Source organism: Triturus cristatus, chromosome 11 (genome assembly GCF_964204655.1).
Source record: "Triturus cristatus chromosome 11, aTriCri1.1, whole genome shotgun sequence".
NCBI classification, from domain to species: Eukaryota; Metazoa; Chordata; class Amphibia; order Caudata; family Salamandridae; genus Triturus; species Triturus cristatus.
Window position 1 is genome coordinate 627,518,277 of NC_140594.1, and position 72,089 is coordinate 627,590,365.

At 43.6% G+C, this 72,089-nt stretch overlaps 1 protein-coding gene across 3 annotated transcripts; it reads right to left on the reverse strand.

Annotated features, from left to right (window-relative positions):
* Positions 1–12,118: 12,118 nt before the first annotated feature.
* LOC146785188 (uncharacterized) lies at positions 12,119–36,978 on the reverse strand. Of its 3 annotated transcripts, XM_085634068.1 has the most exons (9): positions 36,589–36,978; positions 36,446–36,501; positions 35,781–36,358; positions 35,007–35,068; positions 34,249–34,307; positions 23,115–23,155; positions 14,699–15,136; positions 13,528–13,743; positions 12,119–12,478 (listed from the first exon to the last, which is right to left on the reverse strand). In XM_085634068.1, the coding sequence occupies exons 7-9, from the start codon at positions 15,134–15,136 to the stop codon at positions 12,215–12,217; spliced, it is 918 nt and encodes a 305-aa protein (XP_085490194.1). In that variant the 5' UTR covers positions 23,115–23,155; positions 34,249–34,307; positions 35,007–35,068; positions 35,781–36,358; positions 36,446–36,501; positions 36,589–36,978; the 3' UTR covers positions 12,119–12,214. The 3 variants fall into 3 exon arrangements, with proteins under 3 accessions (XP_085490194.1, XP_085490195.1, XP_085490192.1); XM_085634069.1 differs by lacking the exons at positions 35,007–35,068; positions 35,781–36,358; positions 36,446–36,501; positions 36,589–36,978 and having other exon boundaries at positions 34,249–34,424; XM_085634066.1 differs by lacking the exons at positions 23,115–23,155; positions 34,249–34,307; positions 35,007–35,068; ... (1 more) ...; positions 36,446–36,501; positions 36,589–36,978 and having other exon boundaries at positions 14,699–17,290.
* Between the last annotated feature and the right edge of the window lie 35,111 nt (positions 36,979–72,089).

Here is a 72,089-nt window from a genome sequence, read left to right on the forward strand (position 1 = left end):
GGCTGAGAAAAAAGGGGGTCCCAAAAAGTGTTTTCTCCATGTTAATTTCCATAGGAAATTTTTTTACAGGCTACAGCCCGAACTGCTGAACGGAATTACACCAAATTTGGCAAAAAGGTAGAGCTTGGTTCAGAAAGCGACCTTTTTGTAAAAATGGTGTAAATCCGTTTAGTAGTTGCTGAGAAATTCAAAAAATAAAAAGTCAAAAATCATTTTCCCATAGGAAACTTTAGGCAAGGCTACAGCCCGAACTGCTGAACGGAATTACACCAAATTTGGCTAAAAGGTAGTGCTTGATTCAGAAAGCGACTTTCTTTTCAAATGGTGTAAATCTGTTCAGTAGTTGCTGAGAAATTAAAAAAATAAAAGTTTCGATATCTGGGGCAGCAGTGGGTTCGCGTACCCTCCCGACCACGTGCTTCACTGTGATTGGCTGCCACGACCACAAGCTTCACTGTGAACGGCTGCCAACACTACAAACCAGGATGTGTTGGCAGCCATCTTGTGACTCGGTAGAACCGAGTCACTAGAAAACAGTCGAAAAAAGATTGAAAAAGAAGAAAAGGGGGCAGGGTAAAAATACCCTGACCCCCTAGTCCTGCTCACGGGGGCCCACAAGGACCCCCAGGCCTAAAAATTACTTTTTATTTAAAAAAAAAAAGTCAGAATGCGTGCTGGGTGTGCGAATCCGGACGAAATTCTTTTTTTTAAAAAAATGAAGCGGTGGCTTCCCCACTTCATTTAAATGAGCCCCCAGGTGGGCCAGGTTCGGGGGCAATCCTATAATTATATTGCGGGGGCCTGCGGGGCCTTCGCAGCTCCGGGGACCGCCACCTCCCATGTAAATTAAGTGCGGGATGGCACACGGCCCTGGGGTTTGCTACCTCCCCGGGGTTTGTTTTGTAATTGTTGGGGGGGCCTCCAAGGCCACCCCAGTTCCCGGGGATCACCATCCCCCGGGGCTTTAATTAAATATGCAGGGTGGGCCTTGCGGACTCCCCGAAGGCCCGGGAACCTCTTCCTCCCCAGGGCTCTGAAAATAGTGGGAGGGGAGTTGCGCGGTCCCCCTCCTTGAGCGCTTGATGGCCCTGGAGACCGCCACCCCCCAGGGCCAGCTCCTGCAATGTCCTGGGGTGTGGACCCCGGGGACATTGCCCTTTGCTATGACAGGGCGGGAGCATGGCTTGCACCCTGTGATAGCAAACCCTGGTTTGCATTGTTGAAGCGAGAGGAGGAAAACCTCCTCTCGCTTCAATAAAGGAAAGGAGAATTGCTTTTGGGCAAGAGAAGCTGCATGTTAGCAGCTCCCGTTGCCCAAAAGCAATGCCTGCTTCCGCAGGTGTCGGGAACCGGCAGGACCGTGGGGGCATTGGGGCTCTACCGACGGTCCCCAACAGAGAGGCCAGGCCCCGGGGGATGGGGTCCCCGGGGCCAGACGTGATCCCCCCGACAAACAAATGTGACAGCAACCTTCCTAAATGTGGAACGTAACAAATAGGCTGATGTCGCACAAGAGAAAGAGTTTGAGAGAGAGAAAGGAAGAGAGGGAGAGTGAGTGCCGACACTGCGGAGAAAACCCTCACAGCTCACCTTTCCGTCACCGGTGTGTCTCCAACCACGTGCTGGGACATACTGCAGCCCTCAAGCACACTCATCTGAAACATAGTATAGAATCAGTAATGGCAGAGTACATACAACTGCACATGTTTTTATCGCTGTCCCGCCCCTGCGCACCCAGGCTGCTGCACCCCATCCACTCCCACTGCCCAGAAGTGTCTGCGTGCCCCTGCGCACCCAGGCTGCTACACACTATCCACTCCCACCGTCCAAAGGTGTCTGCCTGCCCCTGTGCACCCAGGCTGCTGCACACCATCCACTCCCACCGCACGGAGGTGACTGCCCACCCCTGCGCACCCAAGCTGCTGCACACCATCCACTCCCACTGCCCAGAGGTGTCTGCCCACCCCTGCGCACCCAGGCTGGTGCACCCCATTCACTCCAGCCACCCAGAGGTGACTGTCTGCCCCTGCGCACCCAGGCCTCACTGCTCACCTTTCCGCCACCGGTGTGTCTTCAACCACCAGCCGGGACATACTGCAGCCCTCAAGGTCACTCATCTGAAACACAGTATAGAATCAGTAATGGCAGAGTACATAAAACTGCACACGCCTTCATTGCTGTGCCGCCCCAGCGCACCCAGGCTGCTGCACACCATCCACTCCCACTGCCCAGAGGTGTCTGTCTGCCCCTGCGCACCCACGCTGCTGCACCCCATCCACTCCCGCCGCCCAGAGGTGTCTGCCTGCCCATGCGCACCCAGGCTGCTGCATACCATCCACTCCCACCGCCTAGAGCTGACTGCCCCCCGCTGCACAAACAAGCCACTCTGCTCTCCTTCTGCCACCGGCATGTGTCCAAGAGGGCCCACTACGTGCTGAAGCGAGATCCAAGGCTGCGATGCGCATCCTTGGCAGCCAGAAGGTTGCACATTTGATTCTGGGTCTTGATTGCAATGGCCGAGAACATATCAATGCACAGGGCATCATCGCAGGCTGCACACCCGCTCAGCCCTTAAGGTGCCGCTAACCTTGTGACCCGCGAGTCAACGCCACGTGGCGGTAGGCGCACACTGCCCGCCACACTGTGGTCCAGCAGGGCTCAGACAAAGCCTTACCAGTCCGATACGCCAGGACGGGGCATCATCGCAGGCTGCACACCCGCTCAGCACTGATTGTGCTCCTACCTCAGTGCCTGTGCCGGATGGAGTGTGCCCGGTGCCACCAAGTCTTACACCCGCCAATCATGGTGCCTCTTTGATTTTCTATCGTGGTGCGGAAGCCATCATGTAAGCTCCGGGCCTTGGGACTGTGAGGTGGTAGTGCCCTAGGCCCAAATGCATATATGTGACGCACAGGGACACAGCCAGACAGAGAGTGGAAATGGCGTCCTGCACGTGTGCCTGGGCCTTTTTATTGGCAGGGTCTTGTGTCCTGTGATGCCTGTGTTTGATGGGTGTTGTGTGGGTGTAAACAGCCATGAGGGAGTGGCCGTGGCAGTCTGACCAACAGATCACTAAAATGAAAACCTGGTCCACGCAGCGTTGTCGTTTCTCCTTGTAAGCGTAAGCGGAGTGGGCTGGCCTGGCTTATGCCAGTCCAGCGTGAGGCTGTGAAGAATGACTCCGGAGCTCTGGGCGTGGTTCTGTCCTGGGCTGTATGAGGAATTAACTGATGCTGGTGTCCCTGTTGTAGTGCTGCCACCACCCGGGGCGCAAGCGCCAATGTGTCACCCTGTGACCCAAGTCCCACAACATGGCCAACATGGAAGGTAGGGGGAGTCACTGACCCTATATTTAGCCATACTTCCACACATAAAAGATCCTGGACATGACACATCTGTGTGTATATGAATGTTTATTGCACATTCAGTGGAGTGTTGCAGCTGTAGCAATACAGGGCCATGCAAAGTCCAAATTTCAGTTCTTGGCACATGGGTGGCAGCCAATTAGAGCCAAGCTCGTGCTCGGGGGTACGCCAATCCCCAAGCATTTATAAATCCACTATACACTCTCCTTGCAGTACTCTAATGATCCAGTCTCTACCCATGTAGTTATACAATGACCCAGACAAAGTTCCATAACCAAAGTCTTCCCCACTGCCAGAGGTAACATGGTTGCGTGCGCTGTCCACAGCACAATGTAATGTGGTAGGGCCCAGGGGCATCATGCATACATAATGAACCCACGGACACAGTTAGATAGATAGTGGAACTGGGTACGGGCACGCTCAGCCCCCCAGGGTCTCATGTCCAGTGATGTCTGTGCTGGATGCGTGTGGGGTGAGTGTAAGCCAGCCCTCAGGGAATGGTTGGTGCTGGCAACAAGTACAACAGTAATCATCGGATCACACACAGACATTCAATCATAAAGGGTCCATGGCTTGTACTGCACTAAGGTAGGGGCACCAGATGTGAAATAACACACAAAAGATTCTATCGTAAAGGGTCCATGACTTGTGGTGCACTGAGGTAGGGGCAGCAGATCTGAAATCATACACAAAAGATTATATCATAAAGGGTCCATGATTTGTGGTGCACTGAGGTAGGGGCATCAGAAGCATGCAGCTTGTGCGCAGTCAGCGATGATGCGTGGTGCGGGCGGGCTGCACTGATAACAATGTATTTTGCCTACTGGACTGCGTCATCTGCAATCGCGACTCGATCTGAATTGTGAACCCTGCTGTCCGCAGTGTACATCGAAGGCAGTAGTCTGTACAGACATAACTCTGCGGTGCTGTGCTGCTGGGTTCGCAGGGGCCCTGTGTCGAGGAGGCCGGCGGTCACGGCGGCGGCCTCATGGCAGGGTGAGGGCCGCCGCTCTGGCAGATGCGTTGGCCTTCCAGAAGTGAACGACGCCCATAGTCCCGGCCTATTTATTCACACTTCTACGCTAGAGTGGCATACGTTGGACCAGCCCACTCTGCTATTGTTCTTCTCCGAGAAAGGCTGGCAGCAGTGATGAAGGAGATCAGGTAATGATTGATGGAGTCTTGCATGCTTTGCTTATTGCTTCCATACACATATTGTCAGACACGTTATAGTTAGAAATTAGTATTTAAAAAACCTTAGAAATTAACTGAAAGAACCACAGGTTTTGGGTACGTTATAGTTAGTTGGACATTTCACTCGTACAAAACCAGTGAAATACGGCCATTATAGTTAGTTCAGCTAACTGTGACTCGCGCCCCCGAAATGCACTGCTGATGACGTAGCATATTACATCATTCATGACATGGTCAGTGACATCACTGATGACATCACTGATGACCTCTCAAATGAGATCATTGATGACATCACTGATGACATCATCCAGTGACTGTGTGTTTCTTTAAAGTTTAAATGTTTTATATATATGCCAAGGTGTATTGAAGAATGAGTGGGTCTTTAAGTGTCTGGATGGAGGATTTAGTAGGTGCGTGACTGACTGTGTAAGTGAGTGATGAAATGTGTCTTACTGAATGCATGGGTTATAGACTAAACTGTGTGAATGTCTATCAGTCTGTCTGTTGTTGTGTAAGCTGCTGCATGGGTTGGTGAGTAGCTACATGAGTGTCTTTATGAGTTATTGATTGGTTGCCTGAGTATTTGTATGGGTGCCTGAGCGTGTGTATGGGTGGGTGAGGGATGTGTGACTTTGTGCATAGATGTGTGAGTGGGTGATTCACTTGGTGTATGGGTTCAAGAGTGTGTCTGTGAAAGGCTGTATGGGTGAGTGAGTGTGCGTATGGCTGTGTTGGTGAGTAAATGGATAACTCAATGGTTATGTGTGAGTAACTACATATGTGAAAGGCAGTAAATGTGAGTGTTGGAGTATATAAATGACTATCTGTGAGAGTGAGTGATTATGAGAGTAGCTGTATGAATTAGTGTGCGCATGTGTCAGTGATTGTATAAGAGAGTAAGTATGTGTTAGTATCTGTATGAATAGGTGAGGTGGTGTGTGTATAACTGTATAGGTGAGTAAATGGGAGTGTAACTGATTCTTTACATGACTGACTAGGTGTGTGTGAGTAACTCTATGGGTGAGTGGCAGTGTGTGAGTGTCTGTATAGGTGTATGAGTGCATATGATAGTGCTGTATTGATGGGTGACTGCATGTATGAGTGACTGTATGGGTGAATGAGTAGATGTGTGTGTGGACCTAGGAATCAGTGAGTGAGTATGTAGTAACTGGTGTTGGTGTCTATGCTTTCGAAAATGGTAGTCTGTATTTTAGAGTGGGTGTTTCAAAGGTTATATTAGGTGTGAGGAGGTGCATCAGATTATCACGTGGATGATGTCATTATTGATGTCATCAGTGATGTAATTTGAGATGTCATCAGTGATGTCACTGACCATGTCATGAATGATGTAATATGTGACGTCATCAGTAGTGCATTGCGGGGGCGCTAGTTATAGTTAGCCGAACTAACTATAACAGCCGAATTTCACTGGTTTTGTACGAGTGAAATGTCCAACTAACTATAACATCCCTGAAACCTGTGGTTTTTTCAGTGACTTACTAAGGTTTTTTAAATGCTAATTTCTAACTATAATGAGCCTGAAACTTATGTTTTTTCCAGTGAAGATGTATATATATTACCTACTGGCAGTCGCCAGTAGGTAGTTATAGTTAGGACCTATTTTCCATAGGAAATCCGCAACATTCTATTTGGAATAACGTTGGCGCCAATTGACGAATCATCGCAAAATTTTCCAAACTTTTGGCCAGCTCCGGTCCGCTCCTATTCTGAAAATTTCACGGTGATTCGTCAAGCGGGGGCCGAGAAAAAAGGGGGGTCCCAAAACGCATTTTCCCCATGCATTTTCCCATAGGACCTGTTGACGCAGCTACAGCCCGAACTGCTGAACGGAATTACACCAAATTTGGCAAAGAGGTAGTCCTCAGTTCAGACTCGTGCCTTTTGCTTAAATGGTGTAAATCCGTTCAGTAGTTCCTGAGAAAATTAGAGTTAAAAAGATAGATATATCTGGGCGGAGCCTAACCACAGATCTCATCGTGAGATCTGATTGTCTGTCAGCACTTCATCCAAGAAGTGTTGGCAGCCATCTTGGGACCAATATACATGATAGCACCTCATTAAAAAGCATTGCAGTTAATAGAAGGTTTTAAGACTTTAGTTACATTATAAATCATTTGTTGATGGTACCATACTCATTTTAGGAATTGTGGTGTGTTCTAAGGTGATTTTACCATGTGAAAAAGCCTTCTGCTGTGATATTATGAATCATGTTTGAGAGAAAACTATTTTCTCATGTTTTTCCCACAGAGGTTTGGAAGGTGATCTATAAGCTAAACTGAGAGCATATTTTCTGTAAATTCACATTATCTTTCTCAGTCATGTGAGAATGAAGTCTGAAATTCTCAGTAAAACATGTACATCCAACAAGGGCAGAGACTGTCAGTTGATTCCTTTGTGTCCTACTGCAGCTTCCCAGAGTATTCTAAAGAACAACTAGAGCGTTAACAGTCCTACTTATGACAAACGTATTGCACACCTGAAGCCATCTTGATTGGAATAAAGTGGTAACTCTTAAAACATTTAATTTAAAAAGGAACAAAAAATGAGGGGGTTCATTTTGCCATAGAAAATATGATTAGTGCTGCAGAAAGAAAAATTAGGGCACATTTTGAGTGACTTCTCAAATCCTCTTCTATTTCATTAAAAAATTCTGACATGCAGACTGAAACACACACTTTCAATACCAGCAGCAGACTTCCCTGGTGAGCAGTATCTTTACTACAGTGATCTAATAAGCAACTAGAGTGCTAACATTCTGAATTTATGGCAAATGTGTGACACATCTGAATGCCTTCTTGATGGAATCAAAGTAAAAAACTGAAAGTATTTCCTACTGAGGAGACTGTAGTAAATGAGGAAATTAGGAAACTTCATAACAAATAAGTCTCCCAAAATGGCCACCAGAGACAAAAGAACCCAAATGTAGCACAAATATCACCCAGATGTAGCCCAAGTATAGCCCAATGACAGAATGTCCCAGAGTGTTCTAACGAACAACTAGAGCGCTAACAGTCTTACTTATGACAAAAGTATGGCACACCTGAAGCCATCTTGATTGGAATAAAGTGGTAACACGTAAAACATTTAATTTACAAAGGAACAAAATGAGGGGGTTCATTTTGCCATAGAAATTATGATTAGTGCTGCAGAAAGAAAAATTAGGGCACATTTTGCCTTCTCAAATCCTCTTCTATTTCATAAAAAAATTCTGACATGCAGACTGAAACATGCACTTTGAATACCAGCAGCAGACTTCCCTGGTGAGCAGTAGCTTTACTATGGTGATCTAATGAGCAACTAGAGTGCTAACATTCAGAATTTATGGCAAATGTGTGACACATCTGAATGTCTTCTTGATGGAACCAAAGTAAAAAACTGAAAGTATTTCCTACTGAGGAGACTGCAGTAAATGAGGAAATTAGGAAATATCATAACAAATAAATCTCCCAAGATGGCCACCAGAGACAAAAGAGCCCAAATGTAGCCCAAGTATAGCCCAATAACAGAATGTCCCAGAGTGTTCTAACGAACAACTAGAGCGCTAACAGTCTTACTTATGACAAAAGTATGGCACACCTGAAGCCATCATGATTGGAATAAAGTGGTAACACTTAAAACATTTAATTTACAAAGGAACAAAATGAGGGGGTTGATTTTGCCATAGAAATTATGATTAGTGCTGCAGAAAGAAAAATTAGGGCACATTTTGACTTCTCAAATCCTTTTCTATTTCATAAAAAAATTCTGACATGCAGACTGAAACATGCACTTTGAATACCAGCAACAGACTTCCCTAGTGAGCAGTAGCTTTACTACAGTGTTCTAACGAGCAACTAGAGAGCTAACATTCAGAATTTATGGCAAATGTGTGACACATCTGAATGCCTTCTTGATGGAACCAAAGTAAAAAACTGAAAGTAGTTCCTACTGAGGAGACTGCAGTAAATGAGGAAATTGGGAAACTTCATAACAAATAAATCTCCCAAGATGGCCACCAGAGACAAAAGAGCCCAAATGCAGCACAAATATCACCCAGATGTAGCCCACATGTAGCCCAATGACAGAAGTATGCAAAACACTTATTTTTTGTGTATTTGCAGTTTTATATAGTGCAGACTTGTCAGGTATTGGAGTGCTTTACATGAGCATTGGTTACATCCCACAAGATCAAATTCATTTTGGTTGTAGACATGGGGAGATTAAGTGATTTGACCAGAATCACAGAATGTTGAGCTGAAGCAGAAACTCCAACCTGGTTCCCCAGTTGCAAAGTATGCAGTTCTGGAAGTAACACCACATCCTCTCCCCTAAGTGCAACATTTAATCAAGTGGTCAACTGGATAAAAAAACATAAAGATTACAAATAATTTAAAAGTTCTTTGTCGCTATTTGAAAACTCAGAAAAAAAAGTCCTCATTTTAGTTTTTTAGAGCACTAACCATAATTTTGATGCAAATAAGACCCTCTCATATGTGTAATTTCTAGGTATTACAGTTTTGATTACATCAAGATGACGTCAGGCGTTCCACACTTTTGTAATAAATATAGAATGTTAGCAATCTAGTTGTTCATTGGGATACTGTTGAGAGGCAGAGGCCAGGGGCATGGACTCTGAAAATTGAAGGCAGGTAGGAGAGTGCAGAGGCAACAATTTGACCACACTGGGCAGGCAGGAAGGGCAGTGGTAGCACAACAGACTATGGAGGGCAGTGGAAAGGGGGGCAGGGGCAACAAACCAACAATACAGGACTGGCAAGAGAGGCTGTGGCAATTCAATAGACCATTGTGGGCAGAAGGAAGAGGCAGTGGTAGTACAACCATACATGCCAACAGACCCGTTTCAGCCAGGAAACGTCCAATGTTTTTAAGTTCAAATGGGCTTTATTTGATCTGTCTCCTGTCTACAATCTCCTCTTTTTCAATGTAACTCGAAGGGGAAAATCAATACCCCAGTTTATTTTCAAAATCTCCCTCTTATCAAGTTCAAAATGTTCGCAAGTATGGTACATTGGATCATGGTAGGCAGGAGGAATTGGGGTAGGGACATGGACTCGGATAACAGAGGACAGGAGGGACATGGAGAGGTGCACCGAACTGACCCTACAGGGCAGGCATCAGGGTTTTCAGCAGCACAATACACCACACAGGGCATGTGGGATGGGAGTGCAGCACAACAATCCATTGAAAGCAAGAGGAAGGGGACAGGACCATGCACATGGACAACAGAGAACAGAGGGGCAAGAGGCAATGGTAGCTAGCTGACCATAATGGACAGACAGGAGAGAAAGCTGCAGCATAACAGACCATAAAGGGCAGGAGGGACGGATCAGGGGCATAACAGTGGAACAGACAAGCCAGGAGGGAGGGAATAGGGGTATGCACATGGAAACAGAGGACTGGGGGCAAGGGGGCAGGGCAGGAGCAGCAAGATGACCATGGAGGTCAGGCAGGATGGGCACTAGAAACAAGACACACCATGGAGAGCAACAGTGAGACTATGATGGCATACACACAGACCATGGAGGGAAGGTGGGAGGGGGTCAGGGGCAGCTAGCTGACCACACAGGGAAGGGGGGAGGGGCCATGGCAGCACAGAAGACCATGCATGGAAAGCGGGAGGGTTAGTGGCAGCACAATGGCTATGATGGGCAAGAAGGAGGGTGCAGGGGCATGCACAAAGGACGATGGAGGATAGAAGGGAGGGTCAGGACCTGTGCACAGACAAGAAAGTTCAGTGGAAGGGGCCTCACAACAGACCGCACGGGGCAGACAGGAGGAGCAGTTGCAGCACAACAGACCAGGGAGGGCAGAAGCAGGTCCATGGAACATGGTGGGCAAAAAGGATGGAGCAGGGGCATGCACAAAGACATCGGAGAGCAGGGGGAAGGAGAATAGGGGCAGCAAGCTAAGCACAGAGGCTAAGCAGGAGGTCAATGATGGGCCATAGAATTGGGCAATGGAGGGCAGGAGGAGTGGACTGGTACATCATGCTAAATGGAGGGCAGTGGCAGCACATCAGACCATGCATGGCAGGAGGGAGGAGGCTAGTCCATGGATTCAGACAACAGAGGATAGGGAGGAGGTGGATTGGGCAGCAAGCTAACTGTTCAGAGAAGGTGGGTATTAGGAACTTTATTGTTTTTAAAATGTGTGTCTGTGCGATCTACTTAAAATATAAACAAGTATTCAGCATAATCCCACTTTTATTCAGGAAGAAGAGGACGCTTGTGACTGTGACTCCGGGCTCACTTGGCAGAAACAGCCCCTGACCCTCCACCCCCCATCGCAAAATGTAATGCCCGTGAAAAGGGTAGGTGGACGCAGTTTTATATAGAACATAGTCCTGAGAGCACGATTGAAAATGAAAATTAGATATAGTATATGGTATGAACTATGCACCAAAAAGTGTGATATAAGATGAACCGGGGCGTGAAATATAATATGCAATACATTGTGCGCAATGACAGATTCATTGGAGAGCACGAGATAGCACAGGCACTAGCGCGTGCTATGCAATATGCGCCTTGGAGTGTAATATGCACAGGGCAGTGTTGTGTAACCTAACAAGTCTCTAAAGTTGCAAAATAAAATATGTGCTGGGGAGTGTAACGTTGCATATGCACTGTGACAAAGATATGGATCCCAGATTGTAATATGTATGGCATAGCGCTGTGCGTTATAACATAGGCATCGAGGAAGGCACGTTAGATGGGGCAATATAACCCGTGCGAAGGCAAGTGTGGCATGACATATTCACGGGGTGGTGTTACAGTGCACATGGGCTAGAGAGTGTCATAGCATACGCACTAGCTGGTGGAATACAACACAGAGGTGTGTGGCACTCGGCGGGCACTGGTGGGTGTAACACAGCATTGGGCTCAGCCAGGAGCACGCTGTGACTCTCAAGTGAGGTTCGTCTCCTTTCCAGAGAGTAAAATAACAAGCATTTACAATGCAATGGTCTCGGCATTAGTAAAGTTAGAGCTATTGGCATTGTTTATGACATTGTTTTTGGGTAAGTTTTTGTTGTTAAAACATTTAAACAAAAGGTATTGTTATTTCCAATGTTAATACCTTAATAAGTCTTAAATGCAATATTTATTGCCTTTGTACTTACAGACAGAGTTAGCTACACATATATTGAGTTAGCTATTGATACAGTAAATACTAATGTTTTTTTTGTACTGTTTTCTAAAGATAAGCAAACCATAATGTTATTAGCAATTCGAATAGCTGTAACTTTAACACTAGTAGTATTGTTGGGTGACCTACTGTTTAGATAGTGTACTATTAGTTGTGAAGAGAAAGGTTTGAATAGGACGTTCTATATTCTAAATGGAGGAGTAATTATCCTTATCCAAGTGCATTAAGTAATATTTAGAAATTATATATATTTTTTTTTTAGTAACACTAGTACCCAATTTTTGCCAAATGTATACATAAGTCATTGTGTAATTATTTATCCGAATGGCGCATATAAATACATGCAAGTACATATCAAACATTATTTCGTAGAAAAAATAAACAGTAAGTCAAATGTGATTTAAGATTTTTATTAACTAAAATATTTATTTTGTATGTATCCATTTTATTCAAAGTTACAAAAGTAGTTATATTTTTGCAGATTGCATAATTTAATCTTCGTCAAGAATTTCGACAATGTGTTCATTTTGAAATATTATATTTAGTGTTTTCGGTAGATGTGGCATAAGAGCCTCTGAAAAGTCCTCAATATCTGCTGGAATTTGTAGGTGGTCCATTAAAAGCGCATTGCTTATTTGTACCGATTTTAAATGTTCATTATCTTGAATTTGTATGGTAATGGTGCTTTTTTCCTGAGTTGTATTTTCGAGTCCATATATAGTTATCTGCAGTTGTTCTTGGGGTGGCTCAATTTTCTGCAAATAGAAAAAAACATCAGTTATAAAACCCATTTTTTACTGTTTTTTTTTTTTTCTATATTTTAACGTGCTTTTCAGAGAAATAAAAAATTTTTTTAGATGCTGAAGGAATTTCTCCAAGATTTTTCTGTGAATTGCATTTGTTCAGCGCGGTTCAGAGAATGTGAAAAATGTAGTTGAAGGCAAAGACCCAAAGTGCGTACTTATGTGTTCTTACCTATGGAATTTATGAAGGCGGTGTTGTATTTTTTTTGATGCAGAGTGTTTCTAAATGTAGTGCAAGATGATGTAAAGGTGTCAGATATTTATAAAAATGTATGTTTATATGGCACATTTTGTGAAAAATTTGCAATAGAATTCGAATATGCACAGGAAAGTAGTGAGAGAGTGCAAATAAACTCCAAGTTAAGTAATAGGTAATGTAAAATCGAAAAGTGCATTTAAGGCAGTTTTGGATTAGTATGTATTCCAAAAAGGTAAATATAGACATAGATAGAGAGTTGGATGTTGTTTTGCTTGAGATGTAGTAATGTATGATTCTGGTGCTATTCTAATAGTAAGTTAGTGCTATATATAAAGTAAGATATTTTATGTTTCCATGTGTTTGTAGGTAAGGTGTAGATATGGACAAAAATAGTTTATATGGCATGGTTATGGACTAGCATTTTAAAATGTGTGCCAAATTATTATAATGAAAGGTGTAGTATGATTTGCAATGTATTGACCTACATGTTTTGAAGTTTGTCGTTAGGTGTTGAGCTGTAGGAAAGGTAAACAGAAAAGTTGTTTGTGATATTTCGAGAGTGTTTTGTATGAATGTATATGCATGTATTTAAAGGCGATATAGTATTTTGGTGTTTCAGCTATGTGTATGAGATTTATGTGTAGAATTCCAAATTGTATGCTGAAAAAAGAGCAACTGATGTTACTACGTGTGATATAAAAATGGTGAATTTAATGAGTCTTCTGTTCTAGATGTGTAAGTAATTTCTTTGCAAAGAATACATTTTTTGTTTTTGCGCATTGTATTTTTACTTTGTACTTACTTGCAATTGTGTATTCCGAGTAGAATTTAATATTTTTTCGTTGTTAAATTCATGCACTGTCAGATGGGTTATTTTTATGTAGCTCCCAAGTTCAATGGGAAAGTCTGCTGCGTCCCTCCACAGTGTTATTTTCACTGAGTCTGTTGCATCGTTTACTGTTATTGATTTTAGTTTTGTTTCTTGCCCTCCAATGAATACAGTTTTGGTTTCTTCCTCCTGTCAAATTTGATAAACAATCATTGTTATTGGTTCTTGCATAGATAGTATACACTTGTGCTGTATCTTTGTTTATTGGAGAGAACATGCGAGTGAAAAGTTTGTTGATTGTTGTGGTGTATTAGTTGTGTAATAGTGTGTGCTACAGTGTGTATGTTAGAGAGTGTGCGTTAGAGACTTTTGTATGGAAGTATATATATGATATAATTTGTGGGAGAGTGCACATAAAAGAGTAGATGATGATATTTTGTATAGCTATCATTTTTAGAAGTGTTTGAAATAAATAGTAAAAATACTTTACATGTTTGAAACTTGTGGGACTGTTCCATGTAATCAACACTTTACAGTGCATTTAGTGTCCAATGTGTATTTTTACAGATGTTAATGTTTTTTTTCGTAAATTATATTAGTTAAATATAATTTAGATTGTAAAATGAGCGAGTAGAGTTGCTAGAATATTGTATGTGTTGTGCAGTAAGTATAGTGCTATTAGCAGCAATGTTGTGTATTCTATTTGAGTTTCTACATCGATTAGTCCTAAATATAGCCTTTAGATGTTATTTCTCTATAAAAAATTGTTGTATGCTTGTAGTAGATTGTACTACAGAGTATTGGCAAAGTTTAAGTAGCAATGAATGAGATGGAGAGTGTCCGTTTTTAACTATTTGTAACCTTGTGGTGTGTGTAAAAGGAGTAAGCAACAGCTATTACTTGAAATGTTTGTAGATAGTATGTGTGTTGGAGTGAGTGTTGTATATAGTTTATAGTAAAGTGTGCTGCTAATAGTGTGTGTTTTAAAGAGTTGCAGTTACTAAATGGGTTTTGAATGTATGGTATAGTGGTTTGAAGAGTGTGATTACAAAGTGTGTGTGGCAGATAGTGTTGCTGATAGTATGTAAGTTTACAGACTACTACATGCAATAGTTAAGCACCTTAATTTTTTTATGATACGTACCTCTGATATTGTCCCTAATATGCTCATCAATGTCCGTAAATTAGCTTTTCTTATAGTTTTTATTGGAGAAACTGGGGGTGCAGGCGGCTGTAGCAAATATACTGCTTCTTGGGTTATTGTTTCCGGGAGCGTTAATGGTGGCATTCTCGAAATCTTTGTTTGTTTCGTTAAGATGATGACATTGTTCTTGTTTATAAAATTCCGAATTATAATTCCATTCCCTTCTTTTGTTAGCTTGAAAAAATCATCATTGTAGCAAGTTCCTTTAATGGACCCACTTTCATCAGCAAGAGCAATGTGGAATAAAATCTTATTTTCTTGCTTAGCGTTTTTGTAGTGTGTTTTTGCAGAGCATTTGACTATGTTTGCTCGTATTGCTTTTTGATACGGTTTGCTTTCCTCGTGTTTGGTTTCCTTAATTTCTTGTATAGAAATCATCTGCAACGAGACAAATAATGTAAGTAGACCTTCTGAATCTAGCATGTAAAGAAAGGAAATTCCTAAAGCAAAATAACATACAAATTGATAATTTCAGTCTATTAAATAGCTACCCATAATGCTTTGTGATCGCTATAGTAGGACTCTAGTATACCAAAGTGAGTTATCTCTTCATTAACATATATATGGTCTAAGGTTGAATTGTAGTCTGTTGTGTAGTTTTGTATTTTTTGGTGACATTGAAATTGGTTTCGCATGTATTCTAAAAGTAGTGTTGCATTATGTGATACTTGTGCTAAATCTATGTTGAAGTCGCCCATTATTATATATTTGTAGTTTGGGTAAAAGCTCAATACGCTAGTTAACACTTGAAAAAGTTTTTGTAGTTGTACATGTGGTGGCCTGTATATTATCACAAATAAGTAATCACAATTCTTTATAAATAAAGTAAAATGTAAAATGTCAATTTCGTGCTGTGTTTCATAAATTGGCAAAAGGCAAATATTTTTCTTGTAATAAACAGCAATCCCATGCTTGGTATTTTGATTATGGAATTTATCAAATAGCATCAGATGATAGTGGTCAATATATAATAAATGACTGTTCCCTTCCCTAGTTGTGTTTATTTCATTGAGACATATAATATCTGCCTTCATGATATTTGTGTCGGCTTGTATAGCTTTGTGATTTTTTTGTAGTGAACGTATGTTGTGTACAATAACATTAAAGTTTAGCAGATAATTACATAATTGTGGTACTGATATTTCTAATAGCATATCTGTCCTTAAGCGGGCCATTTCTTCATGAACCTTTGGGTGGACAACTATTTTGTCCTGCTTAAAGTTTTTAATATATATGTTTTCTAATGATTTTGCTCTGCTTAAAGCAACATAATGCAAATGATGTATTTTACTATTGTTAAAATGGATGTAAAGTGGTTCAATAGTTTCTCCTTGTGTTCTATGTATAGTACGTGCAGATGATTGGCGTAGTGGGAATTGCTTGCGTATTATTGTTATAAATTTTTGTGTAAATTGAAAATGTCTAGAGATAACATGAATTGGTGTCCAATGAGGTGAAATGTTACTGTGATATATGTGCCTATTTTCCTGTCTTGTTAATTTGCCAACATTTTCTTTATCAAAAAGAATCCATATCACATTTGGAATGCTATTGATAGTTTCTACTAATTCAACTATACCTGTTGCACCATTTGTTAAGCCATCGTTAACATTGATATTGCATGTTAGATCGTATCGTAATTTTAATGCAATATGCAATATAAATGGCAGGCCCATGGTCTTAGTTGCATCTGCAGGTAATTGCATTAGTATTTTTTTTTTTACAATTTCGCTTAGGTCAGATGCAACTGTATCTATTGCGGTTGATGTGTATACAGGGTATTTTGTTATATGTTGTAACAAAACTTCATTATTAATATTATTAACCTCTTTGTTTGTTGCCATTATATAAGGGATGGTTTTGGTAATGTTTTGGGGTGGGTCTTGCTCGCGTGTTTGTATTTGTATAATATCGTCATTAGTTTGTTTTCCTTCTCTTAATCTATTTAGTAATTGAGCAAATGGTAAGTCGTTTAGCTGTCTCATAATTTTTGTTAATTCAAACAACTTAAAGTGTGTTTGCCATAAATTTGTACTTACTGGTCTGTATGAATGCCTAGAATTTTCAAATATGTATGTGTCAAATACTGGTTTTAACTGATAAAAATCTCCAATAGCTAATATGGATATCCCACCAAAAGGGAGTTTGGACATTTTAATTTCTTGTAACCTGTTATGTATAAAATTGAAAAGATTTGCCCCTACCATTGATATTTCATCAATTATCAGCAATTTAAGATGCAATAATTCATTTTGAAGTGCACTCCTGTTCTCATGAGTGAGTGGTTTATGAGACAGCGATTGCGAAACTGGTATTTTGAATGTACTATGTAGCGTTTTACCATGGATGTTATGTGCTGCTTTGCCTGTTGGAGCTGTAAGCAATACATAAATGTTATCAGGATTTTCCCCTGCTTTGGTATTGTAATAGCGTAGTAATGTTTGGTAAAGGGCTGTTATAAGGAAGCTTTTCCCTACTCCTGCACCACCTGTGCAAAACGTATAGCAAGGTGTTTCTTTGGTTTTTATCCAATGCAAGTGATGGTATATAAAGTTAAGTTGCTCATCTGTAAGATTTTGCATCAAACTGTGATATTGGTCATCCGGCATTATATTATTGGTTAAAAGTTCATCATTACTTGTACTTCTAATGCCTAAATCAAATGATAAGTCATATAATAGTGGTTCATTTGTTTGAACTTCAGGACAAATGTTTTCGTCAGTTTCTATATCCATTGGGGGTATAAGTAATGCGTCCAATGTACAGTCTCCATTGGCATTAGGTGTTAAAGGGGTATTATGCCTATTATACTTAGTATGATTAGCGTCAACTATATTTTGAAGTTCTAGGTATTTTTCATAATATGTTTCCTTATTACCAATAATTTGATTTTCTACTCTCCAGGGATAATAAAGCATTAGCAATTCTCTGTAATAATTTTCAGGGTCATTTTTTTTATTAAACCTGCAATACCGAATTATTTTTTGTTTTTGCCGCTTTGTATAATCTGTTTCTGCAGTTTTATTTGGTATATTAATTTCAAGTTCTTCCTCATCCGAGCTATAAAAGTTGTTTTCGGTGAGGAAATTATCATGGTCTGTTGCATTTTTCTGCTTTCTATTTTTATGATTTCCATGATACATAGATGCATAGTCAGCTAATGTACACGTTTCCAAATCTGTAGGACGTTTGCTGTACTTTACTATTACATTATCATATTGTATTTGATTGGATGTATCAGGTAACAAATTTATAGTCTCAATGTCTTTTAATAAGTAGGTACGCTTTTCTGGAGGGCTTGTATTAATGAAAACATACGATCTAGAACTTTTGCGTAAAGGAATTTGAAGTATAAGATAGGCTGCTTCTTGCGCGCTTATTTCTGTACAGTTTAGGAATTTGTTACCTATATGCTTAAGCTGCTCTTTTATGCTTGGATTGTGATAAACTTCTTTTGCTGCTTGTGCAATCAACTTGCTCATTCCACGCTGTGATTTACTAATATATGATACTATATATACGGCACATGCATATGCGTCTAAGATGTATTGTATATCAATGTTTGCTTGCCATGCTTGTAAAATTGTCGTATTGTAGTTATTAATAAAGCATTCAGCTGGTGTTCTTTTTAGGAAAATTGTATTTTTTTCTATAATGCAGCGTATACATCTAACATATTGACTTAGATCTAGTTTCATTGTATCTAAAAACTGTTCAAAGGAATAATGTGAGAACTCTTGCGTGTTCATAGTTAGGTGGATTAGTTCGATTTTCTGTAAGAGCTCTTGATCAGTTTTGTCTAGTGGTAATGGTTCCAATATAAAAGTTTCTGGCATTGGATATTTTGGGTACTGGTATTTGCATGTTCTTTTATGTTTAATACGACAATTTTTGGTATGTCCATGCTTTTGTAGTGGCAATAAAGGCTCGATATTTGTATCTTGTTGTTTTGCACAGGTTATATATTTATCTATAAAAGCTGTAACAGTAGTAACTTCTGAAGTTTCATACTGTGGAGCTCTTTCAATCCATATTATAGCATGTATATGTGGTGATCCTCTTTGTTGAAATTCTACTCTATAAAAGTAATCTATCACCTTGCCAATTGGGTTACTTTTATGCAGTAATATACAATTAAAGAATTTTCTAACTTGAAAGTCAAAATGTCGGGCACAAGTAATGGGATTTCTCTGTATTAATTTGCATTTTTCCTCCCATGACATTTTTTTGAATTCTTCTTCTGTACATTCTTTTTTTTTCTCAGTGCGTAATAGTATGTTGATTAAATGATACCATTTAGTTTCTGCTGCTGATAATGTTAAAAAAAATGTTGGTATCCCTAATTGTCTTATCATAGCAAATAAGTCTTTTTTGCATTGCTCCCAATATGGTGGTGAGCCACGTATTGTTTTTAGTATTTTATATCCCTCATTAAATTGGAAAATGCTATCTAATTTTTGTTTGATGTCTTTTGCTGTAATAATGTTACCATTGGTAAAATATTTTCTAAGTGAGATGTATATTTTGCTCTGTATTTGCTTAATATGCAACTTTTTCAATTTGAAGAAAACATTTGTCATGGAGTTTGCTACTCTTAAATCATAACTTCTTAATTCCCATTGACATATTGTACTGTAATGTATTGGTACATGCCTTTCTTTGTTTGTTGGCCTTCGCTTCCCACAAAAAATAGTGGGGAAAGCTAAATATTCAGAATCTTTGTCTTCATATAGACCCCTTGGTGTGTTATATTCTGCAGGTGCCAAGTTAATAATGTTAATGCTTTCTGTAGTTATAGTTTCATTAGTTAGCATAGTATCTAAATTCCCAGCTGCAATGTTGTCTGATGAATCTGATGTATTGTTTGCATCAGAAGTGTCATTACAAGGTGGCATATTCTCTGGTGTATATTCCCAATCTTTATTAACAGTGACTCCATATTCTTGGAACATACTGCTAGTAGTTGCTAAATATAGAGCTGCACGCTTTACTTTGTTTGGCCTTACATTTTCGAAATGGGTATAGGATTTATAGCTTAATTTGCGTTTTAATTTTATTGGAATCGTCATGTTATCATTAATTTGTCTTGGTAAAACAGTTACAGTTGTCATAACATCGGCAGGAACGTTAACTACTGCACCTGAGAGAGATTTTTGGAAGCCTCGCGGCAGCGTTCTGATTTGTAAAAAAGGTATTCTTGGCGATACTAATCTCTCTTCTAAATTATGCAAGTGTAATTCAGGTGGGATATCAGGAAATGTCATCCCATTATAGAAAGAACATGGTGGTATTTTGTCCTTGGCAATATAGTTGTAACATGTCCGGCATATATCTTCTGTTTGATATTGACTAATGTTACATTCTATGAATTTAGCCCTTTTTTTTAACTTGTGCGTTGTTTGCAAACTTTGTTTATGCCACAACTGATTGCAAATAGTGCAAGCATACTCTGGGCCATATTTAATTTGTGCATGGAAAGTACTAATTGTGGCATTTGTCAAAGATGTTATATTTCTGGCATTAAGTGTATTTTCTGTTTCTTGTTCATGCAATCTTTTTCTGTTACAGTTATTTGGTTGTACTTCTATTGCATTTGGTTCATTGTGTATCCCAGCATTATGTGTAAATGTGTTTGTTATTGGATTGGGATTGTTAATAGCTATGATAGATTCAATATGACTTGTGGTTGTGGAATTATCTGTATGCATTTGCCTATCGCTGTCGAGTGTTTCTGTAATTGTATTTTCTAGTTGTAACTCTATAGGTGTGATATGTATAGAGGCATGTAGAGTTAACTTAGTAGTATGGATATACATGTCTCTTATAGGTGTAACTTTTTTCTCTCTATGTTTTCTTTGTGTTGTCTCAAGTGACAATTTGCTAATTTTGCGTACTGTAACTGGAGTGAAGTATAAAGTAAAACTTAACGAATGTGGTACTTTGTTCTGGAGAGCCAACGTTCTGATGTAACCAATAACCTGCTCAGGTGATTTGATTTGTAAAGCAATAGAGGTCCCCTTAGCAGGAGGTATTATCTCCTCATTTTGGCTATTTGAATTAAATACAAAGTATGCATGAATCGTTTTGAATATTGAAATAGTGTATGCATTAAAACAAATCAATATACCACTGTTCAAATGCATTGAAGTAAGGGTTCTCAAAAGCCTTGCATTTTGCATTTCTGTTTGCTTTTCCTCCAACGTTATGCTCTTTTTTTGCTTAATTGCATATATAACGTCATTGTGCTCTATGTAATTGGGTAAATATTGTGGTTGCATACAATTTTCTTTATTAATTGACTGCATTTCAATATATAGTGCCTTTCCAAGTCCCATAATAGATTGCAAGTCTTGACTATCCCAACTATGTGCGGGTTTACAGTAGTTATGTAGAATAGCAAATAGACTATTTTGTATAGATTGTGTACACCTTGATGGTAGTGTAAGATTTGTTTGTGTTTGCTGTTTGTCTGTACTATATACGACATTTATATGTTGTTGTGTTTGTGGCCAAAAAGTTTGTTCTATGTTGTTCCTGATGTTAATATGCATTTTTGACAATATAGTCTTGGTGTTATTTTTTGGGCTAAGTATTTTGTTACCCTGAGTGTTATGTTTGTTTGTAGGATGGGAGCTTTGTATATATGCGTTATTATGCAAATCACTTGTTGAGCCTGTGATGTTTTGTGTCTGTATGTTTTTTGTATCACAACTCGTGACTCTTGTGTTGTGTCTAAGTGTATTTCTAAGTATATTTGCGTATGTCGGAGTATTATGTGAGTTACTTGCATATTCTGTTGTATCTATGCTAGTGCAGGTAGGTAGCGTCAGTTGTGCAGCTGTTATAGGCACAATGCAATTTTGTGAGGGGGGAATATGCTGATCACTAGCTAATGATGCTGATGGCTGAAGAGTACCTGCCTTTGATCTTTGGAGGCAATCTCTTTCATTTTGTATGCGAGTTCTTAATGTGTGTGTGAATAAATCTGTACATGCTTTAGTAGAATGCACATAAATATGCTTGTGTAATATGGCACTTGCATTTTTCTCTGCTATGAGCATTGCCTTATGTAGTGAATCTTTTTTAATTGGAATTATATCTATTGGAGTTAATTCATATGGTAAGTAATTACTATTGGGTCGCTTTAGACTATATGCCAGATTTGTTATGTACTGTATAAGCCCTTCAAATGATATTTGTATGGTAATACATGTCCCATTTGGGTGAGGCATTCCTGTGGTGTCGCGGCTATGCGAGTCAAATACAAAGTATGAATTTTCACTGTGCATAATAGCTATAACATACATATCCATGCAAAGTAAAACACCGCAATGCAAATTGAGTGCAGCTCTCAATACTGTTTGCATATTTGGCGAAGATGGGTCAAACTGTTTCAGTATATCCCCATAAGAAGGTTGTTTAAGCTTAAGCGAATAGATAGTGTCATTGTGTTGGATATAATTTGGTAAATCATCAGGATGCATAAGCTGTTCTTGATTTATGGAATGCATATCTATATATAAAGCATCCCCTAAGTCCATAATGGCATGTAAATCTTCTACAGTCCATGTATTAGCAGGTTTGTAGCTATTGTGTATGATTGCGAATGTGCTGTTTGGCAAACATTGTTTGCCCCGCGAAGTAGGAGAAAATTTGTTATGCCCTTGATGATAAGCTGCCTGCAGTATTTCCATGATATTAATAGCGACACCAAAATATTGTTCAAATAAACTGCCGGTATTAAACTACCTATTATAGGTTTGTATTGTAGCGTTCTTTGGATGCTGTATTTTAGTGTTGTAAGTTTCTTGTATGGACTATATATCTGTATGCTTCTATACAAGTATAATGCTAACTAGCATATATTAAAATTTATATACACTTTCTAACTTTTCTGAGTAGTTACTATTTATTTGTATAGCTATACAAGGTTCATGCAACTTCCCTTGTGCTGCTAATAACAGTAAGTAATAAATAGATGCTGTTCAGCAAACTAATTTCGGTGAGATAGGTTAGATGTATACTTTATTAAATTTATGCTATATGCATAGGATTCTAAAATGAATAGAAGTGTCTTCTAAGCATGCATTTGTTGTGTGTTTCTATACGCTTGTAGTGTTTCCACGAATGTTGTGCTTTAAGCAAAGGTCAGTGTTTCTTAAATAGTCTGTGAATGATGTTTACGGATTTGTAAGCACTAGACTTTCTCAACAGCCTATAGGTATCGTTAACAGAGGTTATGCATGCTGAAAACAATGAGTATGTTTCAAAAAATATATATATATATTCTAATGATCCCAACTGATTTGTTTTCACCACAGGCTGGTGTATCAACAATAAATTAAGATACTTTCACCTTGATGCCTTGAAAAAGAATGCGCAACTTCTCACAGTTATCTATGGAAGAATAAAAACAAGTATTAATGTTGATTTAGCATAGTAATATACAGTAAGTTGTCAATAGTAACGAAATTAAGTAATTTTTGCATGGCTCATAAAGTTGGTAGATGTAATGGAGGGAAAACACAAGTAGAAATTGTATCCCAAAGAGCAATACAGATGTAATAATATGGAGATGGTTTGTAGTGTAAGGTTTCTGTCGAGTATGGTAGAAAAAGTGTTGTAAAATGTAGCATAGTGTAGACAATGTGTAGCCAAAAAAGTGTACATCGAGAATGTGTAGCAGAATGTGAAGAAAAGAGTAGTAGAGTGTTTTTCTTAGAGTATAATATTTAAATAGTTTCATTAAGAAAGACAAACAGTACGGTACAAAAACAAAGGCAATAAAACTTGTCAGTGCTTCACATAATTCATCCCATGGTAGTCTGCAGCACGGAATTATGCAACATATTGGCGCATGCGCTAAGGTACAGGGGCTAAGGCAGAGGCGCAAAGTAACACGTGTTATGCCACATGTGTGAAGTCACAGAATGTGTGTGCTGTAAAGAGTAGATGGAAGAAATTGTGAATGAGAATGTATGCTAAAGAGTGTGTGGTACAGAATGTGTAATAGAGAATGCATGGTGTAAAAAGCATTGTGGCCAGTGTGTGCTATTACAGTTGAAAACAGGGACAGCAAACTGAAAAACTTTGAGAAAAAGTTGACAGCGCCTCACGTAAGTAACCCCATTGGAGTTTGCAGATTGGTTCTCACCTGCATGCTCACTTTCGCATCATCAGCTATTGTCAACTTAAAGGTTTAAAGTTTGAAAAAAGCTAGGTAAACAAAGAGGAGAGTAAAGAAGAGGCAGTGTGTTATACGTCAAGGAGTAGCAAGTGGAGTAAGAGTAATGTATGTACAGTACAATTTTAAAGGATAGTAGTGAGGATAAAGACAGTAGAGATGTAACCATTAGCTCTGGTGCATGTTGTGAAGATGTACATAAAAATGCGTGCAACAGGTAGTATGGTAAACATTATGTATAATCATAGTGCATGAGAGTGTGCAACAGAGCACGTGCAATAGAGCGCATGCAACAGCATGCATGCAACAGAGCGCATGGAAAGGAAAGAGGGCGCGTGGAAAGAGGGCGCGTGGAAAGAGGGCGCGTGGAAAGAGGGCGCGTGGAAAGAGGGCGCGTGGAAAGAGGGCGCGTGGAAAGAGGGCGCGGGGAAAGAGGGCGCGGGGAAAGAGGGCGCGGGGAAAGAGGGCGCGGGGAAAGAGGGCGCAGGGAAAGAGTGCGCGGGGAAAGAGGGCGCGGGGAAAGAGGGTGCATAAAGAAATAGTCTATTAATGGCGCAAACACTGAGCTATCTAAAGGATAAACTTTCTTAAAAATTTGACAGTGCCTTACATAAGTAACATCATTGCATTGTGCAGATTGGTTGTCATGTGCATTCTGACTTTCTCATCATTAGTTATTGCCAACAAATAGGCTGGAAGTGTGAAAAATTTGGCGGAAAATAAAGTGAGAATAAAGAAGAGCCAGTATGTAGTATACATGGAGTAGAAAGAGCAGTAAGAGTAGTGTGTGTAGTGTTGGCTTGATAGTAAAGGCTAGGAGGATAATAAAGGTAGTAGAGTTGTAAGCATTAGCTAGGGTGCATGTAGAGGAGATGTGTATTATAATTTGCACAGTAGCTAGTATGTTAAAGTGCATACCAAAAGACAGCGTGTAGTATTGCATAGAGCGTGTGGCAGAGAGGCTGTGGTAAAGAGCTGGTAGTACAGAGAGTGCCATAGAGGCTGTAAATATAGTGCGTGCTATAGAGTATATGCACCATGTTGTTATATGCGCTAAGTTACACGCGCTAAGTTACCTGCGCTAAGTCACAGTTGCTAAGCCACATGTGTCAAGTTACACAATGAGAGTACTGTAGAGAGTGGCTAAAAGAGTGTGAATGAGAATGTGTGCTAAAGAATGTGTGGTACAGAATGTATAATAGAGAATGCATGGTGTAAAAAGCAGTGTGTGCTATTACAATTAAAAACAGGGATAGGATACTGAAAAACTTTGAGAAAAAGTTGACAGAGCCTCACGTAAGTAACCCCATTGGAGTTTGCAGATTGGTGCTCACCTGCATGCTCACTTTCTCATCATCAGCTATTGTCAACTTAAATGTTCAAAGTTTGAAAAAGCCAGGAAAACAAAGAGGAGAGTAAAGAAGAGGCAGTGTGTCATACGTCAAGGAGTAGCAAGAGGAGTAAGAGTAATGTATGTACAGTACAATTTTAAAGGATAGTAGTGAGGATAAAGAGAGTGGAGATGTAAGCATTAGCTGTGGTGCATGTTGAGAAGATGTACCTAAAAATGTGTGCAACAGGTAGTATGCTAAAGATTATGTAAAATCATAGTGCATGAGAGTGTGTGTGGCAGAGAGCATTTAAGAAGTGCATGCAACAGAGTGTGTGCAAAAGAGTGTGTGCAAAAGAGTGTGTGCAAAAGAGTATGTGCAAAAGAGTTTGTGCAACAGAGTGTGTGCAACAGAGTGTGTGCAACAGAGTGTGTGCAACAGAGTGTGTGCAACAGAGCGCGTGCAACAGAGCGCGTGCAACAGAGCGCGTGCAACAGAGCGCATGCATGCAACAGAGTGCATGGCAAAGGAAAGAGGGCGCGTGGAAAGAGTGTGCGTGGAAAGAGTGTGCGTGGAAAGAGTGCGTGGAAAGAGTGTGGGTGGAAAGAGGGCGCGTGGAAATAGGGCGCGTGGAAAGAGGGCGCGTGGAAAGAGGGCGCGTGGAAAGAGGGGGCGGGGAAAGAGGGGGTGGGGAAAGAGGGGGCGGGGAAAGAGGGGGCGGGGAAAGAGGGGGCGGGGAAAGAGGGGGCGGGAAAGAGGGGGCGGGAAAGAGGGGGCGGGGAAAGAGGAGGCGGGGAAGAGGGGGCGGGGAAGAGATTGCGGGAAAGAGGACGCGGGAAAGAGGGCGCGGGAAAAAGGGCGCGAGAAGAGGGCGCGGGGAAAGAGGGGGCGGGGAAGAGGGGGCGGGGAAGAGGGGGCGGGGAAGAGGGTGCATAAAGAAATAGTCTATTAATGGTGAAAACACTGAGCTACGTAAAGGAAAAACTTTCCCAAAAAGTTGACAGTGCCTTACATAAGTAACATCATTGCATTGTGCAGATTGGTTGTCATGTGCATGCTCACTTTCTCAAAATTAGTTATTGCCAACAAATAGGCTGAAAGTGTCAAAAATGTAGGGGAAAATAAAGTGACAATAAAGAAGAGACAGTATGTAGTATACATGGAGTAGAAAGAGCAGTAAGAGTAGTGTGTGTAGTGTTTGCCTGATAGTAAAGGATAGGAGGATAATAAAGGTAGTAGAGTTATAAGCATTAGCTAGGGTGCATGTAGAGGAGATGTGTATTACAATTTGCACAATAGGTAGTATGTTAAAGTGTATGCCAAAAGACAGCGTGTAGGAAAGTGGGTTGCATAAAGCGTGTGGCAGAGAGGCTGTGGTGAACAGCTGGTAGTACAGATAGTGCCATAGAGGCTGTAAATATAGTGCGTGCTACAGAGTATATGCACCATGTTGTCATATGCGCTAAGTTACACGCGCTAAGTTACCTGCGCTAAGTCACAGTTGCTAAGCCACATGTGTCAAGTTACACAATGAGAGTACTGTAGAGAGTGGCTAAAAGAGTGTGAATGAGAATGTGTACTAAAGAGTGTGTGTTGTGGAGTGTGTTTTGGAGAATGCATGGTGTAAAATGCATGCTGTGGTGTGTGCGCAATTTCTGTTGAAAACAGGGTTAGTAAAAGGAAATAATTGTATAAAAAGTTGACAGAGCATCGCGTAAGTAACACCATTGTAGTTTGCACATTGGTTCTCACCTGCATGCTCACTTTCTCATCATCAGCTATTGTCAACGTTTAGGTTTAAAATATGAAAAAGAAACGAAAACAAAGAGGAGAATAAAGAAGAGGCAGTGTGTCTTTTACGTTAAGGAGTAGCGAGAGGAGTAAGAGTAATGTATGTAGTGTTAAATTGTAAAGGATAGTGTTGAGGATAAAGGTCAGTAGTGATGTAAGCATTAGATGTGGTGTATGTTGAGGAGATGTACTTAAAAAGGTGTGCAACAGGTAGTATGGTAAAGAGTATGTAAAAGCATAGTGCATGATAGAGCGTATGGCAGAGAGCATTTAAGAAGTGCATGCAACAGAGTGCGTGCAACAGAGCACGTGCAATAGAGCGCGTACAACAGTGTGCGTGCAAAAGAGTGTTTGTAGAGGATTAAAGTATATTATTGCTGGAAAAATTGACATAGGCAAAGTCCAAATCCCCTGGTAGTGTTGAGTGTTTAATGTCAGTAACACTATTGAGGTTTGCCAAATACTTTACTTGTATCTTCACTTCTTCATTGTTAAATTTCGGCAGCATATAGCTTGAAAGTTCCCCAAAGAAAGGATTAAAAAGAGGCGCGTCTAACGACCAACAGTAGTCTTAATGTAGGCATTAAGTATGATATATGTAGAGGAGGTGTCTCTAAAAAAGTGCGCTTTAAATTGTATTCTGTACAATATAGCATGTTAAAGAGTGCATGTTAAAGATTGTATGGTAAACAGTGCAAACGCAAGACTGTTTGTAGAAAACTAAACTATATTGCTATCTAATAAATTCAACTGCTCTAACGTAAAATTTGCCAGCGCCTCATGTTATTAACACCATTCGAGTTTTCCGATTGTTTGGCATGTGCATGCTTACTTCCCCATCAACAGCTAATGCCAAATGTGGTTTATATTCACATTTTCACGATGTCACACAGGCATTTACATAAACCTACACATACACACTGCTTCATTCAATCGTGAATTTAAGTACTCCATGCAAACTTCCCATTTTGCTAAATTCTTTAAAATCAATAATACATTATTTGATTGTGCACAGCCATCTATGTATTGTTTTTTGTGGCCCAACTCTTTTCTCTCCCCTTTCCCATAGCAAGCATTTGTTGAGGAAGTTTCCCTCAGCCTGCCCCACGCTCTTCAGAATCATGGGTGTCTTTTTTTGCAACTTTTCTCTTTTGCCCAGCCGGACCTATATTTGATGGTGGGCATGTTTCTTCTATTTTATCTTTGGCCTTTTCCGGCTTATGTTTATGGCTGTGAGGCAAATTCTTCATGAAGCAGTATGGCAAGCAATGTGCTATGTTTTTTGGCTGTTTTGTTGTTTGCTTGCTTTTTATCTAACTTTTTGTTTCTCGAGCTTAAGCGGTGTGGGTCATTCCGGTGCAGCGGCGTGCAGGGAGTGCTTTCCTCGGTAAGTATGGTGCTGTTTGTGGGACTTAGGTAAGGCATATTGTAAGTAACTCATTTTTTTTTTCTGTTTCGTTACAGGTCTTCAGCAGTGAGGGTCGTTCCAGTGCGGCGGCATGCAGGGAGGCTTTTCCTTTGTAAGTATGGTGTTGTTTGCGGGACTTAGGTAAGGCATATTGTATGTTTTGTAACTAACTGTGTATCTTTGTTTGTTTACAGGGCTTCATCGTTCTGGGGTGCTACGGTGGAGATGCCTACATGGAGCACTTTCCCCAAATGTATAGTGCTGTTTGGGCTATACATCTATTAAAAAAAGCTAGCATTAGCTACGATGTTTAAGAGGTGTGCTACAAATGGTGTGCAGTAAAGTATGTGTATTGAGAGTACGTGTGGAAGAGGGCGTGGGGAGGAGGGCGCGGGGAGGAGGGCGCGGGAAGGAGGGCGCGGGAAGGAGGGCGCGGGAAAGAGGGCGCGGGAAAGAGTGCGCGGGAAAGAGTGCGCGGGAAAGAGGGCGCGGGAAAGAGGGCGCGGGAAAGAGGGCGCGGGAAAGAGGGCGCGGGAAAGAGGGCGCGGGAAAGAGGGCACGGGAAAGAGGGCGCGGGAAAGAGGGCACGGGAAAGAGGGCGCGGGAAAGAGGCCGCGAGGAAGAGGGCGCGGGGAAGAGGGCGCGGGGAAGAGGGCGCGGGAAAGAGGGCGCGGGAAAGAGGGCGTGGGAAAGAGGGCGCGAGGAAGAGGGCGCGGGGAAGAGGGCGCGGGGAAGAGGGCGCGGGAAAGAGGGCGCGGGAAAGAGGGCGCGGGAAAGAGGGCGCAGGAAAGAGGGCGCGGGAAAGAGGGCGCGAAAACACTGAGTTAGCTAAAGAAAAGTTGCCCACAAAGTTGACAGTGCGTTACATAAGTAACACCATTGCATTGTGCAGATTGGTTGTCACGTGCATGCTCACTTTCTGTTTATTTGTTTTTTTTGACAAATAGGCTGAAAGTGTCCAAAAAGAAGTGGAAAAAAAGGTGAGAATAAAGAAGAGACAGTATGTAGTATACATGAAAAAGTAGTTTTGAGCAGTAAAAGTATTGTGTGTAGTGTTTGACTGATAGTAAAGGATAGGAGGATAATAAAGGTAGTAGTTGGAAGCATTAGCTATGCAGCATGTAGAGGAGATGTGTATTGCAATGTGTACAGTAGGTAGTATGTGAAAGCGCCTGCCAAAAGATAGCATGTAGAAAAGTGTGTGGCATACAGTGTGTGGCAGAGAGCCTGTGGTAAAGAGCTGGTAGTACAGAGAGTGCCATAGAGGCTGTAACTAAACTGCGTGCTACAGAGTATATGCACCATGCTGTCATATGCACTAAGTTACATGCGCTAATTTACCTGCGCTAAGTTACCTGCGCTAAGCCACATGTGGTAAGTTACACAATGAGAGTACTGTAGAGAGTGGATAAAAGAGTGTAAATGAGAGTGTGTGCTAAAGAGTGTGTGGTGTGAAGTGTGTTTTTGAGAATGCATGGTGCAAAATGCATGGTGTGGAGTGTGAGCAATTACTGTTGAAAACAGGGTTAGGAAAAAGAAAAAATTTCAGAAAAAGTTGACAGAGCCTCACGTAAGTAACACCATTGGAGTTTGCAGATTGGTTCTCACCTGCATGCTCACTTTTTCATCATCAGCTATTGTCAACTTATAGTTTGAAAGTATGAGAAAAGCAAGGGGAAACAAAGAGGAGTATAAAGAAGAGGCAGAGTGTAGTATACATAAAGGAGTAGCGACAGGAGCAAGAGTAATGTATGCAGTGCACAAATAATAAAGGATAGTAGTGAAGATAAAGGCATTAGAGATGTATGGTGCTGTTTGGGCTATGCATGTAGTAAAAAAAGCTAGCATTAGCTACGATATTTAAGTGGTGTGCTAAAAATGGTGTGCAGTAAAGTATGTGTATTGAGACTACGTGTGGAAGAGGGCGCGGGGAAGACGGCGCGGGGAGGAGGGCGCGGGAAAGAGGGCGTGGGAAAGAGGGCGCGGGAAAGAGGGCGCGGGAAAGTGCGCGGAAAAGAGGGCTTGGGAAAGAGTGTGCATCAAAAAATAGTGTATTAATGGTAAAAACACAGCTAGCTAAAGAAAATAGTTGCCCACAAAGTTGACAGTGCGTGACATAAGTAACACCATTGCATTGTGCAGATTGGTTGTCACGTGCATGCTCACTTTCTGTTTATTATTTTTTTTTGACAAATAGGCTGAAAGTGTCCAAAAAGAAGGGAATAGAAAGTGTGAATAAAGAAGAGACAGTATGTACTGTACATGAAGAAGTAGTTTTGAGCAGTAAAAGTAGTGTGTGTAGTGTTTGACTGATAGTAAAGGATAGGAGGATAATAATGGTAGTAGTTGGAAGCATTAGCTATGCTGCATGTAGAGGAGATGTGTATTACAATGTGTACAGTAGGTAGTATGTGAAAGCGCCTGCCAAAAGATAGCATGTAGAAAAGTGTGTGGCATACAGTGTGTGGCAGAGAGCCTGTGGTAAAGAGCTGGTAGTACAGAGAGTGCCATAGAGGCTGTAACTAAACTGCGTGCTACAGAGTATATGCACCATGCTGTCATATGCGCTAAGTTACATGCGCTAAGTTACCTGCGTTAAGCCACATGTGGTAAGTTACACAATGAGTGTACTGTAGAGAGTGGATAAAAGAGTGTAAATGAGAATGTGTGCTAAAGACTGTGTGGTGTGAAGTGTGTTTTTGAGAATGCATGGTGAAAAATGCATGGTGTGGAGTGTGAGCAATTACTGTTGAAAACAGGGATAGGAAAATGAAAAAAAATCAGAAAAAGTTGTCAGAGCCTCACGTAAGTAACACCATTGGAGTTTGCAGATTGGTTCTCACCTGCATGCTCACTTTCTCATCATCAGCTATTGTCAACTTATAGTTTGAAAGTATGAGAAAAGCAAGGGAAACAAAGAGGAGTATAAAGAAGAGGCATAGTGTAGCATACATAAAGGAGTAGCGACAGGAGCAAGAATAATGTATGCAGTGTACAAATAATAAAGGATAGTAGTGAAGATAAAGGCATTAGAGATGTAAATTTGCTGTGGTGCATGTTGAGGGGATGTATATAAAAATGTGTACAAAAAGTAGTATGCTAAAGAGTATGTGAAATGATAGTGCATGAGAGCGTGTGACACAGTGCATGCAACAAAGCGCACGCAACAGACCGCGCGCAACAGAGCGCGCGCAACAGAGCGCGCGCAACAGAGCGCGCGCAACAGAGCGCGTGCAACAGAGCGCGTGCAACAGAGCGCGTGCAACAGAGCGCGTGCAACAGAGCGCGTGCAACAGAGCGTCACACGCGCTAAGTTACACGCGCTAAGTTACACGCGCTAAGTTACACGCGCTAAGTTACCCGCGCTAAGTTACCCGCGCTAAGTTACCTGCGCTAAGTTACACGCACTAAGTTACACGCGCTAAGTTACACTCACTAAGTCACACAATGAGTGTGCTGTAGAGAGTGGATAGAAGAGAGTGAATTTCAATGTGCGCTAAAGAGTGTGTGGTGTAGCGTGTGTTTTGGAGAATGCATGATGTGAAATGCATGGTGGCGAGTGTGCGCTATTACTGCTGAAAATAGGAATAGCAAAAGGTAAAACTTGTACAAAACGTTTGCAAAGCCTCATGTCAGTCACACCATTTGAGTTAGCAGATTGGTTCTCACCTGCATGCTCACTTTCTCATCATTAGCTATTGTCAACTTTTAGTTGTAAATTATGAAAAATCATGGAAAACAAAGAGAAGATTAAAGAAGATAAAGTGTGTAATAAACATAAAGGAGTAGCGAGAGGAGTAATTTATGTAGTATACAAATATTAAAGGTTAGTATTGAAGATAAAGGCAGCAGAGATGTATGCCAAACAGTGCATGGCATTTTTAAGCTATGAACCATATGTTCTGAATGAAAAAATTCATTTTTTTCCAACGCGTGATTCCCCAAAAACAATTGCACAGTAGTATCTGCATTACTGCGGGTAATACATACATGAACGCCAATGTTTGTACAGCAAACACTAAAATTAAGTAACCTTCGAGGAGCGATGAAATAATTTAGAAAAGGATACCTCGTCCCGCTAGCGTACTTTGTGAAACCCCTCCCACCCCCTCCAAAAGTCTAACAAACATCACATGACAAAATGTCACTGCTAGTATAAGCTTAACCCCCCTCCCCCCCTTTTCGCCCCCCTCATCACACACTTGTTTCAGTTGGTTCCATTAGCATAGAAGCCTTAGAGATTTAAGTAAGGTAAAGACGCGTTTTAGACGGTACCTATACGTAAACAATGCACCTTGAAAGCATATGCAAAGAATTCCAACCGGAAGATGGTAAATGTATTCAAATGTCAAGAAAAAGGAATAGAAATAAAGCCAAATCTATAGAATGCGCGCACCATAACTGCAATCATAGGCCAAAAGTCAGATCCAAAAGGAGGCATGCACATGAAAGCATTTCACATAAATGTTTCGCATCACAAAACACATTTTTCCAACAAAAGTAAAACAGTCGTAAGACATGTAAAAAGTAGCAAGCGCATTAATATTCCACTGGTGCGAAATTTGTATAATAGCATATAATTGCAGATGACTTGCAACAGTCGCAAGTTTGCAATGCAATCGATGTTAAAGTATCTTATGCATAGAGTGTTTCAGTGAGGAGGAAATAAGTGGCAAACTAAAGCCAAACGTTACCGTAATAAGGCTAGCATTAGTGCACATGACAAAATGGCACTGCTAGTAGAAGGTTAACCCCCCTACCCCCCTTTTCGCCCCCCTCATCACACACTTGTTTCAGTTGGTTACATTAGCATAGAAGCGTTAGAGATTTAAGTAAGGTAAAGACGCGTTTTAGACGGTACCTATACGTAAACAATGTACCTTAAAAGCATATGCAAAGAATCCCAACCGGAACATGGTAAATGTATTCAAATGTCAAGCCAAACGAATCGAAATAAACCCAAATCTATAGAATGCGCGCACCATAACTGCAATCATAGGCCAAAAGTCATTTCCAAAAGGAGGCATGCATATGAAAACATTTCACATAAATGTTTCGCATCACAAAACACATTTTGCCAACAAAAGTAAAACAGTCGTAAGACATGTAAAAAGTATCAAGCGCATTAATATTCCTCGGGTGCGAAAATTGTATACTAGCATATAATTGCAGATGACTGGCAACAGTCGCAAATTTGCAATGCAATCGATGTTAAAGTATCTTATGCATAGAGTGTTTCAGTGAGGATGAAATAAGTGGCAAACTAAATCAAAACGTTACCGTAATAAGGCTAGCATTAGTGGTGCAAGCAAAAAGAGCAAGTCAATGTACTGCATGTGCATTCGTTAAAGTTGGCCTAATATGTTTCGAAAGCTGTTCGGTTTTAAGCTAAAAACAAAATGATGGCATCTAAACGTTACGCTTACAAATCAAAATAAGCAGGATAACCAACGATGGCGAAGCGGTACCGTAATGTATACCGAAATACTGGCGAAAGCCAAAAGCATCCAGGTTATGTGCTGTCTATGTGTGTCCCTTCTAAATTCTGCCCAATCTACGCTCACCAAATATTTTATTGCAAACTTGACAAACAAAAAAGCGCGGGTCGGAAGTTTAAATGCATTCAGATACGAAGCGCACTGTGGTAACTACAAAGCGCCTAACATGTTGCCAAAGGTTGAGATCGCAAAACCACTGCACTTGTCATTAGCCAAACACGACAGAAAACGTTCAGTGAGTTCATTGTGTAAACGGAAATACAATAGAAGCTGCTTACCTTTTAGCAATAGAGATCGTTTTGGTCGTACTGGATGACCCACGAAATGTCTTGAATGTCTGCTCTCCCAGTTTAGGTCAAGGAAAAGAGAAATAAAAGGGAGTTAGTTCAAATGTTTTCTGAAATCTAGCCATCTATTCGAAAGGCAAATGCATTGTAAGTTGTATTTTAAGTAATAATTGTACGATTTTGGACAACAGAGCAAGTGTGCAATGCAATCCAGGGAAACGTTTGTAATGCAGTGTGCGCCTCACAAAGTATGCAAAACACGCGTACCGTAATGTGTATAGTAAGAGTGGCAAACACCCAAAAACTGCAAAATAACGTGGTGTGCGTGCGTGCTCCTTATAAATCGTGTTAAATCTTTCCTAGCAAGTGATTTCTTTTCAACGATTGTAATCGCGGCTTCGAAACTTAAAGTCAGCAAGATACCAAACGATGGCGAGCCGGTACCGTAATGTATATATAAATCGCGGCGAAAGGTAAAACATTAATGTAATGTGGTGTGTGTGCGTGTCCCTTGTAAATTCTGCCTAACATATGCTAGTAAATCTTTTCGTTGCAGCTTTTAAATAAAAGTGCGGCTTTGAAAATTTAAAGCCATAAAGACACTCAGTGAACTTTGCTAATAAATAAAGCATATAACATGTTTGCAAAGGTCAACATTGGAAATTTACTGTACTTGTCATTAGCAATCCACGATAGAAAACGTTCGTTGAGTTTATTTTAAAAAGGGCAATACAATTGAATTTGCTTACCTTTTTGCAATAGAGATAGTATACTTCGTACCGGATGAACCACGTAATGTCTAGAATGGCTGCTGTTCCAGTTCAGGTCGAGGAAAAGAGAAATGAAGCGTATTTAATATAAATGATCTCAAAAATGTAACCATAGATTCGAAAGCAAAAGGCATTTCAAGTTGTATTTCAACTAATAAATGTACGATCCCTGACAACAATAGCAAGTCTGAAATGTAAAGCATGGAAAAGTGTATTATGCAGAGAGCGCTTCACTAAGTATGCAATACACGGGAAACGCAGCCAATCGGTACCGTAATGTATTTATTAATAGCGGCGGACACAAAAAGCATGCAAGGTAATGTGGTGTGTGTGCGTGGTCCTCACAAATTCCGTCAAATATTTATCAGCAAGTGTTTTTCTTTGTAAAATGCAAGTAATCGCGGCATTGACAATTAAAGGGAGCAAGATACCAAACGATGGCGAAGCGGCCCCGTAATGTATATAATAATCCCGGAAAAAGCATAAACATTAAGGTTATATGGGGTGCGTGCCCCTTCTAAATGCTGCCCAATATAAGTTAGTCAATTTTCCCGTTGCCGATAGTAAATAAAAGCGCGGTTTTGAAAATTTAAAGGCATCAAGATACTGAGCGGACTTTGCTAACAATAAAAGCGCCCAACATGTTGGCTAAGGTTAACATAGTAAAACACCAGCACTTTACATTAGCAAAACACGATACAAAACGTTCAATGCGTATATTTACAAAACGGCAATACAAATAAAGTGGCTTACCTTTTCGGAATAGAGATAGTTTAGCTCGTACTGGATGACCTGGAACCAAGCAATGTTTTCGAATGGCTGCTCTTCGAGTTTAAGTACAGTCAAACCGGAGGAAAGGGGAGTTACTTTAAATGAATAACAATAGAGAAGTAACACTTGTTTACGAACAGCACGCGTGTGAAATCTTCTTGTTGTCTAGCCGTATGCTAATGTTTGGGTGGTGGTCTTCCTTGGATGAAAGGAATGTCTGCCTGAGAGTGTGTGCTATCGTTAGCGAGGAGGTGTGAATTCCTGGTGAATTGAATGTGAAAGCATGCATGAGACAGATAGCGATCCAGCAAAAGGAAACGCGGCTCCAACCTGTCTGACCGCGTTCAAAGTTTTTATCAAAGAGAATTCACCGCAAATGCGCTGTAAAGCTTAAACCTCCTTTACGAACACAAAACATTCTAAATACAGGCAAAATACGAAAATAAGTAAACAGACTTACCTTTAGATGCCTTACCTTAGACCCGCCAAAAGATTAATACCTACAGAGTAAAGGTCCTAAAGCACGATGCTGCCCGGGATAGTCAGGCCCGCGGAAGTCCCTGTAAAACCCCCCCAAAAAATGTCTTAGTGAAATACGAATCAGACAAGATGTCTTATGAAAGATCCGCAAACACCAGCATACATACCGGCTGAAGTAATCTTTGCATGACGCTTCCCAAGGACGGATCGGCCCGGTGAATTCCTGTGAAAAAAAAAGTAAAAATACAAGCGTTAGATAAGGGACAGACAAGATGCTTTACTACAGAGGCGGCAAACGCATTATACATACCCATGGAAAGCAGTGCAAGCACGTTGGTTCCCGGGAACGGGCCAGAGAGAGGCATACCTGGAAAACAAACAGAAAGTAATTTATTCCAATAACAACCTGAGGTAATGCCTACAATTGGTGAACAAACTTCAAGTGACCCGTTTATAACTGCGTAGCACCTACCATGCGATCTGCAAAAGACTGTCACTCTCCCCCAATAGCAGATTATGTTAAAAAACGTGCCCTTTTGATAACTCCCAAGCATTACAATCAAAGTAAACGCAATTTTACATTGAACATATTACGTTTCAAATAATTCAATTTAGCTGTCTGTAGCTGCGCCCGCCTACCGTGAGATCTAGAAAAGCGTGCCACTCCCACCACATCAGATCCAACCCAAAAACGTGCCCCACCCTCACCGTACGCAAATATTGAATTGCACACAATACACGTGACTGTACTTCCGTTAAAAATCCTGTATTCCAAAGAAATAAACCGCCTAACATACAACCTTAAAAAAGTGAACACATCCCCAAAAATTACAGCATCGATAACTCTCCAACATTCTAATTATCGTCAAAGTAATTTTAGAATGAACCTAAAAAGGAATAAAAGATTCGCACTTACCTGTCTGTAGCTGCGTCACTCCTACCGTCCGATCAGAAAAAGGATGACACTCCCAATACAGCAGATTCATCACAAAAACGTGCCCCACCCTGACGTAATCACATATTGAATCAAACACAATACACGTGACAGTACTTTCGTCACAAAACCTGTATCACAATCAAATAAACGTTCTAACATCCAGCAATAATTAATTCCCAAGAGAACATAACAGGTATAAAAGAATCTCACTTACCTGTCTGTAGCTGCGTCACTCCTACCGTCCGATCTTGAAAAAGATGACACACTCCCAAAACAGCAGATTAATCACAAAAACGTGCCCCACCCTCACGTACTCACATATTGAATAACACACAATACACGTGACAGTACTTCCGTTACAAAACCTGTATCACAAGCAACTAAACAGTGTAACACCGAGCATTAAATAAGATAACCTTTCATTACAAATACATCATCAATAACTCAAACATTATAATCCCATTAAAAATTCTTGCAAATTAAACATAACAAATATAACAGATTCGCACTTACCTGTCTGTAGCTGCGTCACGCCTACCGTCCGATCTAAAAAAAGGATGAGACACTCCCAAAGCAGCAGATTCATCACAAAATCGTGCCCCACCCTGACGTACTCACATATTGAATCAAACACAATACACGTGACAGTACTTTCGTGACAAAACCTGTCTCACAATCAAATAAACGTTCTAACATTCAGCAAGAAATACGAATAAACTTAGAATAAAAATACATCAGCAATAGCTCACAAACATTCTAATCACAGTAAAAGTAATTTCCAAAAAGAACATAACAGGCATAAAAGATTCGCACTTACCTGTCTGTAGCTGCGTCACGCCTACCGTCCGATCTAAAAAAGGATGAGACACTCCCAAAACAGCAGATTCGTCACAAAAACGTGCCCCACCCTGACGTACTCACATATTGAATCAAACACAATACACGTGACAGTACTTCCGTCACAAAACCTGTTTCACAATCAACTTTACAGTCTAACACCCAGCAATAAATAAGATAACCTTGTATTACAAATACATCACCAATAACGCAAACATTATAACCACATTAAAAATACTTTCAAATCAAACATAATAGGTATAAAAGATACGCACTTACCTGTCTGTAGCTGCGTCACTCCTACCGTCCGATCTAAAAAAGGATGAGACACTCCCAAAGCAGCAGATTCATCACCAAAACGTGCCCCACCCTGACGTACTCACATATTGAATAACACACAATACACGTGACAGTACTTCCGTTACAAAACCTGTATCACAAGCAACTAAACAGTGTAACACCGAGCAATAAATAAGATAACCTTGTATTGCAAAGACATCATCAATAACTCAAACATTATCACATTAAAAATACTTTGAAATAAAACATACCAAATATAAAAGATTCGCACTTACCTGTCTGTAGCTGCGTCACGCCTACCGTCCGATCTAAAAAAGGATGAGACACTCCCAAAACAGCAGATTCATCACAAAAACGTGCCCCACCCTGACGTACTCACATATTGAATCAAACACAATACACGTGACAGTACTTTCGTGACAAAACCTGTCTCACAATCAAATAAACGTTCTAACATTCAGCAAGAAATACGAATATACTTAGAATAAAAATACATCAGCAATAACTCACAAACATTCTAATCACAGTAAAAGTAATTTCCAAAAGAACATAACAGGCATAAAAGATTCGCACTTACCTGTCTGTAGCTGCGTCACTCCTACCGTCCGATCGGAAAAAGGATGACACACTCCCAAAACAGCAGATTCATCACAAAAACGTGCCCCACCCTGACGTACTCACATATTGAATCAAACACAATACACGTGACAGTACTTCCGTTACAAAACCTGTTTCCCAATCAACTTTGCAGTCTAACACCCAGCAATAAATAAGATAACCTTGTATTACAAATACATCACCAATACCGCAAACATTATCACATTAAAAATACTTTGAAATAAAACATACCAAATATAAAAGATTCGCACTTACCTGTCTGTAGCTGCGTCACGCCTACCGTCCGATCTAAAAAAGGATGAGACACTCCCAAAACAGCAGATTCATCACAAAAACGTGCCCCACCCTGACGTACTCACATATTGAATCAAACACAATACACGTGACAGTACTTTCGTGACAAAACCTGTCTCACAATCAAATAAACGTTCTAACATTCAGCAAGAAATACGAATAAACTTAGAATAAAAATACATCAGCAATAACTCACAAACATTCTAATCACAGTAAAAGTAATTTCCAAAAGAACATAACAGGCATAAAAGATTCGCACTTACCTGTCTGTAGCTGCGTCACTCCTACCGTCCGATCGGAAAAAGGATGACACACTCCCAAAACAGCAGATTCATCACAAAAACGTGCCCCACCCTGACGTACTCACATATTGAATCAAACACAATACACATGACAGTACTTCCGTTACAAAACCTGTTTCCCAATCAACTTTGCAGTCTAACACCCAGCAATAAATAAGATAACCTTGTATTACAAATACATCACCAATACCGCAAACATTATAATTACATTTAAAATACTTTCAAATAAAACATAACAGGTATAAAAGATTCGCACTTACCTGTCTGTAGCTGCGTCACGCCTACCGTCCGATCTAAAAAAGGATGAGACACTCCCAAAACAGCAGATTCATCACCAAAACGTGCCCCACCCTGACGTACTCACATATTGAATCAAACACAATACACGTGACAGTACTTCCGTTACAAAACCTGTATCACAAGCAACTAAACAGTGTAACACCGAGCAATAAATAAGATAACCTTGTATTGCAAAGACATCATCAATAACTCAAACATTATCACATTAAAAATACTTTGAAATAAAACATACCAAATATAAAAGATTCGCACTTACCTGTCTGTAGCTGCGTCACGCCTACCGTCCGATCTAAAAAAGGATGAGACACTCCCAAAACAGCAGATTCATCACAAAAACGTGCCCCACCCTGACGTACTCACATATTGAATCAAACACAATACACGTGACAGTACTTTCGTGACAAAACCTGTCTCACAATCAAATAAACGTTCTAACATTCAGCAAGAAATACGAATAAACTTAGAATAAAAATACATCAGCAATAACTCACAAACATTCTAATCACAGTAAAAGTAATTTCCAAAAGAACATAACAGGCATAAAAGATTCGCACTTACCTGTCTGTAGCTGCGTCACTCCTACCGTCCGATCGGAAAAAGGATGACACACTCCCAAAACAGCAGATTCATCACAGAAACGTGCCCCACCCTGACGTACTCACATATTGAATCAAACACAATACACGTGACAGTACTTCCGTTACAAAACCTGTTTCCCAATCAACTTTGCAGTCTAACACCCAGCAATAAATAAGATAACCTTGTATTACAAATACATCACCAATACCGCAAACATTATAATTACATTTAAAATACTTTCAAATAAAACATAACAGGTATAAAAGATTCGCACTTACCTGTCTGTAGCTGCGTCACGCCTACCGTCCGATCTAAAAAAGGATGACACACTCCCAAAACAGCAGATTAATCACAAAAACGTGCCCCACCCTCACGTACTCACATATAGAATAACACACAATACACGTGACAGTACTTCCGTTACAAAACCTGTATCACAAGCAACTAAACAGTGTAACACCCAGCAATAAATAAGATAACCTTGTATTACAAATACATCCAATAACGCAAACATTATAATCACAGTAAAAATACTTTCAAATCAAACATAATAGGTATAAAAGTTTCGCGCTTACCTGTCTGTAGCTGCGTCACGCCTACCGTCCGATCTAAAAAAGGATGACACACTCCCAAAACAGCAGATTCATCACAAAAACGTGCCCCACCCTGACGTACTCACATATTTTATAACACACAATCCACATGACAGTACTGTCGTCACAAAACACCAGTATTACTATAAAATAAACAGACTAAAAATTAATCCTTGCTAATAAGACCTGTAACTTACCTTGATACGAGACTAAATAAACGTATACAAACCATTCACTTACCTGTTTGTAGCTCTCTTCCGCCCAATGTAGCATCTAAAACTCAAATTACAGCCAACAATCGCAGATTCACAAGAAACCGTGTGACGAAAAGAGACATAACAGACAAGTCGAAAACAATCCTCAACATATTATTTGTACCTCCTAATTACTCGCCAAGTTCTACTTTAAACGCATAAAATATATACACTTACCTGTTTGTCGCTTTTTTCCACCTGCCGTCGCGCCGTGAAAACAATGAACAGTCAACATCTGCAGATTCGCAACAAACCCGGGCACAACGTCCCTAAAAATACACAACCCTTTCGACACCCAAAAACCCTATTGCTATACTACAACAATCCATAACAAACAAAACTACTTAAAAACAAATCGTCTAACACTACACCCAAAATCAATTAAATAAAAAGATGTAAATTTGCGTACTGTTACCTAATAGCCGAAGTGACGCCGCTGCACCGGACCAACCGTACAAAAATGGGCACCTAACAAAGAATTAGATATTACGCATAGACATATTATATTTACCTACAAACAATTCTGAAAGTCCAACTTTAAACGTAGATACAAAATGCACTTACCTGTTTCTAGCTGCCTTCCGCCTTCCGTAGCATCTGAAAAACAATGAACAGTAAACATCCGCAGATTCACAACAAACAGCGGTCCAACCCCACCAAAAAGTTCCCCACACTTCCGACGCCAAAAACCCCTATTGCTATCCTACGAAATCCATAGCAAAGAAAACGACATAAAGATAAAACGTCTAACACTACACCAAAAAGTTAATGCAGTGATGTAAAATGGCATACTTTAGCTATTCGTTGAAGTTACGCCGCAGCACCGGCACGACCTTACAAAAACAGACACATAACAAAGAATGAGATATAAATCATACCATATTCTATTTACCTCCCACTAACTCTCAAAGTCTATCTCTAAACGTATATAAAAAATTCACTTACCTGTTTGTAGCTCTGTTCGCCTACCGTTGCATCGGGAAAACAATGAACAGTCAACATCCGCAGATTCAGAACAAACCCTGGCCCAACCCCACGAAAAAGAGCCCACACTTGCGACGCCAAAAACCCCTATTGCTATACTACTAAATCCATAACAAAGAAAACAACATAAAGACAAATAATCTAACAGTACCCCAAAAACTATTTAAATAAAACGATGTAAAATTGCGTTCCCTTACCTAATAGCCGAAGTTACGCCGCTGCACCGGGAAGACCCTACCAAAACAGACACATAACCAAGAATTAGATATGAGACATAACCTAATCTATGTACCTCCCACTAACTCTCAAAGTGCAACTTTAAACGTAAAATACAAATGCACTAACCTGTTTCTAGCTGTCTTCCGCCGACCGTTGCATCGTGAAAACAATGAAAATTCAACATCGGCAGATTCACAACAAACCCTGGGCCAACACCAGTCCAAATACACAACACTTCCTACGCCCCAAAAACCTCTTGCTATACAACAAATCCATTACAAACAAAACTACCTAAAGTTAAAACGTCTAACAGTACCCCCCAAAAATCGAGAAATGAAATGAAAAAAAAATGGCGTACTCTTACCTAATCGCCGAAGATACACCGCTGCGACGCCACGACCCACACCGCTGAAGCCCTGTAAATAAACAGAAAACAAAACAGAATTACTTCAAAAACATACAATATGCCTTACCTAACTCCCGCAACCCCCACCATACTTACCGACTAAAGCGCTCCCTGCAGCCGCTGCACCGGTACGAACCTCCTAAAACAGAGACATAACAAACACGTTAAAAAAATCACAAACATATTTTATTTGCCTCATAATTACTCTCCAACTGCAACTTGTAACGTATAAAATATATACACTTACCTGTTTGTCGCTTCCTTCCACCGGCCGTCGCGCCGTGAAAACAATGAACAGTCAACATCTGCAGATTCGCAACAAAGCCTGCCCCAACCCCACTCAAAACACACACTTTCGAGCACCCAAAAGCCTTTTGTTCTACTACAAACCCCATAACAACCCAAGCAACCTAAAAATAAAAAGTCTAACAGTACAATCAAAAAAAATTGCATTAAATGCTGAAAAATGGTGTACTCTTACCTAATAGCCGAAGTGACGCCGCTGCACCGGACCGACCTTTCAAAACTGGACACATAACAAAGAATGAAATACTACGCATAGACATATAAAATTTACCTACCAACAACTCACCAAGTCTAACTTTAAACGTATAAGAAAAAATGCACTTACCTGTTTCTAGCTGTCTTCCGCCTACCGTAGCATCGGGAAAACAATGAACAGTAAACATCCGCAGATTCACAACAAACCCTGGCCCAACCCCACGAAAACGACCCCACACTTGCGACGCCCAAAATCCTATTGCTATACTACGAAATCCATAACAAAGAAAACAACAAAAAGATAAAGTGTCTAACACTACACCAATAAGTTAATGAAGTCATGTAAAATTGGCATACTTTTACCTATTCGTTGAAGTTACGCCGCTGCACCGGAACGACCCTACAAAAACAGACACATAACAAAGATTGAGATATAAATTATAACATTTCCTATTTACCTCCCACTAACTCTCAAAGGCTATCTCTAAACGTATATTAAAACTTTCTCTTACCTGTTTCTAGCTGTCTTCCGCCTACCGTAGCATCGGGAAAACAATGAACAGTCAACATCCGCAGATTCACAACAAACCCTGGGCCAACCCCAGTCAAAATACACAACTCTCCCGACGACAAAAAAAGCCTATTGCTATACAACAAATCCATAACAAACAAAACTACCTAAAGTTAAAACGTCTAACAGTACCCCCCAAAAAGCGAGAAATGCTATGTAAAAAAATGGCGTACTCTTACCTAATCGCCGAAGATACACCGCTGCGACGCCACGACCCACACCGCTGAAGCCCTGTAAATAAACAGAAAACAAAACAGAATTACTTCAAAAACATACAATATGCCTTACCTAACTCCCGCAACCCCCACCATACTTACCGACTAAAGCGCTCCCCGCTGCACCGGTACGAACCTCCTAAAACAGAGACATAGCAAACACTTTAAAAAAATCACAAACATATTGTATTCCCCTCCGAATTAGTCTCCAAGTGCAACTTTTAACGTATAAACTATATACACTTACCTGTTTGTCGCTTCCTTCCACCGGCCGTCGCGCAGTGAAAACAATGAACAGTCAACATCTGCAGATTCGCAACAAAGCCTGCCCCAACCCCACTCAAAACACATACTTTTGAGCACCCAAAAGCCTTTTGTTCTACTACAAACCCCATAACAACCCAAGCAACCGAAAAATAAAAAGTCTAACAGTACAATCAAAAATAATTGCATTAAATGCTGAAAAATGGTGTACTCTTACCTAATAGCCGAAGTGACGCCGCTGCACCGGACCGACCTTTCAAAACTGGACACATAACAAAGAATGAAATACTACGCATAGACATAAAATTTACCTACCAACAACTTACCAAGTCTAACTTTAAACTTATAAGGAAAAATGGACTTACCTGTTTCAAGCTGTCTTCCGCCTACCGTAGCATCTGGAAAACAATGAACAGTAAACATCCGCAGATTCACAACAAACCCTGGCCCAACCCCACGAAAACGACCCCACACTTGCGACGCCAAAAACCCTATTGCTATACTACGAAATCCATAACAAAGAAAACAACAAAAAGATAAAGTCTCTAACACTACACCAATAAGTTAATGAAGTGATGTAAAATGGCATACTTGTACCTATTCGTTGAAGTTACGCCGCAGCACCGGCACGACCCTACAAAAACAGACACATAACAAAGAATTAGATATCAAACATAACATAATCTATGTACCTCCCACTAACTCTCAAAGTCCAACTTTAAACGTAAAATACAAATGCACTTACCTGTTTCTAGCTCTCTTCCGCCGACCGTTGCATCGTGAAAACAATGAAAATTCAACATCCGCAGATTCACAACAAACCCTGGGCCAACCCCAGTCAAAATACACAACACTTCCTACGCCCAAAAACCCTCTTGCTATACAACAAATCCATTACAAACAAAACTACCTAAAGTTAAAACGTCTAACAGTACCCCCCAAAAATCGAGAAATGAAATGCAAAAAAATGGCGTACTCTTACCTAATCGCCGAAGATACACCGCTGCGACGCCACGACCCACACCGCTGAAGCCCTGTAAATAAACAGAAAACAAAACAGAATTACTTCAAAAACTATAATATGCCTTACCTAAGTCCCGCAACCCCCACCATACTAACCAACTAAAGCGCTCCCTGCAGCCGCTGCACCGGTACAACACACACTGCTGAAGACCTGTAAGAAAACAGAAAAAAAAAAAGTTACTTACCACACATACAATATACATCACCTAAGTCCCGCTAACCCCACCATACTTACCGAGGAAAGCGCTCCCTGCAGCCGCTGCACCGGAACGACCCACACATTTACCTCCCACTAATTCTCCAAGTCCAACTTTAAACGTAAAATACAAATTCACTTACCTGTTTCTAGCTGTCTTCCGCCGAGCGTTGCATCGTGAAAACAAGAAAAATTCAACATACGCAGATTCACAACAAACCCTGGCACAACCCCAGTAAAAATACACAACACTTCCGACGACAAAAAAGCCTATTGCTATACAACAAATCCATAACAAACAAAGCTAACTAAACTTAAAACATCTAACAGTACCCCTCAAAAATTTAGAAATAAAATAAATAAATAAAAAATGGCGTACTCTTAGCTAATCGCCCAAGATACACCACTGCAACGCCACGACCCACACCGCTGAAGCCCTGTAAATACACACATGAAAAAATTACTTAAAATACATACAATATGCCTTAGCTAACTCCCGCAACCCCCACTATACTTACCACTTAAAGCGCTCCCTGCAGCCGCTGCACCGGTACGCCCCACACTGCTGAAGACCTGTAAGGAAACAAAAAAAAAAACACAGTTACTTCCTCACATACAATATACATTAACGAAGCCCCGCAAACCCCACCATACTTACCGAGGAAAGCGCTCCCTGCAGCCGCTGAAGCCCTGTAAATACACACATAAAAAAATTATTACTTAAAATACATACAATATGCCTTAGCTAACTCCCGCAACCCCCACTATACTTACCACTTAAAGCGCTCGCTGCAGCCGCTGCACCGGTACGCCCCACACTGCTGAAGACCTGTAAGGAAACATAAAAAAAAACACAGTTACTTCCTCACATACAATATACATTAACGAAGCCCCGCAAACCCCACCATACTTACCGAGGAAAGCGCTCCCTGCAGCCGCTGCACCGGTACGCCCCACACTGCTGAAGACCTGTAAGGAAACATAAAAAACAACACAGTTACTTCCTCACATACAATATACATTAACGAAGCCCCGCAAACCCCACCATACATGAAAAAATTATTACTTAAAATACATACAATATGCCTTAGCTAACTCCCGCAACCCCCACTATACTTACCACTTAAAGCGCTCCCTGCAGCCGCTGCACCGGTACGCCCCACACTGCTGAAGACCTGTAAGGAAACATAAAAAAAAACACAGTTACTTCCTCACATACAATATACATTAACGAAGCCCCGCAAACCCCACCATACTTACCAAGGAAAGCGCTCCCTGCAGCCGCTGAAGCCCTGTAAATACACACATAAAAAAATTATTACTTAAAATACATACAATATGCCTTAGCTAACTCCCGCAACCCCCACTATACTTACCACTTAAAGCGCTCGCTGCAGCCGCTGCACCGGTACGCCCCACACTGCTGAAGACCTGTAAGGAAACATAAAAAAAAACACAGTTACTTCCTCACATACAATATACATTAACGAAGCCCCGCAAACCCCACCATACTTACAGAGGAAAGCGCTCCCTGCAGCCGCTGCACCGGTACGCCCCACACTGCTGAAGACCTGTAAGGAAACATAAAAAACAACACAGTTACTTCCTCACATACAATATACATTAACGGAGCCCCGCAAACCCCATCATACTTACCGAGGAAAGCGCTCCCTGCAGCCGCTGCACCGAAACGACCCACACTGCTGAAGACCTGTAAGGAAACATAAAAAAAAAACAGTTACTTCCTCACATACAATATACATTACCGAAGCCCCGCAAACCCGACCATACTTACCCAGGAAAGCGCTCCCTGCAGCCGCTGCACCGGAACGACCCACACTGCTGAAGACCTGTAAGGAAACATAAAAAAAAAAAAATTACTTCCTCACATACAATATACATTACCGAAGCCCCGCAAACCCCACCATACTTACCGAGGAAAGCGCTCCCTGCAGCCGCTGCACCGGAACGACCCACACTGCTGAAGACCTGTAAGGAAACATAAAAAAAAATCAGTTACTTCCTCACATACAATATACATTACCGAAGCCCCGCAAACCCGACCATACTTACCGAGGAAAGCGCTCCCTGCAGCCGCTGCACCGGAACGAGCCACACTGCTGAAGACCTGTAAGGAAACCTAAAACAAAAAAAGTTACTTACAACACATACGCAAACACCACCATACTTACCGAGGAAAGCGCTCCCTGCAGCCGCTGCACCGGAACGACCCACACTGCTGAAGACCTGTAAGGAAACATAAAAAATACACAGTTACTAACAAAAGCTACAATATACATTATCGAAGGCACGCAAACCCCGCCATACTTACCGACTAAAGCGCTCCCTGCAGCCGCTGCACCGGAACGAGCCACACTACTGAAGACCTGTAAGGAAACTTACCAAAAACACAGTTACTAACAAAAGCTACAATATACATTATCGAAGGCCCGCAAACACCACCATACTTACCGAGGAAAGCGCTCCCTGCAGCCGCTGCACCGGAACGACCCACACTGCTGGAAACCTGTAACAAAACAAAGGTCAAACAGTTAGTTCCCAAACATAAAGGATGCCTTTACCAACCAACCCACCCAAAAAAAGATCGCTTACCACACAGCTCCAGGAATGCTTCGCCTCACAGCAACCAACACAAAATGACCTTCCAAACAGGGAAAACCAAAAAAAAAAATACACGCCCATCAGCTGCAAAAGGGGTGAAAAAGGGGACGGCCGGCACGCTTGAGACTTCTCGGTAAAACCACGCCCCCCGATCCGAAAAGGACGGGGCTACAACGGAGTGACTGGACCTCTTCTCCAGTGGCTGGCCTGCATTTAAGAGGCCAGCCAATGGAGAACAGGAGAGAAGAGGGGCGGGAGCAAGCCCCTCTTCTCAAAGTCACTCAAAGTCATTAAATCTCGCGAGCGAGACTGCGCAAGCGCAGCCTTCGCTAGCCGAGACCTAAAAAGTATTACACATCCGGCGGTGGATGTGTGTTTTATTAACCGTGAGGGGGGTTTCTTGCATAGTTTGGTCGAATTTTTGTCAAATCCCCTTTGAATGGCTTGGTGGTCGTGTGTACTAAATGTGCCTGTCAATAGCTACCCATGTTTGTATAAATAAAAGACAAGGGTATCTACTTGGAGAGTACCCACCGGCGGGGGCGCCGGGATTAGGCACGTGACTGCGTCAGATACATCAGAGCTTCACTAGCGGTGTAAATACATTCCACATGGATTCATTGTATGCATAGTCTCCTTTTAATGAATATCACGCAAATCGTCATGGTGATAGGTACATACGGTTTGTCCAGCATGTCCTAGGTGTTTCTATAAATATATATTTTTTTTAAATAAAAAAAACAAAGGCCGGCCCCGGGGGATGGGGTCCCTGGGGTCATAAGTGGCCTGAGGAGGGGGGCAATGCAGCCCCCCTCCTAAAGAATAAAAAAAAAAAAAGGCCATGACCCGGGGGTTGGGTCTCCGGGGCCGATTAGGCCTTGGGAGGGGGAGCACGCAACCCCCTTCCAAATGAATTTTTTTCAACAAAAAAAATTAGGGTGCAGGCCCTGGGGGATGGGGTCCCCAGGGCCAATAAATTAGAAAAAAGAAGGGGGGCCACACAGCCCTCCTTCTTAAAAAAATAAAATAAATAAAAGCCCAGCATCGCGCCGGAGGCCATGCCCCCTCCTTGCAGCACTCTGCAAACGCGCCCCCTGGCCAGTTGTAAGTTGGGGAATTAATTCCCCTTCAATACTGAGGGTCCCAGAGGGCCAACTAGCCCAACAGGTATCTCCAGTATGCGCCAGGGAGCTGCGTTGCAGACAGGTGTTCTGAGGCCACGCCCCTTTTTACAACTCTATGCAACGCAGCTCTGTGGCGCTTACTGGAGGTACCTAGTGGGCTAGTTGGACCCCAGGGACTCTCAGGATTCAAGGGGACCTAATCTCTCAACTTAGAACGGACACAGGGCGTGTTTACACAGTGGTGAAGGGAGGGGACGGGGCCTGAGGTGACGTGTGCAAACACGCCCTGTGGCGCGTTTTAAGTTGGGGAAATAATTCCCTTTCAATCCTGAGGGACCCTGGGGGCCAACTAGCACACCAGGTGCTTCCAGTAAGCGCCACTGCTCTGCGTTGCAGAGAGGTGGTGCAGGCCGTGCCCCTTTTTACACCTCTCTGCAATGGCGCTTACTGGACGTACCTAGTGGGCTATTTTGCCCCTAGGGACCCTCAGGATTCAAGGGGACTTAATCACCCAACTTAAAACGGCCACAGAGCGTGTTTACACAGTGGGGAAGGGAGGGGGTGGGGCCTGAGGTGACGTGTGCAAACACGCCCTATGGAGCATTTTAAGTTGGGGAAATAATTCCCCTTCAATCCTGAGGGCCCCTGGGGGCTAACTAGCCCACCAGGTGCTTCCAGTAAGCGCCACTGAGCTGCGTTGCAGAGAGGTGGTCCAGGCCGTGCCACTTTTTACACCTCTCTGCAACGCAGCTCTGTGGCGCTTACTGGAGGTACCTAGTGGGCTAGTTGGACCCTAGGGACCCTCAGAATTCAAATGAACTTAATCTCCCAACTAAAAATGGCCACAGGGCGTGTTTACACAGTGGTGAAGGGAGGGGACGGGGCCTGAGTTAACGTGTGCAAACACGCCCTGTGATGCGATTTAAGCCGGGGAAATAATTCCCCTTCAATCCTGAGGGACCCTGGGGGCCAACTAGCCCACCAGGTGCTTCCAGTAAGTGCCACTGCGCTGCGTTGCAGAGAGGTGGTCTAGGCCGTGCTCCTTTTTACATCTCTCTGCAATGCAGCTCTGTGGCGCTTACTGGAGGTACCTAGTGCTCTAGTTGGACTCTAGGGACCCTCAGGATTCAAGGGGACTTAATCTCCCAATTTAAAACAGCCACAGGGCGTGTTTACACATGTCAGGGTTAGGCGGAGATAGGCACACGGGGCATGTGGGAACCGCGCTGCCTGAAAGGGAGAAACAGAAACTACTACTCCCACAATCCCTGGGAGTAACCCTATGACCCCTGACTTACTTTAGAAGCCCCGCCCAGATGGAGCCCTGGGCTTGTCACTCGCAACATCCCAGCCGAAGCAGTAGACGGCCTTTGTACATTCGGAACTGGACCCTACCTCCCCCAGTGTCCCATACAGCAGGGGACAGTCAAGCCACCGAGAATGCGGGTGGGGGCACGGTTCCTTCCACCATTCAGATTATACAGCCCGCACAGTTACCCCTAGCTCCTCCAGAAAGGTTTTTTGGGGACCCAAAGAAATTTGGTATCTTTTTAGGCCAGTGCAAGTTACACTTCATGTGTAAACCTGCGGTCTTTCCTACGGACCAGGCAAAAACCGCTTTCGTACCTAGGGGGTAATGCGGCTAGTTGGTCTTTCCCTCTTATAGAAAGAAACTACCCGGCCTTGCGCGATTTTGACACCTTCTGTGACGAAATGCGCAAATTGTTTGACCGAAAGGCCCATTCCCTCTCCTTAGACAGAGAGCTGCTTACGTTTAAGCAAGGCACCCAAGATTTATTGGCCTACATTACCTCCTTCAACAGGCTAGTGGCTGAAACAGATTGGCCTATGGACAAAAGAACCTCGCTGTATTATCAGGGCCTTCGGAGCGAGTTGAAAGATGTCCTGGCACAAGTAGTGCACATGTTCTCCTCCTGTGATGAGCTTATTGACCTCACCGTACAGCTAGATCATCGGCTGCAAGAAAGAAAGGGGGACAAGCAGCGATCCGAAACCCGCTACACCCCTCCACGACAAAAATTAGGGACGGAGGGACCCTCCGCCGTTGCAGACGGGACAGAGCCCATGCAAGTCAGTGGTATACGAGCACCCCTTAATCAAGAAGAAGAGAGCGCAGAAGAAAAATGAGGTTATGTATGTATTGTGGGAAGTCAGGACACTTCATCAAGGAGTGTAAGGCAAAGGCCAGAAATCCCTTGAAGGAGGCCCAAAAGGTACCCGTGGTGGAGTACCTACGTGAGGCTTCGGAAAACTAACATGCCCAAACAAGTTACAGACCCCTTGTTTGTGGCAATCGTAGGAAGAGGTTTGTCTGGCAGTAGCTAACACAATTCAAAACACGGTGGCTCATATGAATGTTTGTGTTACTCTAGACGTACCAGGAACCGCATTGGTGTTGGTCCATGCTCTATTAGACTCTGGAGCTACTGGCAACTTCATTGATAGGAAATACGCTCAAGAAATAGGCATGCCTTGTGTCAAGAAGACGACCCCTGAACTGGTCAAGGCCGTGGATGGCACCGAATTGACGTCAGGACCAGTGTGATATCATTCTCATCCAATACAGATGTGGGTGGGCGCAAACCATAGCGAATACATTCAATTCGACCTAATAGACGCCCCTCATTTCACTCTCATATTGGGCATGCCTTGGCTTACCCTACATGATCCGTTAGTGCAATGGTCGGCCCGGACCGTAACGATGAGTTCTTCCTACTGCAAGTAGCATTGCACGCCAGCTCGTCTCCAAGGCGCACCAAAAAGAACGAGGCCTGCAAAGTACCTGGCCAGCAGTTGTCCAGAAAGTAGCGTGGGATGTGTCACCACGCTCCCGAAGGAATACCAGACGTACCGTGCGGTATTCAGCGAGCAAGAGGCCAGCAAGTTACCACTGCACAGACCCTATAATTGCGTGATTGAGCTAGAACCAGGAGCTAGCATCCCCTGTAGTCGGATTTATGCCCGCACAGAGGCGGAAACTACCTATTTACAAGAATATCTGGATAGGCTATTGGCTAACGGCTTTATTCGGCCATCATCGTCACCGGCATCGTCGCATCTTTTCTTCATACCGAAACGTGAAGGAGGTCTCAGGGCATGCATAGACTATAGGGCGCTCAATCGAATAACAAAGAAAAACCGCTACCCACTACCCTTGATACCCGTCTTGTTAGACCAACTGAAGGGCGCTACAGTCTTTACCAAACTAGACTTGAGAGGAGCCTATCACTTGGTGAGAGTGCGGTGGGGGGACGAGTGGAAGACGGCGTTTAAAACCAAGTTCGGTCTCTATGAATATCAAGTCATGCCCGTTGGGCTCTGCAACGCCCCCGCCGCATTCCAATTCTTCATGGGAGGGTTACTGGACGTGTCATGTATAGTCTATATAGACGACATTCAGGTGTATTCCGTGTCCATAGAAGAACATATCCCTCACGTCAAGGCAGTACTGGAACGTTTGCAACAGTACTCTTTGTATGCAACACTCGAGAAATGCTTCTTTCACACCACCAAGGTTGAGTTCTTGGGGTACGTCATAGGCCCCAATGAAATATGTATGGATCGGAAGAAAACGCAAGCCATCACAGAGTGGGAATCCCCTACATGTGTGAAATCCCTACCGAAGTTCTTAGGATTTGTGAACTTCTATCGGAGGTTCATACAGGATTTCTATCGGAGGTTCATACAGGATTTCTCACGTATTATTCAACCCTTGACTCTTCTTTTACGAAAGAATACTGTCTACAGTGGAGAAGTGTGGCTCAATGTGGAGAAGTGTGGCTCAATGGTTAGAGCGGCAGACCCTGATGCAGAGGTCTGGCCCGGACCAGGGTTCAATTCCCGCCTCGGCGGGTCTTGGGCTCAATTTCCCCGGACCCGATAATTCTCACCTCGGTGCCTATTCTAATCATGGGTCCCACTCTGCAATAGCTTGCTTAATCTCCACAACGGCCCCAAAAGCGCTAGGATGCCTGGCTTCACCTTGGGGGTGCCCAGGAGTGGGCACTTCACAGGGAAAGGCCAGGAAGGGTTCCACAGCGGTATGTGCACAGCGCCTGAGAGACCCTTTCGGGGGGGTGCGGAGTGCTATATAAATGCACTACATTTACATTTACATTCTTCCAGTGGAATGCGTCCACCGCAGAGGCCTTCCAAACGCTAAAGAGTCGCTTTACCAGCGCCCCCATTTTGAGACATCCTGACGCAACTCAGCCCTTAATTCTTGAAACAGACGCTTCGCATTACGCATTAGGAGGCATTCTTTCCCAACGACATCTGGACACGGGCCAGTTGCATCCAGTTGCCTTCTTTTCCAAAAAGCTATCCGGGTGTGAAACGAACTACAGCATCATGGACAAAGAACTCCTAGCCATTAAGCGGGCTTGTGAGGAGTGGAGACACCATCTTCTGGGAGCCAGACACACTGTGGAAATTTATACCGATCACCGGAACCTGCTATTTTTTAAGAGTGCCCGAGCCCTAACTCCTCGACAGCTGCGATGGTCTCTGTTCTTTGCGGATTTCGACTTCATCATCAAATATAGACCAGGCCGTCAGAATGGCAAGGCAGACGCGTTGTCCAGACCCCTTCCAGCTCCTGAGGGAGAACTCACCAGAACAGAGGAACCACCCAGTATCCTGCAGAAGGCTGCCTTCCCTGAGGAAACAGTAGCAGCCGCTACCACGAGAAACTTCTTAGATGAAGTACGAAGGCAAACCATCGATGTAGATAAGGATACCTGGATCCAAGAAGAAGGTCTACACCGCTCTGCGAAAGGCGAACTATTGTTCCATGATGACAAACTATTCGTGCCGGATGGTCATCTGCAACAACAAGTTCTTCACTGGGTTCATGATACGACTTTAGGAGGACACATGGGGATACACAAAACTATCCAAACGTTAACACGTTATTTTTGGTGGGCATTGCTCCGCAAAGACACAACCAAATACGTCTCTGAATGCGCGGTGTGTGCCCAAGCCAAGGCTCAGCGTCAGCGACTCAGCAGCCTTCTCAGGCCCATTCCCACACCACCTAGTCCTTGGCACACGGTATCTATGGACTTTGTAGTGGAAATACCACCTAGTTCAGGGCATGACACCTTTCTGGTGGTTGTTGGTCACCTCACCAAAATGGGGCATTTTTTATCGCTCTCGCCAAGTTGCCTACGTCAGCGGAATTAGCCGCCATCTTTCTACAACACGTTTTCAGGTTACATGGAATACCCACAGTTCTCATCACGGACAGAGGGACTCAATTCACCTCCAAATTCTGGAAGGCATTATGGGAAGCACTGAGGATTGATGCCCGGTTATCCACTAGCTACCATCCGCAAACGGATGGCAAAACCGAAAGGTTAAATCAAACACTGGAGCAGTATCTGAGGTGTTTCACGTTGTCACAGGAAGAAGAGTGGAGTCAACTCCTATGGACGGCAGAGTTCGCCTACAACAACACCAACCACACTTCCTTGGGCTGTTCCGCCTTCTACTGTCTTTTGGTGTTTCATCCCAACATGTTACCCTTAGCACTTCCTGTATCCTCCTCTCTGCCATCGGTACAGGAGCACCATGCTCATCTCAAAAAAGTGATAGAGATAGCCAAAACCCACCTAGGAGAAGCACAAGGTAGGGATAAACTACAAGCAGATAGAAGAAGAACACCTGCACCCACTTATGGAATAGGGGATAAAGTGTGGCTTAACACCAAACATCTGAAGTTCAAGGGAAACACTAGATTACAGCCCAAATTTGTGGGTCCCTACCCCATAGAGAGAATCATAAATCCCGTTGCCATGAAACTCACTCTCCCTACCTCCTGGCGAATCCACCCTGTCTTCTATGTCTCCCTCCTGAAACCATGTCTCCCAGACACCCGTCTACCACTCAGACCCCAAACGATCAATATCAATGGGGAGGAGGAATACGAGGTGCGGGGTATACTACATTCTAAATACATCAGGGGGCGAGTGCATTATTTGATTGACTGGAAAGGGTATGGCCCTGAAAACCGTTCCTTGGAACCTAAAGCTAACTTACATTGCCCCGGGTTATTGAGGCGTTACCAAGCCCGGAGGTCCGCCGAGACGGCGGCCGTTGAGAGGGGGTACTGTCAGGGTTAGGCGGAGATAGGCACACGGGGCATGTGGGAACCGCGCTGCCTGAAAGGGAGAAACAGAAACTACCACTCCCACAATCCCTGGGAGTAACCCTATGACCCCTGACTTACTTTATAAGCCCCGCCCAGATGGAGCCCGGGGCTTGTCACTCGCAACATCCCAGCCGAAGCAGTAGACGGCCTTTGTTATCTTCTTTACTCGCAGAATCGCTGGTCTGCGGAGTATTCCTGTGTGGGAGGAGGAAGCATGCCCTCCCTGTGCCAGTAATCTTCCTGCCGGAGAACGAACTGGAATCACCTGGTGAGCTTGGCGATCGAAGGCGCCCGTGGTAGTGCCTGACTCAAGGCGGCACGAAGCATTCAGGCCGGGGTCCTGAAGGAAGGTGCCCCGGTATAACGCCTGCGGCAACACTGCACGGAGCAGTAACCATCGCCTGGACGAAGTCCTTGAGTTACGTGAAGCCTTTTGCCTAAACACACGCGTCACAATTAGGGCAGTACTCCCCGTGCAGAAGTATTGTGGCGGTGTGTGCTCCAAGGGAGGCAGATGCCTGATAAGCGTCGCTACGGAGTAGCGGTATTGGGATATTTCAAAACCGCCTTTTACCTCAACACATACAAAAAAAAATCATCCATTTAGACACTTATATACCCATTTATTCTTCCATCGACCTTGAGATATACATATATAAAACATATTTAATTTTCAGAAAAACACACATTCACTTAATGATGTCATGAGTGATGTCATTTGAGATGCCATCAGTGATATCATGAGTGATGTCACTGACCATGTCATGAGTGATGTAATATGTGACGTCATCAGCAGTGCATTGCGGGAGAGTGAGTTATAGTTAGCTGAACTAACTATAACGGGGGAATTTCTATGGTTTTGTACGAGTGAAATGTCCAACTAAGTATAACGCCCCTGAAACCTATGGTTTTTTCAGTGTATATATATATATATATATAACTCAATTGCGGTTGCCAGTAAGCAGTTATAGTTAGGACCAAGCTTCCATAGGAAAAGCGTATTTTGTGTTAATAACTTTGGTGCTATTTGACGACGTAACAAAATTTTACAAACTAATTTGCCACTCTCATCAGCTATTGTTTGAAAAGTTTTGAGGTGATTCGTCCAGAAGAGGCCGGAAAAAAGGGGTGGGGGTTCCAAAACATGTTTCCCCATGCCATTTCCCGTAGGGACTTTAGACACAACTACAGCTCGAACTATTGAACCGGATTACACAAAAGTTGGCAGAAATCTAGGTATTGTTCCAGAAAGAGCGATCTTTGTAATTTGGTGTAAATCTGTTCTTCAGTTTTAGAGTTTTTAAAGAAAAAAGATTTGTGTTTATCTAGATATGTGGATCCACCACAGTGGATCCACGTGTCAACAACAATGCCGTGATTGGCTGGCCCCAACTTGAGAGAAAAGTTGCAGCTGTCATTTTGTCAATTGGGACCCAGTTCCGGGGGGTGGGAATAAAATTGAAAAAGGCTAGAAGGGGTCAGGGTAAATGTACCCTGACCCCATGGGAATGCCGGAGGGGTCTGTGAGGGACCCGTCATAGGCAAGAAACGGTTTACAAATGTTTTCTGGGGGTGTGTGGGGATCCGCGGATCCACCAGGGTGCTCAGCATAGCCCCCGTGAAGGATCTGTGAATCCAGATCCCAATTAAATCAAATACACTCATGAACCCATTCACATACCCCACACACCCACACAGAAACTCACACACCCATACAGTTTCTAATCCATCCACTCACAGATCCAGAGAACCACTCACACGCCCGCTCACAGACCCGCACATGCACTCACACACCCATACAAACACTCATACACAACCCCTATGAGAATCTGCAAATGATCAACAGATCCAGATTCCAATTTAAAAAATACACCCACTCACAGACCCACTCACACACTATCAAACCCCACCCAACTACTCACTTACCCAATCAAACATCCATACACCCAATCACACACCCATAAAGTCACTCTCACTCACACACACTCTCACAGATACATCTACTCACAGACACAGAGAATCCCTCACAAACCCACTCACAGGCCCTCACACACTAGTACAGACACCCCGCCCCATGTGAATCTGCAACAGATCAGCCGATCCAGATCCAAATAAAAAACAAATTACACCGACTCCCTGACCCATTCAAACACTCTCACAACCCCCACAACCACACACATCCTTATACCCACTCACACACCCATACAGTCATTCACACACCCATACAGTCACTGATACATCCAGTCACAGACCCAGAAAACCACTCACACACCTAGTCACAGACAGGCATTCACACACCCACTTACACACCCTTACAGATACACACACTGCCCCGTGTGAATATGCAACAGATCTGCGCATACAGATCCCAATGTAAAAACATACACCCCTACTCACAGATCTACTCTCACACCCCCACGCAACCACTCATACCACCACTCATACATCTGTACACCCATTGACACCCCCATACACCCACTCACTCACCCATAGTCACTCATACACCCTATCAGAGACCCAGAAAACCACTCACACACCCAATTACATACCCATGCAGACACTCACACACCGCCCTGTGTGACTTTGTAGTGGATCTGCTGATCCAGATCCCAATTAAAAAGACACAAACACCCACCCACAGTTACAACCTCTACCACACACCCACACAACTACTCACACCCATACAGTTACTCACACATCCACTCAGAGACCCAGAACCACTCACAGACCCAAACAGGCACTCACAAACTGACTCACATACCCATGTATACACTCATACAGCCACTTACACACCCACTCACAGACCCATACAGCAAAACTACTGACACACCCGCTCACACACCCATACAATCACTCTCATACCCATTTACATACTCACACAGCTACTAACACACCCACTCATATCCCATATAGCCTCTCCCTTACACACACAGTTACTTACACAGGTTCACACACCCCCACCCTCACACATAGGCAGTGATACAGTTGGATAAATTAGAATCGGATATGTTTGCATTAAATGTGTTGTTGTTTTGTATTCAATGTGTGCTTTGATTTGGACAGGATCCATAGATCCCTTATTTGGCCGAGGATCTGTGGCAGATCAGAGTGAGAAATTAGAAAAAAGGATTTGAAAACAAAAATAACCAGTGTTTGGTAAAAGGGTTGGCTCTGGAAAGGGCCTTTGTGTTTATGGTGTGCAGATGATAACTACACATAGAATAGGATACCGTTTTTTAATTTGTTGAGGAACACCCTCTGACTGTGAAATGAACTCTATTTTTTCGATATATTCCGTCCATGTAGAAGTATAAGTTGTTATGGTATATAGAGCCCATGTTTTTGTCTTGGAGAAATGAATGCAGAAACAGCTTTATTGACATGTTTTCTGTGTCTTTGGACAAAATTAAGTTGACAACTGCAACTTCTGTTTTTGTCAAATGTTGGAAAACACCAAGGCAGTATGTGGGAAAAGTGACATTAATTTATCAAAGGTATCCTTCATTAGAATTTACAGTCCTACCCCAGTAATTGTGCCTACGTCATTGCCACCACGATGCACAATCATGATGTCTGGATGTTGGCAATCCTCAATGCTTTCAACCAAAGTCAGCAATGGATGTCACTTTAACCCTTTCTGTCCAACCCAAGTAATGTCTACATTTGGTAAACCTAGGTCCCTGTCAATACCACCCTTTCTAGCACTCTCTCTGGCCCAGAATCCAAACTGACCATTTTGGAGCTAAGCACGAGTGGCACACAGGAAAAGGCTGCAGCAGAATGGGGCAGTTTTGACTATGAAAGTTAGCTACAATTCAGAACAACAAGTCAAATATAAAAGAACATATTTGTTTGGATGGTGGAGATGTGCAGGGAATTAAAATTAGGTAGTGGCTTTAAGAAAAAACTAACTAACTCTGTGATTGTTTTGGGAAAAATAACAAAACTGTTGTTTGATATATGCTTGGAATTGCACACAGTCAACCACACCTGCTTCAGTTAGTGTGAAGCTAGAATGCTGTTTAGAGAAGTCTTGTGAACTTCTGACCTACTTGTAGGTAGAGACTATTGGAAACATGGTTACTTTGGAAAGGAAGCTAAAAGAGTGTGGATGAAGGGAAAAAAAGAGACTGCAGTGTGAAACTGAAAAGCAGACCAGTGTACAACAATTGCTCAGTAGGAGTGCATGTCTTGTAATTGACAATATATTACATAACTGAAATGGAATGAAGAATATCAGAACTGGAAGATGAAGCCACAGCAAAAAGAGAGCAGATGCAGGGAATGGAGCACCTGTTGAAGATCATATCTGCAAAAATTGAAGACCTGGAAGTGCGTTCGCGCAGAAATAATATTCGTATTCTTGGAATACTGGAGACCACATCAACTGGGCACATAGAGGACTACGTTGAAAACATGCTAGTGAGCTTATTCAAAGTGAACTCCTTCTCAAAACGACTGGTAGTATAATGAGCCCATTGTGCATTGACAGCAAGGCTCCCTCCTGGGTCCACTCCTAGTCCAATTATTGCCCAAATCCTGAACTACAGGGACCGTGACACTATACTGAGCCTGGCACGAGAGAGAAACGCAACTTAAACCATGATGGCAACTCCATCTACCCGGATTTCACAATGACGGTCCAGGAGGCACGCTAAATGTTTGTGCCAGTGAAACATACGCTAATGCAAGCCAACATACCATATGCAATGCTATACCCGGCAATGCTCCGTATATCATACCACGATAAGCAGCATTTTTTTTAACAACACCCCACAACAGGCCCAGGAGTTCCTAATGAAAGCAACTTGACGTGGTTCCCCGATTAAGGATGCTGACCGCAGCTCTGGAGCCGAATCCCCATTGTCAGACATAAGCTAAAGTGACGCACATTGAACTTCTCAGATCTTTGGCCTCCGACTCCTTCTGCATGTTAACCTGACCTCAACACCTGTGAAAAAGATGACTATGTAAAGAACATGCTAGTCTATAGAAGTCTTCCCTCCTTCATCTCCTTGTACGTCTCGCCTGCCACAGACTATCACTACCCATGCCACCTTATCATCACTGAACTCGACCTCAGAGCAAGATGGCAGGCTCACTAATCGAATCAGAGCTGCGGTGAGACTGTGGAGGATGGACATAAAACTGTAAGTTATCCTGTTCCCGAGCCCCCTCAATGAGATGAGGGAAGCTACCAGGAGCTCTGGCAAACTCCCCCCAAATGGAAATTTGCCCTGAGATTGCTACAAAGCGAAACTTTAAAAAAAAAAAAAATTGTATTATTATTTTTTTTAAATATTTCTTTATTAGCAAATTGCATCAACTGACATACATCGTAATACACTTACAACCTTGAAAAAATGCACCATTTGTCCACGCTTTTGTCACCAGCCGCCACTGCTAAAGGGTCTATTAGTATGTTGGGTGGAGGCACCACCGCGGTGCCGGCGTTGGCGGAAAATGCTTTTTTCTGTACGCCAGCAGCAGTCCTCACGTCCGCCATATTAGTATGGCCAAACATAGCCCATTTTCTGTCCGCCACCGTGCGACGCGAACCGCCATCAAAGTGCGCCCGCCACCACGGCGATGGGAGCCAATGGAGACTCACCGCCGTGTGGAATGACGTCCCGTCTGCTGTACAAATCAGGATGCCCCAAACAGCCAGTCGCACCGCAGCGGAGTAACTGCCCAACCAGAGATGGCGGAAGCTTGACAGCGGAGCGCGAAACCAGAGTCCCGGTCCCTTCCACCCGGTCCTGACAATGGATCCAGCTCTACACGTCTTCCCGGTGTAGTACCTGATACATTACCAGCAACCCATGGACCGTCGCGGACGCCGCCGCAGGTACGCAATAACACAATCACGCACACAACCACAACACATAACTCATGGGCTGATATAGGGTCCCTGTCCACAGCAGACACCCTGGTGGGGACAGGAACACATAAGGGAAAAGGTGAACACCGGGCACAGTGTCAGATAAACACTAGTTGCAAATTGACTCCCAATTGGACAAAGCTATCTCCAATTCTACTAATAGTTAGCAAACATGTCTAACACACATATATCTACATATGGAAAAACAGGACAGGAACACATCCACAAGTGTACCCACACATGTCCTACCTGTCACCAAATCACCCCTCCGCATCCAGGTCACCCATCTTCCGCAATCATGAAGTAATGTCCCGGTCACATCACTGCAGCGGTGAAGACGAGTGAAAACATGCGCACAATGCAGAAGGCAGGGCCAGCGCCAGGCATGGGCAGTGCACAAAGATCATAGGGCCACACCTCCACCCTCCACACACTAGGCCCCCCCAACATGAAGGGACATGCCATGTGCCCCCCTGCACAATAACCAGCCAGGTGAACACACACCCTGCACCACACACCAAACAACTAGGGAGACAGCCTCAGCAGGAGTGGCTGCAGAGGAACACACAGCACAGAAGCACAGGGCCAGGGCAACCCACACTCCACAACAACAACACACACATGGCACGAAAACGGAGTCCAAGCACAAAATTAACACACACACAGATAATGAACAATCACTCCACTGGACACACAGCCTGCTAAGTCACACAGACATACCCCACAGACACACAGCCACATACACAGACCACATGCCAGCAGCAATGGAGTACAACATATAGCAAACCTAAAGTAAGGTGCCCACAAACGGAAGGCCAAGGAGCTAACTACCAAGCATGTGTACATCACATGCAAGACAAGAAACATATAACAACACCCTCAGCCCATCAAATCACACATGGCTGGCACAGTGAGTGAAGTGAAGTCAAACTACAGTCACCTCAGTGCAACAACTAAGGGAGACAGTAAGGCAACCCATGTATAGGCACAGGGATGAAAGGAAGGCCCTGAAGTCAAACAGTGAACAGCCACACATATGTATATAACAACTTGACAGGAGTATGTCAGCAGCACAACACACAGGGCCCATTGACACTCCATGACTGTCAAACACAAGTAGGAATCTTCACACATACCCCCCCCCCATCACACCTGCAGCACACAACACCAGTGTCAGACACACAGAAGGGTGTCAATAATGTCCAGTCATTACACAGCCAAACAGTCACACTCCCTGGGGGTATCCACAAAATTCACACACACACACACAGGAATGCCAGAACCAATGTCTGCACCAGAACAACAGACAAACACATAACTCAATAAAAACACACAGAGAACCACACGACCCCAGACATGACCTGTGCAGCCAAACTGTGGAAAGGCAATGGGAGCACAGACAGAACAGGAGTGCACAACCTCATCAGTCATGAACAACGCACAGACAACATACCACAACACAGACAAGAAGTGCACCATCACAAAACAATCATGGACACAAACTGGGAGAAATGGGCCTACAATGACACACAGACAGATATACCACACCACCCATCAAGTCAACATGATGTCACAGTGTACCACATGACTGCACATGCCCAAGAATGACAAGAGACAGCTCAAATAAGAGAGGAGAAAACATCAAGGACGCACATAACACACGCACAGGAACTAGAATAGACCTAAGTTCATGTGACAGGCACACAAGTAAGGCACACCACACTGGGTGCACACATCTGAATGAAACACACCACACCAACAAAACACACACACTGTCATGCAAATATAACACCACACACAGAGCATCTGTCAGCACCAAAAGACAACACAGTCCAAACACTGCACACAGCCACATCAAACACACAACAGATGCACATGCCAATAAGTCACATTGCAAACACAGCCGGACATCAGGGGATGCACACCAGGCAAGGGCAAGGCAACATACACCCACAGCACTGCATGCACACCAAGCTGTGTGTGCACACCAAACATACCAGCCCCGCACAGATATGAGTGACACAACAAGAACACCTACAACAACAATCCAAACAGCACACTGACAACATCACACTCAGGAAGGGAAGCAGTACCTCAGCAAACACACATACACCTAACCCAACACCCACAGATGCACAAATCTGGGACCCCAAAGTGGAAACAACATGACCAGAGGACTGTGCAGCACAAACCGTTGAACTGCATATGAGCAACCATGACTGCTAAACAGTACAAAAAAGTCACATATAACCAATTGGGAAAATGTCCTGAGTGGCACATTGCTCCTGTGCAAAGATCTGCTCCACAAAGAACAGTGTCACATATGAAGTGATGGGGAGGCACACACACAGGCAACCCAAGGGGATAGCTGACATGAAAGTGAAGTGGTGTGTACGTCAGCAGTGGATATGGCAGGAGTGTACCATACACAAATAGATGGAGTGCAGACTTACAATGGGTAGGCATCTGAAGCACAGATAGGGGATGGTATGACACCACACACCACATGCCATACTGGAGGCAATAAAGCCCCAATGTGACAGCAATGCATGAGAAAACACACCCACAATGTCAGTGTGGCTGAGCAGGTATGCACAGTCACCACAAACAGCATCAAGACACATGGATGATCAACAAAACACAGCACTGACTTGCAAGCCACATACTCTGCATACTTACAATTGACAAAAACAACAAGTACGAGTCAACCAGAACTGCAAGGACACACCAACACACTCAACAGTGCACAACATACAACACACACATGTGCACACAATCACAATCACAGGACTGAACAATCACACAAACAGGCACTCTACTCTTGGGTGACACATGTGTGTAGTCGACATTGCAGGGGCACACACACATTCACACTTCCGACAAATTCACCCCCTGCACACTTCTTGACCACCAAAGTGCACACATTGAAAGTAACCCATGTGACTAGGATGACTGACCATCACAAGATGACTATACACCTTCACTGCTGGGCACACATAAAGTAAGATCACACATACATGATGACCCTGGCCAGCCTGCCTGCAATCCTGTGGATAGAATCCCACTCTGTGCTGGTAGTGCCTCCAAACCTGATATGTGTACAATATAGCTAACATGAACAAAGAATGAGAATGACAACAGTATTTCATCTAAAACCACCACCATTGCACCCACAAGAATCAGAGTCAGGAAGAACTGAAGTCCCTGTCACCCCTGTAAAAAATAGAAAAAGTGAGACAAGCCATTGGCAATGTTGAAGTGGCATACAGAGCATGTGGCACATTAAACCATACAAACACAGAAAACACTTTAATCAGTAAGGACACTGACAAAACAGACAACATGAGTAACTGTCTTTATTCACATATTACACAGATAGGCACCAATATAAGATAAGAGCAAGGCCAGTGGCCAGCACAAAGTGCAGAGTAAGTCCATGAGATCCTGCACAGGCAAGGGGCAAACATCAGTGAACAACAAGGCCAGTGGCCAGTTTAATGTGCAGAGTGAGACCATGAGAAGCTGTACAGGCAAGGGGCAAACATCAGTGAACAACAAGGCCAGTGGCCAGTTCAATGTGCAGAGTGAGTCCATGAGAAGCTGCACAGGCAAGGGCAAACATCAGTGAACAACAAGGCCAGTGGCCAGTCCAATGTGCAGGGTGAGTCCATAACAAAATACACATGCAAGGGGCAAACATCAGTGAACAACAAGGCCAGTGGCCAGCACAAAGTGCAGAGTAGTTACATGAGATCCTGCACAGGCAAGGGGCAAACATCAGTGAACAACAAGGCCAGTGGCCAGCACAAGGTGCAGAGTAAGTCTATGAGATCCTGCACAGGCAAGGGGCAAACATCAGTGAACAACAAGGCCAGCGGCCAACACAAAGTGCAGAGTAAGTCCATGAGATCCTGCACAGGCAAGGGGCAAACATCAGTGAACAACAAGGCCAGTGGCCAGTCCAATGTGCAGAGTGAGTCCAAGAGAAGCTGCACAGGCAAGGGGCAAACATCAGTGAGTGAACAACAAAGCCAGTGCCCAGTCCAATGTGCAGTGTGAGTCCAAGAGAAGCTGCACAGGCAAGGGGCAAACATCAGTGAACAATAAGGCCAGTGGCCAGTCCAATGTGCAGAGTGAGTCCATGAGAAGCTGCATGGGCAAGGCGCAAACATCAGTGAACAACAAGGCCAGTGGCCAGTCCAATGTGCAGAGTGAGTCCATGAGAAGCTGCACAGGGAATGTGTGTGACTGTACCCTGCCATGGTCAGCAACACAGTAAGGGGGGTAACAATGGGCAGTACAGGCACCCCTGTGGGAGAGACAGGTGTGTGAGGGGAACAACCACTCAGACTTGCCTGTCAGTTGGACTGGGAGCTGGCTGTGTTTCCTCCATCCCCTGTTTCCCAGGTGTTCCCCCTACAGTGCCCTCCTTTCCCTGCTTTACAGGGCTTTGGATGGGAGTTGAGGTTGTGGGTGAATCTGCCTTGGAGCTCTTCTTATGTGTACTCTTAGCAGCCACCACCTTCACAGTGGGCCTGGAAACTGTCTGCTTGTCTTTGCGAGACGCTTTTGGGACAGGAGAGTCCTTGGCTGGGGATGCCTCTGAGGCATGTGACGCTGAGGCCTAATTCTTGGCTTTGTGGACCTTGCTGTCGCCTGACGGGCTTTTGTCTTTGCGCTCTGGGGTGGCTTTAGTTTTCTGTGGGGATGGTGTCTGTGCCCTGCAATGTTTGGGCTGCTGCTGCTGTGTGCTGCGTGTGCTGTATCTTGACCTTGAGGTCTGTTGTGCATGGTCACTCGCATCAGATGTGGCCACTGGCAGGGGGGTGGACAAAGGGACTGGAACTGGACTCCCAGATCATGCCAGTTGAAGGGCTGCCGTCACTGCGGAGGACAAAGAATGGACAGTCCGGTGTAGCCCACCCACATCTGAATGTATGCCCTACATGAAAGCAACCACCTGTACCAACTTTTTGTTGTGGTCTATGAAGGCATTGAGGAGAGCTGTCTGGCCCATACACAGCTGGCGCAAAAGGTCCACAGACTCTGCACTGATGGCAACACTGGGGACAGGGGCAGGGGCAGCGGTGCCTGGGGTGAAGGTCACTCTCCCCTTCTAAATGGTGCGAACATGGGCACCACTAGTGGAAGTAACTGGGAGGGTGGGCACCGTACGCTGTGTGGTGGAAGAGGAGGCAGAGTCCCCATTCCCTGTGCCCGCCAACATGGCCGTGTAACCGCCGGCATCAGATGACGTTGAGCTTTGCGTCTCTGGCTGTGATTCCTCCAGCAGTCTCCTGTCCCCCTCCGAGGCGCTGGTCAAATCTGTGTCACTGTGCTTGTGTGCAGCTGTTGTGCTTGATGCCTTACCACTGGTGTCTGTCCCCTGTCCTTCCGTGCCCACGGGAGATGCTGCATGAGAGAGAGAGGTGGGGTCAGTTTATTGGCATCAACAGAACAAACATATGCAAGCAAAGCATCACTGAAGATGACAAAATCTACATGTTGCACACCACACTGTGCAATGGCTTTGCGCAAACTCAATTTTTAACTCGAACAGTGGGTGTCAACAAGCAAACCAGGCATAAGTGAGCCATGTGATGCCCACACAGCACAATATCCTGCCGGTGGCTCCGTTCAACCAGACACACAAATAGCTCTGAGCACACCTAGGGCCCTTATGGGGGCAAGGATGAACCCCACTACATTTTGCCACTGTCAGATCTGGATGGAACAGAAGGAAACAACACAGATACAGACTCCAACATAACAATCCACAATGGCCATGAGCTCATGCCATACAACATGTTGTACTTTGGGTTAAAACTACTGTTGCACATTGGCGTCAGATGTCTAAGCCTCACAAATCTGAGGTCAGGCAATGCACGCATTTATGGAAGCAAACTCAGATTAGGCACACTGACGTACCCTTCCATGTGACTTACCAGACTACCCCAATGCAGACAATACCTGAAGTCCACTACTTAGAATGCAACGTAAATGCCCAGTACTAAAATCACATTATGAAGTACAGGTAGGGCAAATGCATGACAGCTGCACCCAGCACTGAGGCCACTTACAAGCCACTGCATCACACTACCAACATCACATAGCCCAGCGCTGGCCCGGGCTGTGTACACATGCAGCCACTCACAGCCAAAGTCACCCTTCCCAGAATACTCACCCCTCGCTTGCTGCTGATGCTCCTTCAAATGTGCATCCAGCTCAGGCTGTCACAGCCAAGATGCGGGCCATTAGTGGTGTCATGCTGTGCCGCGCCAACCTGCCAGTCCGAGGGATCAGCCCCAGTGTCATCTCGGCCATGTTCTTGCTCAGCCGGCAGATGTCATCCCACCTCTTGTGGCAGTGGGTGCGCCAAAGGTTTGAGACACCCAGAGCCCGTACCTTGCATGCAATGGCCCTCCACACGGCCTTACGCTGGTGTACTTTGAGCTGCAGGCATGGGAGACAAGAGGGGGAAAACATCAGTGACACAGTGTTATGTACCAATTTCTCTCAGTACAGTAGCATGATACTGACTCATCCCAAATCCACAGTTATGTCTAATAGAGACAAGAATGCATCTCATATGGTACATCAGCATGGGAGAACCACACGTAAATGCATGCAGGTGTGAGGGTGGACACAGTACCTGCCCTTCTCATACACATGCAGGATGCCAGCACATAAAGCCATGTGTAATCTGCCTACATCTACTGTCCGTTTTTTTGTAGATCAAGACATACATTACATATCAACATATGTTTGCCGGTAGACTCACTGTGTCCAACACTGCACAGCCCTGAATGTCCTTGCCCTGTGAATGGCTCACTGTGTCATGGAGGTCACATTGAGGGACATGATCTCACAAACCCACACCCTTCTCTCAAGGCCTGTTGTGTGCAATCTAGAGGGCTGAGCTGACTCATTGAGGGAGAGTAATGAACAAAGACACATGTAATACTCTGTACATTTAGTGATGTGTCCCTGTCAGATTGGGCGGTGACTGTGCAGGCCAGGTGGGCTCACACAGAGCAGGACAACAGGGACCCACACAGCCATTATCACAAGTAATCACTGTCCTGAATCCTGCATTACCAACTTTGCTGTCACTGTATGGCTGACAAGACAATACATGTCCCTCAAATCTTGATGTGCAGGCAGGGAAACATGTGAAATAGGCCACACACCCCTTCCCCCTGGAGAAAGCATGCTAGGCAGTGCATGACAAAACCACCCACTCTCAGGCACATACTGCAGCAGCTCAACTTCATGTGTGCCCCCCACACTCTCACACTATTGAAGACTTATCATGACATTTGGGGCACCATATAGCCTTGGATACTGTGTGAGCACCTCGTCCACCAGGACCTCCAGCTCCTCGCTGGTGAATGGAATGGCCTGGAGTTTCTCACTCCTCGCCATGACTGTGGCCAGGTGACAGCAGCAGCAGCAGTTGGTGTTGAGGGCTGGCAGGCAGCAGTCCCTGGAGACAGCAACAGCAGCAGTTGGTGTTGAGGGGTTGCAGGCAGCAGTCCCTGGAAACAGCAACAGCAGCAGTTGGTGTTGAGGGGTGGCAGGCAGCAGTCCCTGGAGACATCAACAGCAGCAGTTGGTGTTGAAGGGTGGCAGGCAGCAGTCCCTGGAGGCAGCAGAAGCAGGTGATGGGTCTCAGGCAGCAGGCTCTCTGAGCTCTGGAAATGTGAGGCTCTCTCCCACACATATATAGCCCCCTGGGGTTGTTTCAGTGGTTCTAGGCTGCTGCAATTGGTGTTCCAGGTTTGCCTTTTTAAAATGTATCCAATCACCGGCTCCACGGTGGGGGAGCACACCTACCGCGATTTTCAAAATTGCATTAGGCTACCGCGATTGCGGTTTCCATTGGCTGTAAGGGCATGGTCCATGGCGGTGACACACCGCAGGGGCCAGGCGGGTGCTACCGCGGTGGTGCATCTTTCAATTGCATCCAATGACCGGCTCTGCGGTGGTGGCGCACGCCTACCACGATTTTCAAAATTGCATTAGGCTACCGTGATTGCGGATCCCATTGGCTGTAAGGGCATGGTCCATGGCGGTGACACACCGCTGGGGCCAGGCGGTAGCTACCGCGATTTGGGTGCCATACATTGGTGCCTATGACCGTCATTTGGGTTGCGGAGCATGCCAACCGCCATTTGACCATGTGTATATGCCTATCACTACCGCAATTGGGGCTTTGGCGGTGACACACCACTGGTGCCAGGCGGTACCTACCGCAATTTGGGTGCCATACAATGGTGCCTATGACCGTCATTTGGGTGGCGGAGCATGCCAACCGCCATTTGGCAACTCACATATATCTATCGCTACCGCCATTGTGTCTTGGGCATTGGCGGTGACACACCGCTGGTGCCAGGCGGTAGCAACCGCGTTTTGGGTGCCATATATTGACATGGGTGACAGTGAATTGGGTGGCGGAGCACTTTGACAGCACCTATGGACACATCATGCTGTGTCAATGGCCAATGGGCAATTCTCAACAGTGCACAGTGGCCACATGAACAATGGCACATCATTGTGCACACAATGCCAATGTCACATTTAACCCACTGCTGACTACACATGGCATGTTTGTGTATGTGATTTAGTACATTGGCATGTACTCCCTCACATGTCACTTGTGATATTAATGGGCATGTACACAGAAGAGTGTTGTTATGGACTCTCCAATGTGTACACATGTCAATGTGTGAAAGTGCTGTGACAATCCCAGTGATGTATGTCTCAATGAACCATGTGCATATTTGAATGTCTACTTTTCTTGGATCATGCACACACATGTTGTTTACGCTCAGCCTGTGGTAATTGTGTTGTTGATGTGTGCCATGTTCAACTTACGCCTGAAGGTGTGGCAGGTACAGCAGCTAGGTATGAGACAGTAGTGTTGCATTTTTACACATATGCTGGATGAAATACTCTCATGCGTGACCATGCTAGATGTGGCCATATCCCTATGTGCATTCTCATAGTTCGATGTTGTTTTGGAGGTACTTGCTGTGTGAAAGGGGACAAGTGTACGAGTAGTGTAGCTGAAGGTGTTCCTACATGTAAGCTGCTCTGCAACTCAATTGTGATGACAGTCATTGTTGGCGTTGTGTCAGTCAAAACGTAAGAGGTTGTGCACATCTCATGGTGTATTGCATTGACATGTGCCCACTTTCATCTCAACTATGAGGAGACCAAATCTGCATCGTCCCTTCACAGTGCTGGCAGACATGGAGAATGTGGAGATCATCCGGAAATTCCGTCTGGACACAGCCACCCTACAGAACTTTTGTGCTATGTTGGAGCCCCACCTGCAGCCTAGCAGAACATATCCAACAGCTTTCACCCCAACGACTAAGGTGATGGCGGCGCTGCATTTTTTTGCCACTGGATCAGTCCAGAACACGGTGGCCAGCACCGGTGACATATTGCAACCTATGTTCAGCATGGTGCTGCGTGATGCCCTGTCCGCTATGATGATCTACAAGGACAGATATATCCATTTCCCCAGGGGGTCTGAATTGGCAGCTGTGAAGGTAGATTTTTATGCCCTTGGACACATCCGCCATGTTGTTGGTGCCATTGATTGCACCCATGTTGGGCTAGTTCCACCACAGGCACGTGAGCACATCTATAGGAATCGGAAACATTTCCATTCCATCAACGTACAAGTGGTGTGCCAGGCGAATATGATCATCTTGCACGTGTGAGCCAAATTTCCCGGCTCAGCCCATGACTCATACATCATGCGTAACAGCATCGTACCACAGCTGATGGCTAATCTGCTTCCTGAGCGTGCATGGATTGTGGGTGAGTATGCAGAGTTAAATAGCGTGCTGTGTGTGTGACATGCAGTCCTCTGACACAGTGTCATTACAGGGTTTCTCTGTGTTCCTCACACCTAGGTGACTCTGCATATCCCAACCGTCTTTGGTTGCTGAGCCCACTGCGGAATCCCAGGAAACCAGCCGAAGTCCGCTACAATGATGCCCATGGGAGGACACGTTGTGTGGTGGAGCGTACTTTCAGTCTCCTGAAGTCACGGTTTCGCTGCCTGGACAAGACCGGAGGTGCACTGATGAACTCGCCCAGGAAGGTGTGTCAGATTGTAGTGGCATGCTGCATGCTCCACAACCTAGCAATTCGCAAGGAGATCCCCCTGCTCCTGGATGCTGATGAGCAGCAAAGGCCCCCACCTGCAAACCAACCCATGTCCAGTGACGAGGACAGTGGAGAGGAGGAAGGTGTTGACCTGCGTTAACAGCTCATCAACCGCTACTTCACTTGAAGGTGAGTGACAATGTACTACGGACCCATTGTCTGATGATGTTGTTGTTGTTGTGAAGGTGTATGTGAGCTTTGTGACTGCAGCCTGTTGTCGACTCAGTGCTGGCTGCCAATGTTTCTGGGACAGGGTAGTTTGGCACAGATACAGGATGTTTATGTCGGTACTGTTGCTCATTGTGATATGTGCAGATTGGAATACCCTGATGACAAGTGTTGTGTGATGTCTGTGATGCCACACCCAGAACAGTGAATGTTGTTCTGTTGTGTTTTCCTAGGTCCCTTCAGCCTCTCCTTGCCTACATACATTG

Excerpts from the sequence above, each read along its gene's own strand:
- LOC146785188 (XM_085634066.1), bottom strand. The coding sequence starts at position 15,181 with ATGCTAGATTCAGAAGGTCTACTTACATTATTTGTCTCGTTGCAGATG. Across the intron at positions 13,744-14,698 it reads TATTAGGGACAATATCAGAG|GAGGAAGAAACCAAAACTGT; the intron begins GTACGTATCATA and ends CAAATTTGACAG. Across the intron at positions 12,479-13,527 it reads CTCGGAATACACAATTGCAA|AAAATTGAGCCACCCCAAGA; the intron begins GTAAGTACAAAG and ends TTCTATTTGCAG.